The 60,948-nt window shown below is 38.8% G+C and overlaps 2 protein-coding genes across 9 annotated transcripts in view; both read right to left on the reverse strand.

The window, feature by feature from the left end:
* Positions 1-6,542, reverse strand: part of LOC119735287 (E3 ubiquitin-protein ligase TRIM56-like) — an 11,971-nt gene extending 5,429 nt beyond the window's left edge. The window contains exon 1 of the mRNA XM_038208986.1: positions 5,258-6,542. Within this exon, the coding sequence (XP_038064914.1) occupies positions 5,258-6,542 (1,285 nt within the window). The remainder of the gene's footprint in view (positions 1-5,257) is intronic.
* Positions 6,543-14,246: 7,704 nt separating this feature from the next.
* On the reverse strand, positions 14,247-60,743 carry LOC119735662 (dixin-like). 8 transcript variants are annotated; one of them, XM_038209459.1, is made up of 20 exons: positions 47,068-47,170; positions 41,500-41,704; positions 37,422-37,551; positions 36,651-36,776; positions 35,387-35,630; positions 33,809-33,889; positions 32,824-32,990; positions 30,192-30,331; positions 29,114-29,206; positions 28,203-28,307; positions 25,856-25,960; positions 23,722-23,868; positions 23,081-23,188; positions 20,910-21,002; positions 20,367-20,468; positions 20,010-20,078; positions 18,060-18,147; positions 17,087-17,204; positions 15,411-15,519; positions 14,247-14,899 (listed from the first exon to the last, which is right to left on the reverse strand). In XM_038209459.1, exons 1-20 carry the CDS (start codon positions 47,094-47,096, stop codon positions 14,825-14,827), a joined length of 2,334 nt encoding a protein of 777 aa, XP_038065387.1. In that variant the 5' UTR covers positions 47,097-47,170; the 3' UTR covers positions 14,247-14,824. The 8 variants fall into 8 exon arrangements, with proteins under 8 accessions (XP_038065387.1, XP_038065389.1, XP_038065388.1 ...); XM_038209464.1 differs by lacking the exons at positions 41,500-41,704; positions 47,068-47,170 and adding exons at positions 58,259-58,569; positions 60,596-60,743 and having other exon boundaries at positions 14,248-14,899; XM_038209462.1 differs by lacking the exons at positions 41,500-41,704; positions 47,068-47,170 and adding exons at positions 58,259-58,569; positions 60,567-60,743 and having other exon boundaries at positions 14,248-14,899.
* Between the last annotated feature and the right edge of the window lie 205 nt (positions 60,744-60,948).

The raw sequence follows: 60,948 nt of genomic DNA on the forward strand, positions 1-60,948 counted from the left end.
TCATCGTTTGTATATTTTAAGCCCCTATCTCATCAACAGTAATTTAGATTGGGTTGAAACTTGGTATGGGGGCATGCCGGGATGTGTTACCAATAAATATTGAGGTGACGTCATAATGACGTCATCTTGTGATTATATATATATTTTATATATGACAAATGCAATATGCCAAAATCAAATTTCCATTTGAATGAGGTTTGTTAAACAAAACGTAAATGCACACAGTTTTGCACAAAACAGAAAAACATGACCTTAATTTAAAAAAAAACATAATGCGGAAAAGCCCTATGTTCTGTTGCAAACAGACATAGACCTCTAGTTTTTTTTCTTTTTCCACTTTTCCCATAGGTTTTGTACACGTTTTTATTCTACAAGCCACTTTGGCAATTATTTTAAATCCGATCAACTTTAAACTCAGCATAGTTATTAACCATCATCTGAGGATGTATGCCGAAACTTTTCGTCATCGTGACGTCATCACGTGATTTGTTATAGAATTTTGAATATTTAATTTTTCCCATAGACTTTGTACACAGAAATTAAAAAAAAAATGCCAATTTTCAGAGGGCATTTTCGACTCTTTGCCAGTTATTCATTTACACCAATCTTTGTCCAAGCAAAGACCCTAATTCAAACAACATTGTGTAATGATGACGTCATGATGACGTCATCCGGTGTTTATTTATAGGCAATTAAATTGTGATAATTTTAATATTTAAAAATGCATAAGAAATCAACCGTACGCGTCCGCAGCATTCTGTTGCCAGCAAGTGGTAGAACAGGTTAAGGTCTTTATTTCATTCAGTGTGCGTGAAATCACGTGACCTTTGCTTCCGGTCGAAAAAGGCCAAAACCGGAAGTGGCTTATTATTTAAAAGTTGTAATAGATATGAACTTGCTTTCAACGGTGTTAGTCTCTTGGCTGATAGTATTCTTCAAATCATCTACCGATGACGTCATGCAATCTTCGAGCGCCCTCTAGCGACAGGTTGAAAATTTTCAAAAATGTATTTTGAATAGATGTCTGTGGCGAAGTTTGTTGGAATCGCCTAAATATTGGTGTATATGATGACCTTGACCCACTTAAGACGTGTGCAAAGTTTTAGGCGTATGACGTCATCAGACCGGAAGTTATAATGAAAAGACTCTTTTTCCTTAGAAAATTCCTGAAAAATCAATCCGTACAGATATAATCTTGAATCGCCCATTAAATGATAGCATCAACATTTGCCTCAACAGTGCCAAGTTCCCAGTTTGTCAAATTGTTCACACAGTTGACGCGACGTCGGCAAAAAATACCCTCGCCCAAGTTGCGGTAGAGAGCTTTAAAACATGCGCAGGACTTCCACGATGTGTATAGCACGTACACGTGGCTTTGAAACGTCGTTCAATGTACATTACGTCCCTTCATTCTCGCCAAAAGAGGGCAGCACATAATTTTTACGGTTGTACTTAAGGCACAGAGCTTAAGTTTCATGGGATCAAAATAAGGAAAGCTGCGCGTCACCAAAAAAATATAACGGCACACCGTATAAACTGAATGGCGCCCCCATTCGCCTATCAGTAGACTTGTCTCAGTGATTTTTGTTCTGCTTTAGGGGAAGTTTGACACATGCATTTTCAAATATATATCACACGTTTTTATTCTACAAGCCACTTTGGGAACTATTTTAAATCTGATCAACTTTAAACTCAGCATAGTCATTAACCATCATCTGAAGATGTATGCCGAAACTTATCGTCATCGTGACGTCATCAGGGGCCACGTGACATCTATTTATAGATTCAATTTTTACAGCCTTATAACTATAGAACTATTTGACCAATTGATCTCAAATTTGGTAGGTATACAGACAGGGAAGTGTTATAAATGAGAATTCATATGTCAAAGTCACGTTACCTTCACTTCCGGTTTTACCGGAAGTGGTTATTTTAGACCCCTATATCATATCTCATGAATTATTAATCTGATTGGGTTGAAACTTCACATTGATACAAAGCTATATTGACAGATAATTATATTGCATTATTATTTATACTGTGCACATAATTATTGTCATGTTATGACGTCATGAATATTTAATGAGGCAATCTTTACAGTCCTATAACTATAGAACCATTCGACCGATTGATCTCAAACCTGGCAGGTATACAGACTGGGAAGTGTTACAGATAAATATTGGTATATCCGGGTCATGTGACCACTACTTCCGGTGTTACCGGAAGTGTTAATTTAAGACCCTAATTATCATATCTAATGAATTAGAAATTTAATTGGGTTGACACCTTATACATGTATTAGTATTAAGCAACATTAAAGGATAAATATGTAGCATTATTATTAATGGGCAGTTTAATGTTTTCATGTTATGACGTCATGACTATTTAATGAGGCAATCTTTATAGTCCTTTAAACTATAAAACTATTCGACCGATTGATCTCAAACTTGGTAAATATATAGACAGGGAAGGGTTATAAATGAAAATGTATATGTCAAGGTCTCGTGACCTTTACTTCCGGTTTTTACCGGAAGTGCAATTATGTAAGATAATAATTTCAATTTTAAAAGTTAGAGATTTTTGCAAAAATCATTACATTATTTTCTACTATCCAATAGACAATCAAAAACAAGTTGGGAACAGCTCTGTGGTTGTTCAGTTACAACCACATCTAGTTTTTTTTTCTTTTTCCACTTTTGCCATAGGTTTTGTACACGGTTTTATTCTACAAGCCACTTTGGCAATTATTTTAAATCTGATCAACTTTAAACTCAGCATAGTCATTAATCATCATCTGAAGATGTATGCCGAAACTTTTCGTCATGCTGACGTCATCACATGATTTATTATAGAATTTTGAATATTTAATTTTTCCCATAGACTTTGTACACAGATTTTTTTTGAAAAATGTCGATTTTCAAAGGGCATTTTCAACTCTTTGCCAGTAATTCATTTACACCAATCTTTGTCCATGCAAAGACCCTAATTCAAACAACATTGTGTAATGATGATGTCATGATGACGTCATCCGGTGTTTATTTATAGGCAATTAAATTGTGACACTTTTAATATTTAAAAATGCATAAGAAATCAACCGTACGCGTCCGCAGCATTCTAATGCCGGCAAGTGGTAGAGTAGGTTGAGGTCTTTATTTCATTCAGTATGCGTGAAATCACGTGACCCTTGCTTCCGGTCGAAAAAGGCCAAAACCGGAAGTGGCTTATTATTTGAAGTGGTAATAGATATGAACTTGCTTTCAACGGTGTTAGTCTCTTGCTTAATAGTATACTTAAAATCATCTACCGATGACATCATGCAATCTTCGAGCGCCCTCTAGCGACAGATTTAAAATTTTCAAAAATGTATTTTGAATAGATGTCTGTGGCGAAGTTTGTCGGAATTGCCTAAATATTGGTGTATATGATGACCTTGACCCACTTAAGACGTATGCGAAGTTTTACGTGTATGACGTCATCAGACCGGAAGTTATAATGAAAAGACCGGAAGTTATAATGAAAAGACCCTTTTTCCTTAGAAAATTCCTGAAAAATCAACCATGGCAGTTTTTATATTACTTTTTACTTTAATTGTCTATTTATGGGTAGGTCTAAAACATTTCAAAGCTTCGAGGCAATAAGCAAACTCGGACATGCCCTGCGCACGCTTAAAACTTCAGGTTGACAATACCTCTGCTTTAAAACATGCACAGGACGTCCACAATATACATGTACATGCACGTACGTTGTACATATCGTATGTCAGTCAGCCCGCGCGCAGCGCACGTGTTGCTGAGGTCAAATCCTGTCCACAGTGACCGTTTTAGCCGATTTCCGGCTAACTTTGACAGATTTTATGTTCATGCATAGTCAGAGACGTATTATTGATAAAAACAAATCATAATGCAGAAAAGCCCTATCTTCTGTTGCAAACAGACATAGATCTCTACTTATATGTCTAAGGGTCCAACAGATAATCAATATTGGGAACAGCTCTGTGGTTGTTCACAACCACAATTTCTAGTTTTTTTTTTAATATACAATTTACGTGCCAGTATGTACCAATTCAAAAAGCGCGATCAAAGTGTGACTCGCGTTTTCATCTGATGTACCGCATCATCGATTTTCCTTGAATAATTTTTAAACTCTTTCGAACAGCCAACCAATATTACTAAGGGATAAAGTTCAGATTTCAAGCTTTACAATGGTATAAAGATAATGACGGTACGTGTTTCCGCGCCGACGCTATAGCCGACGCAAAAAAAAAGTTGCAGGTTTTTGGAGACGCGCTTTACATGCCGATTTATTAATAATTTACCACTAACACCGCACTGACACATTGCTTTCAGATGATTTGATCAAGCCATTAAATGGGAAAATAAAGTTATAAGAGGTCGTGGAAAGTGAGGGTGGGGACCCTGTTGTCTCCTCAGTGGTCAACCGTCAAGAGAATAGACGGATAACATTTATTCCGGCGGCATGCAAATGAGAGTCCAACGCCTACCCCATTGAAAACAACTGTGATTTTACGCCAAAAAAAAAGAACATACAGCAGACTTTCCAATATATTTGATTAATGGGGTAGTGCAGATCAAATCGATTGGAGGACCAATTAAATGTATGTACTTAGTTCTCTGTCATTTAAATTTCAATGCAATTTACCTGAGAATATGAACTGGAGCAAACAGACGTACATGCCGGCAACACATATAATGACATGCATTAATGAATGCCGTTGTGACGCTCTCTACTTATCTAGACAGTTATTTGGATATTTTCACAGTGAATCCACATTCAAATAGTGACGTGGTGCAGTTCACTTGTTTTCAGTTTTTTTTCTTTTGTTTTTTAAATCCGCACTGACACAGATGATTTGATCAAGCTATTTGAATTAGAAAATGAAGTTTAATGACGACATGGAAAGTGAGGATGGAAAAACCCTATCGTCTACCCAGTGATCAGTTGGATAGACGATAATAGTACAAACGTGACTCCAACGCCTCGTCTAAGATAAACATACATACATGGGATTTCGGGGGAGCCTCAGACCAATTACAGGACCTATTAAATGTATTATGTACTATATTGGTTCTTTTTGGTTTACATATTGTTAATTGCATTGCGGTTTAATTGACAGATTAAATGGAGCAAAAACAGACGCAGCCACCAAAATGGCATGTATCTACAGCCCTACATCGAAATGGCTTGTCTGTATAACTCCCATTGCCTACGAAGACATTGACAGGTAAAAACAACTCACTTGCACCGATCGGAATGGAGCTCTTGGTTTGTCCCCGGCTGTTGCAGATTACCACTCGCTTGTTATTACAGTCTGCCACTGCAATCTCGTAAGGGTCAGCAGCAGCAGCAATACCTCTGACTCCTTCAAACTGCCTCTCACCACTCCCCTTATTTCCAAAGGAGTGGTACTTATCCCATGTGTCTTCCACCATCACCTTGCCCAGATCGATGCCAAGCTTCTGATTCTGCACGAAGACGGGATGCAACGTCAACCCCGCAGCCTTGGGACATGGTAGAACTCTGAGCTTGGCCACATCTTTGCTGATTACGGGATAGAGGGAAAGTAGATCACAGTCTGATGCGTTACTGGCGACGTCTTGGGTTGTTTGTAGGGAATGTTTCTTGATCTGCATCATGTTACTCAGTGTCTTCTCGTGCTCATCCAGCCGCTCATTTTGCTTTCTTTCCTGGGTTGTGATCTCATCCAGGAGTCGTTTCTCTTCAGCTTTGACCTGTGCTATGACCTCAGCAGCTCTGCCCTGCACCCCCTTTCGAGCCTTTGCCGTGTTATCCTTGACTATCTTCTTTGCTGTAATAGTGTTCTGCAGAGACCACTTAAGGCCTCGTATACCTGTAGCCAAAACAGGCAAGACCCTCTTCAGCGACTGTCTATATTCTCTTGAAGCCGTTCCGGTGTCAGTGATGAAATGTTTGGTGGTGGGATGATCTATAACTGTGCAGCCTTGGCATATCAGCTTATCGCATGTCTTGCAATAGAATTTCACGCCCTCCTTGTGTTTGGGGCATTTGTACTCGTCCGGTTGTTTAGTCACGCTCACCTTTCCCTGACGAATGTCATCAAAACTTGCTATTATGTGGTTCTTTAATGTGGGAAATTGCTGGTGTATCTTACAGCAATCCATGCAGATATTCTTTTCACAATCCATGCAGTGATCTTTAGCTTCATTTCCCTTGTCACACACCTGACAGAGGAGCTTTACTTCAGCTGAGCATGCCACCTTTTCCTGTAATTCAAATTCTTCAATCAGACCAACCAAATGGAAGTTGGTCTTAAGGCCCTGTATGCCAGACTGGGGAAGTGCCGTCTCCTGACGACACACAGGGCAAGGGATCTTGGGTTTGTTTTGGTGTCTGCCATCCCGATATTTTACCAGGCATTCCTCACAGAAACTGTGTAAGCAGTCCAGTACTTTGGGCTTTTTGTATTTATCTGTGCAGATGCTGCACTCAAGATGAACGCCGATCTTCTTAAAAGCAGAGCCTACCGATATCGCAGTAGCCATCTCTGTGAAAAATAAAGAAAGTAAGTTATTGTACATGGTGCTCAGAGGTAGTACAATCAATCGAATAGTGACATTTGTAATGTATGGTGGAAACTGGGTATATATAATTTCTTTGTTCAGTCTATTCAATAATTGACATCTTGCACCGTCCTCTTTTTCAAAAGAATAAAACTCTGCATGACACTTCCGGCCAATATACACGCCAGTTTTAAGCGTGCTTGTTTAAAATCGGCCAAACACATTTCCTTGCTCAAGTAGATTGTTGTCCTACATAAAACTTTGTTTGTACTCTATATATCAGCTTTGAACTAAGACCACGTGCTTGTCAAAAATGAACATTTACCTTGTTTTGGTGGTTGCATTGTACCATTTTTACATTTTAATTATAAAATGACTTCTTTGTTAAAATAATCTTAGATGATTTTAAAAGTTCCCAGATGATTGGCCTTTTGGCATTTTGCTTTTCAAGGGATATGAAGTTTTATTTCAGAGGTGACTAGAAATTCTAACTTTGAATGACTAGTGTCTACCTTCGTATTGATTCTTAGATGATCCAGGGGAGTCAATTTACGACGGGCAATGACAAGCTGAAGCGCCACTGGGAAACGAGCCTAAATGAGATAAAAAGCAAGTGAAAATGCATTGTGTTATAAAACCTGTATTATATACATTGGATGGGACTTCAAAATATTTCATTAATCATAAATTTCAAACCATCATTTTCATCGTTAGGCTAACTAGGGAAGTGCAATCGTGCCCATCACAAGTCCATCACAAGTCTCAAGTCAAGTCTCTAGCGATTCAAATGAACTGTTACAAAAACATTCCTTTGTCATTGTTCATGCAGTTACTTGTGACTGGACTTGTGACTGGACTTGTGATGGACTTGACTACAACACTGTTAAATACATTAATTTAAGTTTGCATTGATACATTTCGTTGGCGAGAGTTGGGTTTTTTCCCAACGCTGGTATATACACCACTTTTCTTGAAAATGACCACACACCAGGTGCCATGATTTTACAGAATGCTTTAGACTGTCATTCACTACCAGTCCAGTAAGGTATTTCATTATAATTTGGTAATGTTAGTTTTTTGATGTTTGCAAATGTTGTATATTCCCTTTAAAGGACAAGTCAAAAAATACAAAAGGGGAGAAAACGGCTCATCGGCCGCTTGTGATCATTCTGTTCTGGCGGGGTAGGCTGGTTCCCACCCAACAATTATCGATAATAATATACGGACTGGGAGCAAGGCTGCTCGGAAAGGAAACAGAGAAATCTTTTTTTTTTTCAAATAAAATCCTTGAAAATACACCTGCACTGTGTGTCCCATTTTAACCTTGTTTTCTATTTTCATATTGCCATTTTAAGGCCATTTGTGTGCCCTCTGGGTTTTTATGCTAATGCTAAGCTCCTTATTCATGATCAATTTATGATTCCGGTTGAAAGTTGACAAATGTTTAGACGTTTTCAGAATCTCATAATCATTTCATAGTTTCTTTTGACTATGATGTACGAGTCAATAGTAGATGAAAATTAGAGACTTGACGAGTATAATGGGAATGAACATCAACATTCCGGATGAAGATTGAATTTATAGAAGATGGTAGGCCTAAGGTACAAGAAACAGATAGATACATGAGGGACCCAAGCTGATCAAAATAAATATCTTTAACTTTCAAAATCTTGTGTTTGAAAAACTCCATGTGTCAAAACTGTAATTTCCACATTTTTCACAATCCTTACCTTTGGTACAGTTGGATCCCAGCGTACGATATCTGACAAAATCAGCAGACAGTCAGTGTAATTCCAACAAGGAAGTCACAGTACAGGGCGGTTCTGGAAAATGGCGGCAAACAGTTGCTGCTCGTTGCAAAATACCAGTGCATGATTGCATAGTCAGTGGGGTTTACCAAGTTCAATCGACAGGTATTTCAAAAGCAAAGCACGAAATAAGTCCACTGCGCAGTTCACTCAGGCATGTCAGGTGCGTCACTAGACTACTTTGAATAGGGGTGTGACCTCCATTCAAAGTTGGCCTCCATACATTGAAAGGGGGCACCATTTCCAATAAAATTCCTGTTGCACTTTAAAACCGGAGCAGTGTGTTTCGCAGGCACATGCAGTGTGTTTGAATATGTCTGAATTTTTATTGCTCAAAGGAGTTCGTAAGAAAATGATAAGCATAGATGAATACATTTAGGTCCTAAGTGTATAATACAGTTTGGTTTTCATTTCTGTAGTGAAATGTTCTCTTTTTTTATGGGGGCGGGGGATGTTGTTCCATTTGCAGGTTGTCTTAAAAGTAAAATGAATACCATGTGCATAAAATAGCAATATTTTTGCCACTCAGAGAACAATATACGTGTACATAATGAGATCTGAATTGAGCATATGCCCTTTTGTATATCATACATGTACTTTTTTAAACGTCGGTGTTTAAACGTCGGTGAAGAGCAAAACCCAATTTGATCTATCACCCCGACGCGAAATTCCATCTTATAAATATAAGAGATCTGGAGTTTTTTTTAGAACTGCAAAAACGCACCTTCATTGACGTAATAAAGCAAGGTTTCGGTTGCAAGTCCTGCCTGCCAATGTTCATACGTTCTGACTTGCGCCCTCTGGTGGCACAATCCCCAGTTTATATATTTCATACACTTTTTTTTGCAGTTTCAGTTTTAAATGGTCTCCGTTATGTGTACAAAATAGTTAGATTGCAGTTGTAGTATTGAATTTTTTTTATTGTGTACCCGTTCTCGTTGTTCACTTTTTTTTATAGTTTATATTTTAACTAATTATATTTCTTAGCTTTTGATTTACACATTTTTATTACATTTCCTGTTTGGTTTTTAAGTTTAATTTTCAATTCTTTTTTGTATTCCTTTGTGGATTTTATTTTTGGAAGTAGGCCTTTGTTTTAATCCATTTTTACTATATTCTACCCCAATATTTTTTATTGCCCATCCGATTTTAGCTTAGTTAGTTTATATATAAATATTCCTGTTCTAATATTTCAACGCGATTGTGGATTTTATATGGGTTATGTAACCTTTTCCACAACCCGCGACAGAAATGTCGAGGTAAATAAATATAATATAATATAGAATATATTGGGTGCTGCAATAGTACGTAGACAGATAAAAAGGTTCCCATTTTTTGTGGGTTTTTTTCTTCAGATGATGCACAAGCACCATTTTATTTGTCTTGCGTTTAACTGTTGGCATCTGTACAAATAGAGAAAAGAAAGTACTTTGTGGATTATATAACACTCGAATAAATAAATACTCACACACTGGCACACATGTATGTTCATATAGTGAATGGTTTGTACAAAGTAGAATTTATACAGTACATGAAACAAAACTTTAATTTGGTGTAAGATAGGACGGGTTGGGGGTTAGATCCAGACTTGGGCTATGTCCTAATGACTTGGCTATGGCGGTCGACAACAATGGGAAATGTGTCAATGGGAAATGGAGTAAGCCGCTGCCATAGACACATGTGAAATCGAAGCCATATAGCCAACTGTTTCTGCAGGATAACAACGTGTGATCAGATGATGAAAATGTGTCCAATCTCAATTTTTTGTTCTCTCTTTTTTTCATTTATCTTTTGTTTGAAAATACGAGAACAAAAGCCCCCCTCTTTTTTTCCCCAAATCTGGATCTGGCTTTCAAACATTTCCAAATAGTACTTCTTTATACACTGGAAAAAAAAAACAGACAATTTATAGCATTGCATTCAAATAATCAGTGAATACATTTTGTCCACAACAATTCTGCTCACAGGTTTTCCCACCAATTTGTGAACACATACGGGTGGGAAAAAAACATCCAAGACAGATGGCAATTTCGGGGATGATTACCTCATTACATATTTCCATGCAAACCAACATTTTTTAAATAGAGGGTAAAACTTGGAAGGGGAGGGCGTGGTCGACTGACACAGTTTTCAAGAGCAAAACTCCCCCTTACACTGCTCATAAAATGCTGATCTTCATTAGGAAGTTTCAGATATTTAACCAAATCTTTAATTTATGAAATTGTGAACTTGCAGTTATCCACTCAAATGGAACACTTGCAAAAGTTTTTTTTCAAGGCCACCCATGTCACCTGTCACTTTAAAATCAGCAGGAAGTCAGAAATGTTCTGGTTCAGTGGGGCAAAACCAAAATTTGAAGGGGTGGTAGCTTTTTGTTTTCTGGTAAGCCTAAATCTGCAAGTACTGTTCCACCTTTTCCAGTTGTTTTCGTACAATTAAACATCGTAAAATGTTATTTTTATCCCATTTTATCACTTGACTGTTCAGTCACTGTAATACAAAAGCAGCATCTAAATTATATGCCATTTAATAAAAAAAATAAAAAAATTGGTCTCAAAACTTAATTTTAGTTGTTTTATATTTCCGTAACTGAACTTCTATCACCCCAAATGGAATAAATCATCAGACAACTTTTGTTTGGCATAATCCAGAAATAAAACATCTCAATCCCTAATACACAAAGTCTGACTTTATGCTCATTTTGTGGCGACAGGTCATCGGTCACATGTTACTCTTTTGATAATTAAAGGGAATATACATCATTTGCTTTTGCTGTAATTTTCAGAAATGGATGGAATTGGGGGGTTGGAAATATATAGCAAATATAGTTACACTGAATTTTTTAGAGGTTTTGGGTTCGAAAATGCTATAAAAACCAAGAAAAACAATCATTTTCCTGTAGTCTGGTTCCCCTGACTCCATATAAGAAGAAACAGAGCAGTTTACATACATTGGGGAATTGTAAGGTCAGGGAACCAGTGTAGCTGGCTTGTACCCGTTCATAGGTGTGTAATCAATTGCAAACAAGTGCGATGGTCAATTGGGGCCAGTATTTGAAAAAAAGTCAGTTTTTTCCAACGCTTGGTCGGCCGACCAGCGTTGGAAATTGATACAAAAATACCACTTTTCTTGAAAATGAAAGTATACCAGTTGCCATGATTTTACAGGATGCTTTACACTGTCATTCACTAACAGTCCAGCAAGGTATTTCAAAATGATTTGGTAGTTTTATTTTTTGATGTTTGCAAATGTTGTATTTTCCCTTTAACTTATCGAACATAAATACGCATTATATCATTCAGCCAAACTTTGGCTGGCTGTGAACGAAGATAATGTGTATAACAAGTTGTCAAATATAAAAAGAAATTGCGTTATACTTCAGTTTCTATAAACTACGACTTAAACAAAACAAGTTGCACTGTCAGTTATTCATTTTTTTCCCTCAACTGCAACAAGTATATATAGATTTTGGAAACATTTCAGAGATAAAAAGTACTCACATTCAGCCTTGGAATTATACATACAGCCTTAAATTTTTGTTTTACAATAGAACTTTTTCTGAAGATTTAATAATTGTTTCGCAATTAAATATGTACAGTCTCAATACTTTTTTGATTAATACATAATCAACATAATATCATTTGGTTTTGAAGATGGAATGTAAATTAAGGCTGTAAATTGTGAAGAAAAAAAGGAAATAAGAACTTTTGCTAACTGCGACCTTAAAATCGTTTAAATCTCAGACCCTAGCAGTGGCCAGAATATTGGCAACGGCGCCCTCTGTGAGAAACGTTTGATCATGTGAACTAACATGGCCACCACGGTGCACCAACTGGATTAACTTGCACAAATTTGCATAATTCGATGCAGATTTTTAAATTTTTTTTGGACACTGCGTATTGGAAAGAGAAATTTTAGAGTGCATCTTTTTTTGCATATTATTAGCATCACAGACGGCATTATGCCATTCTTTTTAAAAAAAATTTGGTTCTCACTTCTGACTTATCCTACTTTCTGCTCCCAACCCAACAAAATAAAAACTTGTTTACTACCGCCGACCCTGTCTGGATCCTCAACTCACACAAAAAAAAAATGAAGAAAAAAAAAAAATGCCAATTAAAACCAAATTTAGGCAATCAGGCTCTATGTTAAAGCTGAAACAAATTTTTTTTACAGTGTAAAGCAAAATGACGGAATCCCAGAAGGTGTGAGGATGTTGCTTCTCATCTGTTACAACTGATAATGTAGTAACCAACTAATAATGTATCACCAATCGATAATGTCAGAAAAATTGACGGATGCTGTATCACTAACCGATAATGTAACAACAATCGACTGATAGTGTAGTACATTTTTACTACACTATCGGTCAATTTCTGTTACATTATCGGTTAGTGATACAGCATCGGTCAATTTGTGTGATATTATCGGTCGGTGATACATTATCCGTTGGTTACTACATGTACATTATCAGTTGTAACACTCATCACATCACAGGTCTATAGTATACCTTGACTGGTATGTCAGTATTGTCATCTGCCACTACAGCCACAATGATAACAAGCTGCACTGTGCAGATTAATTGGATTAATTGAATCAACTACAGGGTGGTTAAAAAAAAAGGACACCCACTTTTGACAGCGATTTCCACCTACTTAATGAACTTATTTTAATTATTTGTTCACATACATGTAGTAGTAAAGTATAGACCTTTAATCATGCATGGTGAGAAAAGCTCAGTAAAATTTGCAAAAATACTGATATTATGCTAATTTGAATACAAGTCACCAATATCAGTCTTGTCCACGGGTTATTTTATGTAAATTGAACATTTCCGTAGTTCATAAAACTTTAAAAACCTGCCTACCAAAAAATATTTTGCCCTAGTAACTTTTATTGAAGCTGTCCAATTATTCATGTCAGTGTTAAGATCATCTCCTCAATGAGCCGTCAGCTTAAGTTCATTGTTGCATAACATTACATAACATAACAATCAAATGTCATGCCCTTTCAAATGAAGCTCCAATAGCTGAGCTCAGTCAAGCGAAGCAATGTATACCTCCATGGACAAACAGGTTTTGCACATGAAATGTTCAAATTAGCATAGCTCATCGACAAAATGAGCAAATGCAATGATTGTTTCGTCACATTTGCTTAAAAGCCAGTACTTTAATAAGGGAATAAATGTGTGCTCCGGAGGTTTTTATCACTCTGTTTAATACCACTTAGAGTCTGGGTGCTGATAATTACCCGAGCCGGAGGCGAGGGTAATTATCAGCACCCAGACTCTAAGTGGTCTTAAACAGAGTGATAAATACCGACGGAGTACATATTTATTCCCATTCATAAATACCTTTTCGGCCAAAAAAAAATCATATAATTCGTTCAAAACATCCCGATTTGTTCAACAAATTCACTTTAAGCTTTTTGAAACATCCCTCCTGCAAAATAATGGAGTGTTCAGCTGGCGAGTAAGATGAAAACAACCCTTTTATGGAGATTGACGCGCGCGTATCATGTTCTACGCGATGTCGCGCAGAACGCACCTGGCGCGTTGCGTTTTGAATTTAGAACTATAAAATTCTAACTCCCTGGTAGTGTTGCGCATGCCTACGTGAGGATTGTGAACGTTCAACCAATGAAACGATAAGAGGCACTGGATTTTTAGGAGTCCACATTTTATTGTGACACTGGAAAAGTGTTTAAGACCAGCTAGCCATGTCTTTATCATCCGTTTAATACCGGCCACGTGACGGGCTCTCGACCAATAGGAATGGCTAAACTGTCTGAGGTATTTATGAATAGCTACTAATCGACAGTTAAAAATGATTTTTAGAAATAGGTGAAAATTGCTGTCAAAAGTGGGTGTCCTTTTTTTTAACCACCCTGTACATCCTGCCAAAGATGGCATTATTATTTTGTTCAGTGACATCAACTCATGATATACTCATAAACACAACTAGATACAATACGCACTTGGTATCAGTTCAGTTAGCCATTACTGGTGCAACAGCATTTTTTTCTTCAGATTTCTTCCCCGACCTACCACACCCTTCAGGCAAAAAATATGAGAACCATAGAAATAAAAAATGGATGCCCTAATGTATGGTAATTTGTTGGGATTTTGTTTTTGCATTAAGTGCAGAGAATGGAGAATTTTAAGTTACCGGTATCTCCCATGTTAGCAGAATTGTTTAAGTTCAAAGTTTTGAGTAGATTTCGAATAGAGAGTACAACCTTCAAAAACAAGGCACGGTTTTTTTTAGCCTCTTTTGATGAGTCACGTGCAAGCGAAAGATTTCAGCTTAATACCAAACCAAAATGTTTCCAACCTTTAAAAAAACATGTAAAGACAAACAGAACTTACAAAAATAAAAACAGACACAACAAACAAAGTTGAAAGTTTGCACTTTGTGGGAACAGCTGTTCTTTCCTGTGCGCATCCTCCCACTGGAACTAGCCGTTATCCTGCTCTACCCAGCCTACGATCTTCCCTTCCCAGCCGGGCAGAATTGCGTCATCATCTTCAACCTGCAATGCAAAACAAATACAATTTGTGTAAATACTTTTTTCTTAAGCTTGAACTCTTTTAGTCAATCAAGGCAATTGGAGAGTTTTCAGAAATGGTAGAAATTTACATAGAAATGTTGTGGAATTCAAAAGTTTATGCAGAATTTCTGCAAAGGAATTTCATGTCGGAGAAAAGATAAAGAGAACTTAAAGGTGCATACCCCATGCTCGGTTCTCCTAATAGATTTTCACATAGTATATTTGATTGTTTAAATGAAAAAAAACCTACTTTATTCCAACTTTGGGCATCTGCAACCCCCTGAAAGAGTGCTTAATAATTCAAATAACCTAACATTGGTGGATTGTTTTCATTCGATGTCTCATTCAAAAGGGAATAACTTTATATTGCCAGGATAATAGCAAAACAAAAAACAAAACAAAAAACAAATCTAGCACAGGGAATATATCTTTAAGAAATAAAAACTACAATCGAAAATCTGGCTTCCTTTTATTTATTTTTTGACTGACTTACTTCTTCCTTGATTGTTCCAAATTCTGGATCCAGAGCTTTGAAGTGATACCGGTAATTGCCTTCCCTGTCAAATATCTGCTTGAAATCTGCAAGGGTGACTTCACCAAGCCTATGGAATACCAACCAGGATATAAAGAATATAAAAGAGAACAATATCCATATACTGACCAGCAGCAGTGCACATCTATATGTGTTGCGATCAAGCTAAATAAGGCAAAGTTTGGGCAAGGAACATTAGTCGACTAGTGCTTGATTTGTGACGTACCTTACGCCTGCGCACTGAGAGCCACGTGCGAACGTCTCTCGTCAAACGCTGGTCAAAATGTCATCGCAAAACTTCTGGATCCTGGCTCTCTGCTAGCGTTATGAATGCGCGCAGCTATTGGTTACCAGCGAAGCAACCAGCCCCAGTAGGCTGGTTCCAAATAGTCGACTAGCGTAGTCAACCACCGTCGACTAGGCAGAGTTCGGGCAAACGTTAGTTAATCATTGGTCAACTATAGTCCTTGTGCGAAGTTGTTTGTCGACCCCGGTCAAAGGTTTTTTTTATTACCGATTTGAAAAGAGCACAATCTCAGCATTAATGCCGTGAAAACTGCATGCTGATACCATCTTTAGTTCAAAAATTATGAAAGTCGGAACACCAAGAGATGTGATGAAGTGATGTGATGAAGTGGTCCTATTTTGGTCTGAATCTCCAAATAAAAATTCCGGGCAAACAACTCATGTAGCTTGATCGCATCACATATTCCCTGAAATTTCAAATGTGACTTCCCAAGCCAATAGAAAACAAACCCAAATGTGAAGCAACACTGACAACAATATGAATGCTGTGCATATATTGATCAGGAAGTGGGGTACTAGTGCCATCTATGTGCCCTCAAATCAATAGGTCACCATGATGGAATAAATAGTGACAATGTGATAGTTTGCATACCCTTTCCCCTTTAGTGTACTTCATTGCTCGTCATGCCAAATTGACAAAGCTTTCACACACTACAGTGTATAGCAGGATGCAAGTCCTAATTCATAAAAAAAACATCCATGGGAGTGTTTTGAACCCCCCCCCTCACAACAAAGCATCAGGAGATAGTCGAATCAGCCAACATCTCAGGACCAGTAATTTTGCACTAGATCCCCTCAACTCATGGTGTTTTTGTGATTTACTACACCTCATAAATATTCATGATCAAATTGGAGCGCGTCATTGGCTGATTCCGCCGCGCGAAGTAAAAATGATACGCGCCCAGGAGACGTCATCCCGGTGAGTATCCAGCTCGCTGCCGTACGTTTTTTTTTTCTGGTAGCACCAAAAATTCCCTCTGGAACCCGTCTGTTGTTGTAATCTTGTACCTACTGCAGTACAGACACATTAAGGACTATTAAATTGACTGACTAAGAACTTGAATATCTTGTACTGAATAAAGATGTACAATCTACGAAGGCTGTTTTCGACAAGGCAGTGGGGCTACTACAAACGCACTTAACGCAGTGAGGCTTATAAATATTTATGAGGTGGAGTAAAACTAATACAGCATGAATTATTTCTGGAAAATACTTGGAATTACTGGGCCCTCGGTGTAGGTCAGCTTGACTACCGCCAGATGTGAACACCTCGGGACCAGTAATTCCCACTATGTCCCCTCAACCCATGGTGAATTTGTGATATAACCTACTTTTTAGGAATGGAGTTCATGAATGGAGTAACTGTCCTCTCGGTGAAGTACAAGACCTTGGTACAAGCCGAGGGGTTGCTGCTCGTGGAGGAAATGGAGGAGGCGCGGGGCTTGCCATCTGGGGGGTGGGGTAAGAAGGAGACAGAAACGATGAGGAATACTGACAGACAGCCCCAGACACAGACCGAAAAAATGTCAGGTTTAACCACGACTCAACTGAAACATGGGCAATTCTGTACATTTTGGGTCCAACTTTGTTTTTCCAGTCCCTGTCATATCTGACATCTATGACTTTTGCAATTCTGATGCACTCCCTACTGGAGTCATCCTCAAGAGATGATTATGAATAGCAAACTGCCTACTCAACAAATAACTTATTAATGGAAATCATTCTTACTTGGGATGGCAAATTACACATAGGACCAGAAAAAAATGTACACATACGGTGAGTCAAAAAAAGCGGAACCCAAAACCCCAAATGATCATTCATATTTAAACAAAATATGTAGCACCAAACATAATAATGACTGGAAAGCCAATTTCATAAGCTACTTTTAGATGCAAAAATTACTGCAATTGCTCAATCTGTTCAAAGAATATCACCATTTAAACACAATGACCCTAAAACCACTTTCATCCAAAAAAGTGATTTTAAGAATCGTCGTCACAATTGTCTTAAAACATCACCAGCGACAAAACCTCAGTTTAAAAGTGAAAAATATTCAACAAAACCCTTTTGAAGGCCCGTCTCACCCTGTACAATTGAGATGTCACCAAAAATGACAAGGACATTTGCAGCTGTGACATGTAGGTCATGACTTGACTTCGGGACTGGATATGACTTGTTTTGGGCATGTGACAGACAACTAGTTGTTCAGCCAACAGCTGGATTCGAACCCCTGACCATCCAAAGGTTTTCAACAATTAAATCAAGGGGCCTCTGGAATTTAACTGCCGACTTGAGTTTACTTACGGTTTGAGTGTTGATGAGATGAGCGATGGTTGAGTTCTTGTGAGTTACTGTCTGTTGAGTATCGCCTCGATAGGCTCTCTGTGGAGCTCTAAATAACACCCAAAAAGAACCATTTTGATTTCATCAACTACCATTTACAAGAGTACATTTGGGTTATTTCACTGTAAGTTGAAGGGCATGTGTGGTCACATGATTTTATTATTTCCAGGGATGGCAGTGACTTTTGCTACAGGGCCTGGAAGAAGGTACACACACACAAATTTATCGCAACACACCATAAACACATTGCAAAACCATTAAACACATTGCAGTATGTGACCCACTCCAGGAAAAGGTAATATAACTTGCGCTGTGCCTTTACGTGTAATGGCCAGCTTAACATTGAGAGGGTGAAATTTTCTGTCAAAATCCAAATTCCTTTTTTTTGTCTTAAATGACATCTTTGATACCTAGGGTATAAGGATTCATTCACAGAAATGTTGATTTCGATGAATACAGGGAACAAATAACCTTATTTTGTGTGCATTGTTCTCTTTTTTAGACATCCAAAACTATCATTTTAATCAATATGCGAATTAGCCAAAGATTGTAATCTGGTTTCAAAAAGTCTCTTCTTCCCAAAAAACATTGAAAATAATCATTGTAGAATCAATATCCAAAGTTTAAAAGTGATAGTAAAACAGAAACATGATGGTTGCTAAGAGATTAAAAGTGAGCTTTTCATGCCCAAGACTACAACAGAGACAGCTATTTCAAAGCCTGTTTTTTCAGTTGTGTAATTTGAACTCCATGGAACTAACGCAAGTTCGTTATATCTCCACAACGAGATGGGCTATAGAGGTGGGTCATATACCAAATGAAAGCTTACATTGTGGGCTTTCCAGTATTGTATATAAGTTGAATTTTATTTTTTACGACTTTTATCACCTTTTCCTGGAGTATATGTCTACTATGAACTTACAATTCACACATCAGTGTATTGAGCTAGCATGGTGATTGCCATGGAGCGCTGTGGTCACAATTTTGTTCACTGCGCACGCTACACAACAATTTATTTTTCCAGCCTGAGAAGGGATGGAATGTCGGAGTTTGCTTCCGAAACATGAAGAAGCCTGAATTCAGGCTACAGCCTGAAAACTGTCATCCCTGTTTCTCTGTAGCTGAGAGAGGGTGCTTTACACAAAGCCAAAGCCGCGTCCTAATTACATGGCTGGGACTTGCAATTACAAATGCGTCTATGAAAGCCTGCTGAAGCTGCTTCCCACAGACATGTGTTCTACCAGTCGTAACCACAAAATTCACACGCAACCTTAAAGCCAGAGTCCATCATATGCAGCTATCCCAAAAGTAACGGGGGTAATTATTGCTGAAAAACATACTTGGTTGAAAGATAGTAAGGGGACTAAACTCCCTGTGAAATTAATCTTTCTGGCAAGCTGTTATTTTGAAGTAATCAACGAAAGAAGGCCTTTCCAACGGTGCGTCTTAAGAAGCACCGTTGGAAATTCCGTTAGTAGTTCGTTTTTTTATTCGGCGAAGAGCTCGCAAGCATTGACATGACGCGCAGTTGCTATAATTCGTCGGATCGGTGCGCAACATCGTGACGCTGCAATCGGCTCAGTGAGAACGTGTCTCAGACGCTGAATTCAGGCCCAATGCAAAACATGATTCAGCAATTTTTGATTTGAAATCGAGATCCTAGAATGTTGTTTTTCTCGAAATGTACAGCTGAAGCTGAGCTGAAACTTCATCAGGTTAGTTGTTCAGCAACCTTCTTTAGATTTTGAGCACTTTTATTGCTTCAAACGAACCAAATGCACAAATTACAAATGATGGACTACACCTTTAAACTGGTAACTTAGCAGCCTGTGGTTCTTCTCGGGTGAGCCCCCCTCCCCCCCCCCCCCCCCCCCCCCCCACGTAATTTAAAAAAAAATATGTCCAACTTACAGTGTCGCTGTCTTTGTGTATGCCACGGTGTTTTAACATTGATAAATGGTCCATTAATGTACAAATACCCTGAAAAGAAATAATCACATAAAACATATGTTAATCTTCACAGTATTGAATTAACAAGTTAGCTTAATGAAAACAATGCATTATTATGTTTGAGTTTATATCATATATCTTGCTGTATGCAAGCGGTTCAAATGCCAAAACAACAACAAAATATGCTTTCAGATACGACACACATAACTCTCTTGCAAACTCAACTAGCACAAGTCTGTAGCTGAAACTTTTCATATTGCAAGATTTGTTAGCATTTCTTAACATTGCAAAGTGTGCGACTTGGTCGTTAGGACTAACCTGCTCTAGCGAGTCTAGAGAGTGGTGGTTGGGGTCATGGCTGCTCATGTTGGACCTCAGGCTCCGCAGGGAGCTTCGCATCGTTTGTAATTCCTCCGAGCCCTGCGAAATCAGCATAAACGTAAAGTCAAACATTTGCAAATTAACAAAAGTTTCAAAGGGGGTTTGGGAGAGTTCGTTTTGGATCCATGTACTTGGTAATTGGTTTGTTCTTCTCTTAAGGACTTCCACAAGGGAGTATAACTAGGAGGCCAGAAACACCGGGGCAAGCCCCTTCTCTTAGCGATAAGTGTTACTGGGTTCTTTTACTTGCATTAGGCTTTATACAACACACGGGACCTCCGGCTTAATGTCCCATCCGAAGGATGAAGCAAAATGGTTGAGTGCCTTGCTTAAGGGCACAAGTGTCCGGCCCGGGTTCAAACCCACGCCACTGTTGCCTCTGAAACACCAGAGCATGAGTCCGGTGCACCAGAGCATGAGTCCGGTGCTCTTAACCGCTAGGCCATGACACTCCACTATGTAGGTCAAAGTTCACCATACCTCTTTGAATGGGAGTACTGCGCCGCTGCGCATTCGATCTTCCAGCCTCATCAACTGTCTGTCTTGAGAAGTGATGTGAGCGGCAAGATTCGCCTGCAAAAAAAAATTGAAACAAATTCAAAGTCACTGACTGTACAATACAAGGCTTGCCTTGTCCAACTGACCTGAGAGTCTCAATTAAGGACAGTACTTATAATAATAATAATTACCCTGGATTGGACATTTGGGAGACATCCCCATAGACTTGTGCACAAAATGTTTCAAACTTCAATGTGCCCCAACCCAATATCCCTTGTCCTTTTTCCACGAATTTCGGTATGTTTACTTATTAGACCACGAGCAACAAATATAATCTTATTGCGACGATAAAATTTTGCCTCTAAAGGGGAGCTGTGACATTAGGGAGACATGACCTAATGACCTACATGTAAGTCTCCCATCGTGCGAAGAAATTACGATAACGTGTCTCTTTATTGGTACCATTTTATGTATAATATTAATAGTGGGTATTTATAAAGCGCGTGTATCTACCAGGCAGTGTTGGAGCAAAGGCTTTGACCCTCAAGGCCAAGGCCAAGGCCAAGGCTTCGACCCTCAAGGCCAAGGCCAAGGCCAAGGCTTTGACCCTCAAGCCTCGAGGCCAAGGCCAAGGCTTAACCCTCAAGGCCAAGGCCAAGGCCAAGGCCCTGTTTTATGAAATGACCACTGATATAGAACTAATTATAGTCACATGAGTGACACATCATCACGTAAGGGCGGATCCAGAATACAATTTTTTGGGGGGGGGGCAAAGAAATTTTGGTCCCCCCCCCAAAAAAAAGTGGGTCAAAAAATTACGGCTTTTTTTTTCGGGGCCCGCTTAAGGGCCCCCCCAAAATTTTTGGATTCGAGATGCTTTGTGGTGCGATTTGAGGCAATTTCTGACCATTTTAACCGATGTTTTTTGAGGTAAAGATGGTGGTGTACTCATTGCCTGCCTTTATTACGACGTCACATAAAAAGAGATGGTTTCGGGGGTTTTTTTTGGGGGGGGGGGGTCATGGCCCCTTTTGACCCCCCTGGATCCGCCCTTATGATCACGAATTGCTTGTTACGAAGAACAACATTTATTTAATTGCAATCAACATGCTCGCAAAGGCCTACACCGTTTTATGACTGCACTGTATCTATTAAAGTATAAGTTCAGGTCTTCAATATGGTTTAACTAAACAAAATAATGATTTACTTCTATATTGACACACAATTCTCCCAAGTGTAACAAACGGGGGATCCAAGAAACTGTAAACCCTTGGGAAATGTTTATTTGCTGGCCCAACATGGTCAGAAATATCAGCATTATCTAAAACAGATACATGCAAATCTTTAACACTTATCAGGGAGACATATACAACCAATCAGATCTATTCAATAGTTATATGCAATTAAAGTGATCATCTCATTAGCCCCACAAGTGTACGGAATATTTTTGCAGCAAATTAATCTACTACAATGGTAATAAAATGTGATGCTACAAAAGTGGAAGTGTGCCCAACACACAAATCTATAGGGTGATTCCCTCCTCCATGGTAATACGATTAAAATGGTGACAGCAAAATTTCGAACAGATTTATCTGGAAAATGCAAAAATCTATGGGCCTTGAAGAGCCTTGACTCAAAATTGCAAGGCCCTGAACCCTCAAGGCCAAGGCCAAGGCCAAGGCTTTTTCCCTCAAGCCTCGAGGCCAAGGCCAAGGCCCTACAATCCAGCCTTAAGGCAGCCTTAAGGCCAAGGCCCAGCATCAAGGCACTACATCACTGCTACCAGGACTAGTGCTCAAGGCACTGCATCATTATTACCACTGTTCATTGGGCCCATGAAACATTCCAAATACCGTCTAAGCTCCCTGGGGAGTATACAGCTCGATGCTGCCTGTTAGGCGCAAGGAAGCTAAATCAACCACAATAACCATCTCTGCCCTCACAGGTACCCATTTACTCCTGGGTGGAGAGAAGCAATGAGTGACAAAGTGCCTCGCCCAAGGGCACACACACCATGACACCAGGCTGGACTCAAACCAACAACCTGCACTCAGTCAGTCAGTGCATCAGTCAGCAACTCGGTCGGTCGGTTGGTCGGTCTACAATTTTCAACTGAGTATTAAACAATGTAACTATGTGACCATTTCACCCACCTCAGCCATATTGACGTTGTCCAAGCGTTGCGTCAGTTCCTGTAGCTGCGTCTGCAACCCGTAGTCTGTAGAGTTGGTCTTGTTCTCTAGCTGGTTCTGTAGCTCAGTCTACTCAACAATTAAAAAAGTAAGAAAGACGTGAATCCATGGTTCTTTGGCAAGCAGGTTTTTTTGGTCACATTAGACTTTGATATTGGTTCTCCTGCTCAGTCAACTGAAAACTGATACTGAGATTCATTGCTCAATTCCGGTTAATACAACCTTGCAGTTAAGAAGAAAAAAAAAATTCTAGCATCAACATCCAACTCAAAAATTCATGTTCTAACTTTTTAAAATAAGACAAAACAAAACAAAACAAAAAAGACTGAAAAACAAGACTCTGGTTCCTACTTCAGATACAAAGCGAATTTCGATGTCAGGAATTGTTTCCTCCAAAATAAACAATTAAAACTTTGAAGTATAACCACTGTTCGGAAACCGACAAATGTCTCTAACAGTGTTACATTGTCGTGTCCTCCTTTTGATATGGTCTAATTTCTCAGCGAACCTTGAATCCCTTTTACCAGATGAATGGCCAAACGTAAACTGGCAGTGACTCATTGCATATTCATGTGACCTTCAACCCTCCGACCCCCACTGACCTTGAAGGAGTTGAGTTCCTGCAGCTGCTGTGTCAGACTCTCTATCTGCTCCTGCTGCTGTTTGAGCAGGTCCCCCTTCTGGTTCATCTGCCGGGTCAGGTCAGAGGTCATGCGCTCCTTCTCCTCCAATCGCCTCTTGAGATCCGTCTGTACGATGCCAGGGGGAAAAAATATTCAAAACTTGAAAAAAAAAACAGGTGACAGTCAATGCATACTTGGAATGAATCAATGTGACATTCGACGGTGTTGTCTCGTCACAAGTTCATCACAACTCCGATCAAAAGTAAATCAACTGTCAATTCGCTAGTGTGGTCACAAATAACATCGGATGAACGATAAAAAGGAGTGCCTTAGTCACAGTTCGATTATAGGAACACTGATCACTTCGTAACAACCTTGAACTGAAGTTTAACTCAGCATCAGCTGAAAATGGTTCCTGCTGGTGGTTTCAACCAGATATACCGTACTTTACCTGTCACCACACAATAAGCATAAAATCGAACATTGCCGTTTGCAGTACTGTGGGGCAACCCAAAATTTGAAGGCATGTTAAATTATTTGTTATCAAGTTAACCTCAATCTGTAGGTCCTATTCTACCGTTTCCAAATTGTTTGCTCCATTACACATCTTTAAATCTACCTTCATCCCGTTTAATTATCTAATTGCAGAGATGCCAACTTTATAATAATAATAATAATAATTTGGGAGGCTAATCATCCTTACTCGCAGCTGGGATGCTGAATTGCGAAGGACGCGGCTACAACGTGGTTGGGCCGCTGGCACGTAAAGGCGCCTATGGCTGCCGGCCACATCGACCCATATATGACCACGGAGCACAGCCTGAGATCAAAAGTGTTTGAATTTTCCGGAGGGAGGAAAACCGGAGGGCCCGGAGAAAAACCCTCGTGGCACAGGAGAGAACCAACGCACAACTCTACTTTACAGACTACAAAATAGTAATGATTCTTCCTGCACAGAGTAATGCTAATGTAAATACATAGGACAACAGTCAAGTTTAAGAGTAACCACAGTACTTTTCAGAGTAACCACAATGTTGGCATATAGAACAGCTGGAATTTTCAAGAGTAGTAACATGCCTCAAAATCCTAATAATTACTCCAAAAGAGTAATGGTTGGCATCTCTGAGATTGTTCATTCACTGTAATACGACAGCAGGATTTTTAAATGCCATTTTTTTAAACATTTCTTTTACAACTTCAGTTTTGGCAGTCTATATTTCCATTACTAAACTCAGTATCCCCAAATGTTGAACACCATTAAAAAGCTCTTGCTCTGTAGAATCCAGAAATCCAAAAATCTCAATCCTTTATAAGAAAGTTTGACTTCATGCTCGTTTTGTGATGACAGGTATGACATATTGGCTTGAATGTGATCTCGCAAGGCAAATAGTTTGGAAACAATGAGAGTTACAGTCTTTCCTTTTGGTTCAATTACATGCAACCACAAGAGACTACAAATGGGTCTGCGGCTTGATCCAAAGCCACAGGCAAACCGAGTTTTGAAAAAATGATCTCAGCATGCATATTAATAATGGATACTAACGCTGTGCATACAGGACGAGTCCAAAAAAATGAAACCCAAATGGCAGGACCAATTTTTGAATAAAGTTTTGCCTGTAGCACTTTCCAAATCTAGGATATGAAAGCCCAGTCAACAATTTTTTTTTAGAACAAGAATCATTCAAATCACTCATGTACTTTTCAAGTTACGGAATTTTGTACACAAATAGTGTTTCAAATATTGTGAGGATAGGTGTTCTTTCAGCAAAACAAAAACAATTCAAATAGGGATGCATGTGAATTGTTTTTCGTTTTGCTGAAAGAACACTTACCTATTTTGTGATCGGTGAACAGAACTTTAAAGCGGTGTTTGTTTTCAAAATTCGGTAACTTAAAGCATATGAGTGATTTGAATGATTCTTGTACTAAAAGAAACTCATTGATATGGGCTTTCATATCCTAGATTTTGAAGGTGCTACAGGCAAAACTTCATTCAGAAATCGGTCCTGCCATTTGGGTTTCAGTTTCTTCGAGCCACCCTGTATACTTTCTGCCTTGTTTTTCCCGGAACCAGTGAGTTAGCGTTGCGCTCAGGGATCGGGGTTTTGTTTACCTTTTCGGCGTCTTGGTTCTGTTGGGTGAAGCCCACCCTCAGAAGCTCCGCCTTCATTTGGAGGAGGGCGTTATCTTGCTCGGTCAGACGCGACTGCAGCCCAGCCTGTTAGGGGAACATGGGGGGTTAACATAGTCTAGACTAAAAAGCGTTGCGGCACAGAGCAGGATTAATAGAAATTTTGACAGCAGAAAACAAAAAATTGCCAAGCACAGTAGATTATTTGCGTCACCAGCAAAATTCGCCATCAACGTACCGGGTAATTATATACATGGGAGTGTTAATATAGCAAGGATTTCAGGTGCTTGAGACTATTATTCACTTACCTTCAAGTTACGTTATTTCGCTTTTTAATGCTTGCAAATAGTTGTAGATTGCCTAAACAAGACATGTTTTCAGGGGAAATTTGCTCAGCATGTGCATTTTGCTAGTAGAGCAACATTATTCCCTTCATGAAACCGCACAAAAATTAAAAATGTTCCCTGCAAGAAATTCCTTTTGTTCATGTTTTAGATCATTTGGACGAGATGAGCAGTTCTTTAAGCAGGGGCAGATCTCATGAAGCTTTTCAACAGAAAATAGCGCTTAGCAAGTTTAAATACCAGACAAAAGACGCAAGCAGTACAAAATGGTTGATAACCAGTAACTTTGTCCTCCCAAAAATTATACATTCTCTGCAAATATCTGTGTTTTAAAAGCTCCATGAATTTGACCCAAGGTAGACTATTACGGCCGGATCATTCTTGGTGCAAAAACAGAATAAGAACACAGATTTGTGACATCACGACAAGTGAAATTTGCACTTAAGTTGAACGTGTTTCAACTTTTGGTGTAATTCATGGCGAATGTTTTCTGGCGTAAAAGTTTGATTTGCATTCGCTTTCACGTCAAGTATAAACCGGCTATATGGATGGCGTTAGAGCTGACTGATGAGCAAAATAGAAGCCATTTGTGAAGCAGCACTGCACATGCACCCAAGTCATACCGGTACATACTGCTCCTTCTACCCACGGGGTAGCCCAGGTTGGACTCCTCCGCTGTGTACACGAGACAGAATCCAGGGTATGAACGTCTGCTGCCATGGCGAAAAAACTATAACACATTTTTTTTCACATTTTAAACTGATGGAGGAAGCGGAAATTTCATTTACATATTCCTTGTTTCCAGAATTATGTAAACGCTGGGTTTGGAAAAGGTAAATATGTCCATGGGTGGCATTTTTACAGAAAACAAACCGCAGATCCAACCTTTCATTGAAAACATCCTCAGTACGAACACGTCGTGTGAAGACTGATGCGAGCGCGTGCATGCATGTACACTGCACAACATGGTATAATGACTGTGTTGCACGCACGCTGGAGCGCGTAAGTCTTCACATGGGGAGTTCGTACTGAGAATGTTTTTAACGAAAGCGTAGATCTGTGGTTTATTTTTCGTAAACATGTCGTCCACGGATATATTTACCTTTTCTAAGCCCAGCGTATGCATAATTTTGGACACAAGGAATATGTTAACGAAATTTCAGCTTCCTCCATCAGGTGAAAATATGAAACAAATATGTTATAATGTTTTTCGCTATGGTAGTAGAATTAATACCCTGGGCGTCAGTCGTAATGCAATGATGACGTCGTACAACTTGGGCTACCCATGAGGTTTTTTAATTCAGGGTTCCTGCACTTTCAGGACAATAAATTTCATGCTTTTTCCATAACTTTTCCATGACGGATTAATGAAAATCCGTGACCTAGTTTATAAAAATGCAGATCCAAACTGTAAACATTTTTAATGGGGATATCACACAGCAATCAATTTGAAATCAAAATGCCTGTATCAGCAAAATTTATCACATTTTGTCTGATATAAAAATTAGATTTCAGATGCTAAATTATGAATATACTGGTACCAGGCATGCAACTGGGAATTCAGAAAAAACGAGGAAATTCCAAACCACACAAGATTTGTACAGTGTTTTTCAATTTGTAATGGCATTCATGAGAAGTAAAAAACAAGGAAATCAGCGGATCTGAGGAAAAGTTGCATGCCTGTGGTACTAAGTATAAGAACTTTAAAAAAAATTGGTCCTCAAAAAATTCCATGAATTTTCCACGACTTTTTGTCATTTTTACAAATGTTCCTCACTTTTGCACGCCTGATTGAAACTAAAATTTCATGACTTTTTAAGCTTTTTCCCAGTTATGAGTTAACATTTCATAACAACATGAGCGCATTAGTTAACACATGTGCATCATAAGTAACACATGCGCATACGAACGCTTGCAGCGTGCACACGCGTGTGGCGCCACCTCCATAATGGCGATCGCCTGTTTCGTTGACAGAGCGCCCTCACCTTAGTTCCCTGTAGATTGCGACAATCCTGCTTGACCTTAGAGAGTTCCCCTTTGAGCTGGCTGCACTCCTCTTGGCTCTGATGAAGCCTGGCTTGCAGGATGACCTGCAGGACATGTCAAAGGGTTAAAGGTTAAAGGACAGACAGTAGAAGTCCTTTTAGACTGAAGACCTTTCTTCGCATATGATCTGATCATCGGATCCTCCTCTGCCTCTGAGTAATTGTTGACTAAACAAAAACATAAGATGGAATCCGCGTTGAGGGATGTAATTTTATATTAGATTTTTCCCTCCACCAACATATAAACACTGTTTTCTCAGTGTGTAACCTCCCGAGTGAAAGTTGGAAAAAATTACTCGGGTGGGACTCGAACTTACGACCTCCTGCTTTCTAGTGCAGATGTCATATACTACTTGACCACCGAGCTTGTGGGATCAGTTGGCTGGTTCAAAAAATTTCAAACTTTCACTCGGGAGGTAACACACTGAGTACATGTATAAAGTGTTTAAATACGTCAGTGAAGGGCAAAACCTGATATTAAATTTACATCGCCCCGATGTGATTCCATCTTATGAATAGTTTCTTCGCAGTACCAGCTGCAGCGTCGGAATCGAACCGATCCCGTAAGCTCGGTTCGAGTCCCACCTGAGTGAATTTTTCCAACTTTCACTCGTGAGGTAACACATTGAGTATACAGTGTTTATACGTCGGTGAAGGGCAAAACCTATTATTAAAAGCAGCTTATCAGCCAATGTACCAAGTAATGTTGGTATGTTGCTTGTAACTTATTTGCTGATTCATCATTCATGCCTTGTAGTTTCTGATGGCCCTGACTATTACAATGGTCTTTAACTATAACACTGTTTGAGCTAACTCTTGGTTGATATAATATATCTTCTATGAGGGCTCACCAATTGTTCCTTGGCGTTTGATCCTTCAAACATCATCTGATCCTCCTCTGCCTCTGAGCTACCATCGTCATCTTGGGGTCTGCCACTTAGTAACTAGAACAGAGGGGAGTCAACATTTATTAATTAGTTCTCTTATGTCAAAATAAATACCAAGTTTTGTGATGCATGTTATCGACAAAAATTGTAAGTGTCAAAGTAGTTATCAAAAGCTGATAACTGATCGTGTATGTGCTTTAAAGTGACTTTGTTTGCAGCAACGTTTTCCCCTTAAATGGAGGCCACAAAACTTTCAGCAAATTCTATCAAAATCTGTCCATGTATGGAACAGAGTCCTAAAAAAAACAAGTAGGCCTATATTGCAAGCAACTGATTTTTGATAATGTGTTTCAAAAATGCAAGTTTGTTTGCAGCAACGTTTTCCCTTTAAATGGAGGCCACAAAACTTTCAGCAAATTCTATCAAAATCTGTCCATGTATGAAACAGAGTCCTAAAAAAAAACAAGTATATTGCAAGCAACTGATTTTTGATAATGTGTTTCTTTTTCAAGGAATTATAAAATCCATTAAACCAGTTAATTGTGAGAAAATCCTTTTCCTGCTTCATCATGTGTGTTGTGAAGCAGGTGTTCACTGAAAACACCAGAAGAAATATTTCTGTTAAACAATTTTTTTTGCAGAACTGAAGGCAAAACTGCCCACAGCTGTACATTATGTTTGAATTTTATAATCTTTACAGAAATCGTTTAATTTCTCGTGTTTTGTACATCTCTCTTTGCACACACTGAAGGGTTCATTCCGTTTCATCTACTGGCGAAAAGGAAAACTTTGGCCATAAATATAACCATTTTGGCTTGTAACATGTGTGGTTGTCTATTTGTTGGCATTATTATTGTCTTTCTGTCAGAACAGTGAAATAAAAACAAATTCAGCTTTCTCTACATTTTGCAGAACAGTCTCTGCACCTCACATTTGAATAATAAGTAGCATAACTGACATACAGTAAAAGTGTAGACAATTCCTTTACTCTACAAATCTGTTTGTTCTTGCATCCTTTTGCCTTTCTGTCTGTTTATCATACCAGTTCTTGTAGCTGGTTCAGCAGTTTCTTAGTATTCTCGAGGTCCCCCGTCATTTCATTGTGTTCTTCAAGGAGGGCCTCACTCCAAGCGATGGAGGACCGCCGAGAGCTTGATCGTGATCTTCCCTCCTCTGGACTTCCTGTTGAGAAGCAGAAAAAAGGGAAAAACTAGTCCAGTTTTTTAATATGCAAATCGCATTGAAATGTTTAATGTACATTGAAAAAACGAATTCTGCAAGACATTCAAGGCAATTAAATGATGTTTTGCTGTTCATGCATTTGTACGTTTCCAATACTAACACCACTCAAAATCTAAAGAAGAATGTTCAAAACCTAATAACCTGTTGAAAGGTTTAAAAGATGCATATCTTCCCATACTATAATAATGTCTTTCTCTCAGATTCAAAAAGTCTGTTTTAGACGATAGTTTGAATAAAACGCATGCCTGTTTACACAGAAATGTTACTTTTAGCCGTCACTTGAGTAAAAGCAACAATTATAGCCAATTATACAAATAATCTGACACAAACCTCCACGTTTTCTTTTAGTCACTCCATTGGATACACATACAGCCCACTGGAACATTGCGGACGATATCCTTACATGCCTTACAATTAGTCAATCGTTGAGGAAACAGCCAACGCAGTCAATGGTTGTGAATGAACTAGTTTTTAATGTCTACTTGCGATATCATTTTAGCTTTCTTATTGAGGGGAAAGAGGAAGTGTCATTTTATCATTTCAGGACATGGATGGGCGAAATGTCGGTGACTGCATAGCGATTATGCAGACAATGGTGATACAGTTGTGTACATGTACATGTATGAACTAGTTTTAACGTCTATACTTGTGACATCGTTTTTAGTGGTCTTAACATGGGGAATAGGGAAGTGTTATTTTATTATTTTAGGACATGGATGGGCGAGATGTCAGTGACTGCATAGTGATTATAGAAAAAGATCGTGAATAACGCGATTTGGACTAAAGGAACAAAATAAAATTTTTAAAAGTTATTAAGCCAACATAAATTTATAATCGCAAATATTTTGAGGAAAGGAAGATTGCTAAACATCGTATCAAACATTGCTTTTACATGTACATGTACGTTATACTACATGCATAATGAGTAAATTATAATAAGAGTTACATTTGGGGAAATACCTTAGGGAAACTTGTGCACAAAAAAGCCTACTTTTGATGACCCATAAAACCCTAACCTAAACTTATCCTATCCTCACTAAACTTTGTAAATTTGGATTTTGCATCAACAAGGAATAGATTTAGCCTTTTTGCAACATTAAACTAATGCCTAGAACTTGAACAGCACCTGAAAAAATATGGAGACATTCGAATGGCTCCCTAATTGTCTCTCTAAAGTAATAACTTTTTATGATAACATGTTTCCCTATAAAGGGTGCATTTATAGAATATGGCTTTTTTACAGGGTAAACAGATTTTTACCAGCTTTTAAATTTTCATTTGTTCCAAATCTGGGATGATTTTGTCAAAACTGATTAGAATTTATGTTGCGTATTTATAAAAGAGTTTCAAAAGTACGCATGATTTTAAGCCAATATGAAACAGAACATCTTCAAGTAGAATTTACAAATTTGAAAGATACTGTTCACATTTTCAAAACAAAATGTAAAAAGAAATGTATCACTGCATCAATGGTTGTCCAAAGAAGAAGTAGAAAAAAAAAGAATACTGCTTTAAAAAAAAACATTTGATACAAGGGTGTGAAATTAATTTTAGGGCATTGGTGTAAAGAATGGAATATTTAGTCTGAAACACTGTGATTGTACTTTTTGTTTATTTGTCTGAATGAAAGTGAAATAATAAAAAGTCCACACAGCACCAGACAGGAAACTAGCAGGAAACACAACTCCAACGTCTGAGGATTTCCTGGCCAATTCTCAGACCTCAGGAATAACAAAACAACATAACAAACAAAAATACGACGACAAAACAGCAGTTGTTGTAGACTTTCCCTTCTACGTGCGCTCGTCTTTTAAAGGCACATGGGCTCATTTTGAATTGATTCCAAAAGTAACCTAGTAAATTATTATCACAAAGTTTATGGATAAAAGATCGTACTGGTACTAAACACCTCGTGGATTGACTAATGTTTGGCTTGCTGTCATTTAGAAGAAATAAAGAAATGTAAGTGATTTCCAATGATCAGTCAATTGACTGAGTCTCGGAATAAAGAGAGCTATTGACAAATTGTGTTTTGTGATCAAAAGGTTGTGCTTGGTTTTCACTGTTTTCACGAAAAGTAATATCCACTGAGCTGAAACTGCAACAGGTTAGGTGTTGAAAATTGTCTTTAGATTTTGAGTGAAGTTAATATTGAAAATGAAAACAAAAATCTAAAACAGTCGGTGATCTTTATACCTTTAATGTTGAAGTTGGTTTTATTATTCATACTTTTTAATAGAAGATTTTTGGAACATAACTCAAGTGCCTTATTTGCTCTTTCTATACATGTGTAACAAAAACTTTTTGATTGAGACTATGCCAATATTTGGCATGTCTAATTCTGTATTATGACAATGAAGGATTTTTTCCAAAACAACGTGAGTACATGTAACTGTGAAGTTGCTTCAAAATGCAAAGACTTATTTTCCTACCTTGGTCTGAGTCGGACATCTGGGGCACGCTGCCCACATGCAGCCTGGGACTGCTGGTGATGGAGCGATCACTGGACCGTGTGATGCTGCTAGGGGTGGGACTGGGTGAGGGTGCTACCATGGAGGGGAGGGGGCTGGCTCTGGAGGCTGGACGCTCGCTGTCAGAGCTGTGGAACAACAACATGAAACTGTGAAATATACTGCAAAGCCAGTAACCTCTTGGCAGATATTTGTTCCCATGGCTTTCCCACAATTTCTCCCTTAAACGTATATAGGATCATTTGCATTTTATCCCAAAAGTAACCACCCAAGTTATTATAAAAAAGCTTACTTGGATTAAAGATTGTACTGGTACTAAACACCCCGTTCTTCTCTTGATTTTGAGTAGTGTTTGGAAACAAACAAAATGCATGAGAAGCAAAATGATCCCATATGCTTGCAACGCATATGTGATTTTTTCTTGGAATTTTTTAATGACTTCCATTTCATCCTGCAAAGTTCATTTTGACCAGAAACGGGATCTTTTCATTTTTGCTATACTCGTCAAGTTCAACCACAATGGACTCTTCCTGTCTGTCCATCAAACAGTAAACCAATTGAATCAATGCAATTTGTAAACCAATTTGTGTCAGGTGACCACTAAAGCTCTGTAGCTTAACCAAATTTGGTCAAGATGGGTGGGGCTTATGGCAATATCTGGAACGGCGGCGTTTTAGCTAGAGGGGTGTCTAATACAGGCCCTGTAGGGCATTCGGGACATCATATTTTGTAATGCAAACATAAGTCAAAGCCATGGAAATAAAGCAACTTGAACACCCTTTCTAGGCAAATTTGGACACCCATTCTTCAAGTGCCGGCTACAGCCCTATGAAACGATCCATTGACTTTTCCCACAATCTTTCCCATATATTTCCCAAGATTTGCCAGATTTTCCTCAGGACTTTCACACAATTCCAGTTTGTCCATGTTTAGGAGACGCCCATACCTTGAGCTAGCCATTAACCTCTGCTGTATCTGGTCTTTAGTGGCCGGGGAGGTGGAGTTGCGACTACGGAGGCCCATTCCTCTGATTAAAACATAAACAAAACACAAACAAAGGCATGCAAAACAAAAAATTCAAGAAATACTCAAACAAACAAAAACAAAATAAAACAGCAAAATCAAAATAAAAGAAAGCAAAAGCACATTGACGCAAGTTCACTGGTATCTTTTGGCATGCATAATCAAAGATTTGTTATAAAAAGTTTAATGTACACATTTTGACTCCAATGAGATGTTAATAAACTTGTGTGCCTGAGAAAGCAAAAGGATGCTGTGAGAAAAATAAATATGTATGGGCAATTCCACGCAAAAGTGGACACGGATGAAAAGTGGCAAACTTATGAAATCTTCAGAACTACAAGCATCAAATGTGGTCACAACCTCAAATGTGGTATCAAATTAAAGGGGGACAAGACCTTTCATTTGAGTGGTGTTTCAAAGAGATAGAATATGGTTAAGTTTAATTTTTTTGGCAAACAAACTTTTGCTAAAATTATAGATGTTACATGTAGGTAGTTATTTTGGCAACTTGTTTTTATATGCAAAATGACTATCTTAGTGTGCTATTTAGTTTTTAACCCTAACCCTCCTGGGTATTTTGGCTAGAAACCCTGCCACACGCAGCAACATGCAACACTTGTTTAAGTGACAAGCCTGCCCAGTGCAGCAAGATCCATCAGGCCAAAAGTCTCAAGGCCAAAAGTCTCAAGGCCAAACTGCCTCAGAGTCTGCTGTCACTGAATGCAGCAGGATACAACTGTGGCATTGTTCAATGGGACTAGCTCTCATTGTCTCAGAAGCGGCCGTTTATGCACTGGTGTTGGTAGCTGAATGCATCAAAGTGCACCAGACTTTTCCACCTGATGCACTGTGCTGCGTCTGGCAGGGTTAGGGTTAAGGCAACGAGAAAAATTAACATTTTATGCCAACAATTTCTGATTGCGTTTGATTTTTAATTTTTTATATGTTTTAACTTCTACCAAAGATGGCAAGACAAGCTGTTAAGCCAGTAACCGGCTTTTTTTTTAAGCATCTTTACCTGAATATGGTCTACCCTTTTTTGTTTTCATTTTGTAGAACCTTTTTCTTCTGTTATTTTCCTCATAAAAACCAGTTGAAACAGAAGCTCTGTGGTCTTCAAAACTTTCATTTTCCCTTTTATAAGTCTAGTGTGGAAAAGTAATCCTACGATAAATACCTGAGATGCTGTACTAAAAATCAACTGTTAAACCATCAGCACCTTATATTACATTATATACTTTTTGATACAATTCATAAATCACAGAGTGCAGAGGCAGTTTGGGGCGGTATAAGGAGTAACAGGCAGAGCGGTTTAGGGCAGTGCAGGGACAAATGAGTTAAAAGTGTCAAAGCTTTGACAAAGAAAACAGTCATCCAACAACTGAACAAAAAATAAATATACATGTAGAACAAAAAATAAATATACACGTAGAACAAAAAATCAAAGTGAGGAAGTTTTGAATCTGGCAACTTTAGATTTGCTGTTCCTCTGAACCCTCACCTTTGTTCTCTGTATCGCCGTAGCGACGACCCGGCCCCAGCCGCCTCCTTCCGGACGTCGTGGATGGCAGCCGCGGCATTGGCTGCCATGGCAACAAAGGAGGCCTGGCGCTGGGCTTTGCGCCCGGTGGGCGTTGCGGAGGCGCTGGACGACTGGGGCGTCTGCTTGACGCTGCTTGGCTTGTAGTGGGCCGCGAGAGCTAAGATTAGTCTCATGATGGCCTTCAGATTGCCATCGACGATGTCTATTGAGAAGATGAAGATTATTTATAATAGTCATCATCTTGTGGCCATCTTGATTTTTTCCCATTCAAATCAACGTTACCAAAGCGAGGCTGGAAGGAAAAATAGTCTGGTTCCTTTTTGCACAAAAAACATTATCATTCAGTACTGTTATTGGATACAGGGAACATGACTGAAATGGTGGCAGCATGATAAAGGTCTATTATTGTATTATGAGACTTTGGGACCTTCCCTTTAGGACTTTAGACCAGTCGACTCTTGTTAATACAAACTCGGCCGGACTTAGCCAAAATGTTTGTTATATCAGAGTTTGGTATTAAGAGAAGTGCCGGTTCCATTGACTGTGCACAAATGCACAGTCGGGACCAAGGCTTAATTGTTCACTATAACCAGAATATGCATCGTTCATGCAGGCCTGTGGGGTACCGTATGTACTTATATTTTTCCTGATGCCTATGGCTATTGATCAATGAAAGACTCTCGTTTGGCTGATTAAAGGGAATATACAACATTTGCAAACATCGAAAAATAAAACTACCGGTACCAAGTTTTTACGAAAAACCTTACTAGGATGTTGGTAAATGACAGTCACAAGCATTCTGTAAAATTACGGCACCTGGTGTGAAGGCATTTTCAACCACCATTGGAAAAACCTAACTATTGTTTAACTACTGCTCCATATTTACCATTTGTTTCAGTTCAAATTGTGTTTGATATTGGTTACGTTCATGAATGGGTGCAGGCCAGCTAGACTGGTTCCCTTACCTTACAATTTTCCCGCATCTATAAATTGATCCATTTCATCTTTAGTGGAGTCAGGGAACCAGACTACTTGAACATTTTTGTTTTTCTTGTTTTTTTCCGAGCATTTTCGGACACAAAACTTCAAAAATGTCAGTGTAACAATATTTTGATCTATTATAATAACCCCTCAAGTAGTTCATTTCTGAAAATTACAGTGAAAGCCAATGATGTACATTCCCTTTAATATGCACAAGGTGTTTGTACATAGCAATACCTACCCTTGGCGGACGTGTGGTGCATGCGAATTCTCTTTGACGCCATGAATTGCAGCACACGTTCCACGTTTTCCCTCATCGCCGTCGTGGTCTGAGGGTTGTAATCAACTCTGGCCAGTGTCTCCCCAGCTGAACAAAAATAAAAAATTATATCAAATAAACATGAAGGACAAAAACTCCAGATCAAAAGGCCTTTTTCCACTTCCATTTTCCTCCCGGTTTGAAATCAACACGGTAACACAGTACCAATTTACACTTCTGAGTGGAGAGAGGTAAGTGGAGGTGAAGTGGCTAGCCCAAGGACACAACATATGACCAGCATCTGGATTTGAACCCCTGACCATCTGATGACGAATCACAAACTTTAACCACTTGGCCAAACCCCCTCTCTTCAGAGTGCTAAATGGTTCATCACTTCAAGCTCTAACATTCTGATGTAAAACTGAAAACCAGTAAATAAAACCATTTAGAAAACATCACTTCTCTGAACAGTGTACAGCATTCAAGTTTAACAGGTTACATTTTTGTAGTTGTTCAGCTTTTGTTGCTTCAACCGAGCATAATGCACAAATTACAAAATGATGGACGCTACCTTTAAGTTCAGTGGGAAAAAAAAATTAAGGTCATTCTCAAAATCTTGTGTTTGTTTGCTTATACCGATACAATGTATCGAAGTAATCCAAGCAGTATTCTAATAACAGAACTGTTCCATGTCCCCACAAAACACTTGAACAGTAATTTCATGAAAGCACTGGATCCATGTCATTCACTTACAGACAATTTCCACCAGATGAACCAGCGGCACGCCGTCCTGCATGTCCCGCCTCAGGTCCTCGATAATGCGGCATCCCTGTCGCTTCTTGAGCTGCGAGTTGACCCAGGCTACGTATGCTTGCAGTTGTTGCTGTAGTGGGGAAACAAAGAAGAAGACAGGTGCTTGGTTATGTGAGATTAAACCATGTCACCACTCCTGAGCTTACCGGTTGCTTAAGTGTCTAGACAAACTTAAAACAGGTTGTGGCTTTCCGCTACTTGACATGCCTAAGATATGAATGGCTGCAGGAAGTCTACGCTGCAATTGTTCATCGTTGATTGGATAAAAACTTTGGACCAATCTATATTCGCGAGGATGTTTTAAAACGCATACTGTAAAACAAAAAATGTGAGGAATAAAAAACATTAAAACATGTGACCAATACACTGGAAAGACGTTATTTTGCAACTCTTGTACGAGAATACTTCTGCCAAATGTAAGTTTGTGGGATTTTTTAGTGACAGCACCCCAGTGGTACAGAAACATCAATTACATCACGTATGTACCGGTGTGTACCGGTACATTTCGGTAAAACCTCAGGAATTGCAGAGTCCCAAAGGGATTAATTTAAAATCCTGAATTCAGGACACATCCTGACAACAAAAATAAACCAGAAATCAGGATATAAATCCTTACAAATCTCACCCCTGGTAGACCTTGCCTACCGGTAGATTACATTTCATTGATTACATTGACCAATAAAATGAATAAAATTCATGAGACTCCACACAAGGCCACGTATGGATGTTCCAATAATAGGGCCAAGAAAAACACAAAAGTGTTTCCTATTACATTTACACACACATTATTTTTTAAAGGGTACGATAGACTGATGGATAAAAATCAGTGCATATGTTGGTTTTTTTTATTTAAAATAAAATGGTTATTCATTTATTAAATTTATTTACCGTATTTTATTATAATTTTTTTTGCATGCATAAGCCTACGTTGCACATAACAGTTAACTCGTGAATCCACTGTTTATTCTGCATTTGCTGTGCTGATCCTATAGGCTTTGCTGAACGGTGTTGCAAGGCCGCACTGCCCACCAACTTGCATTTAAATGAAAAAACAAATTTCAAAAATTGATGAACGATGTTTTCCAAAACAAGGATGGGGCAGCACCATAATTTTTAAAATTATTTTTCAAATAAAAAGATTTTAAGGTTCTGCATTATTTTCTAGGTTGGGTCTGGTAACCGGGAAACACAAGTTTTTGTTGTCTTGGCCCAGCCCGACTGCCCAGTCTGCACTCCAATGATTTTGTGACATCGCGCCATATGGCGCAAGGATGATTTTTACTGAGATGTTATTGTCTGATGTTGGGAGGAAAAAATGAGGCATGTAATAAATTACACATTTTCTATTTGCATTCTTTCCTTTTTTATCAATATAAATTTATTAGGTATTTCTTTAATTATTCCTGTTGTTTTAATAGTATACTATTTGGGTGGATCTTTTTCAAGCTCCAACATTCAATTTATTCCTTTTTTTTAAATTGAGGGAGAGCATTTAGTAACAGTGCACGATTATGATGACTGATTTACACGTAAAAACAATGCAAATGAAAGCTACATGTAAAGGTTACTTTTTTTCCCTTTTTAAAAACTTAATAACTTTTCCTTCACAGACTGAATAACGGAAGAGTAAGGATGCAACTTTTCGTTTAATTTTAACGTTGAGGAAAATTTAAATACCGTTGAAACTAAGCATTTGTTAATTTTACAACTGCTGATGTCTGCCCATTAGGAGCCTATGTCTACAGAACAGCGTGTTTGTTCATCAATGATTGACATAATACATGTAAATGGCGGGCATTCATTGAAAAAGTAACAACTTAACTACGGTCTGTGTACCCTGAATGTACATGGAATCAAGGACTGTGGTGCTTCTGAGGTTTTGTAAATAAAATATGTTTGAAAACACTGTCAATTAATTTTGCTATGTATGTTTAACTCGAAGGAAGTGTATTCCTTTTTTTTATAATTTGGGTTCCCTTTAAACGTTTTAGAAAATGTGTAAATTTTCTTTTAATCGTTTTTCTCTTTTTTAAACCTCACATCCATGAAGGGGTAGCTTTTTTTCTTCTTCCACATCTCAAATAAAACTACGTACATATACATTTTGTACATGCACGTCTATGTTTCACAAATAAAGTTGACAAAAAATTATCTTCAAACTGTAGGCAAATTTTAAGAACTACCGTAAATGTACCAGTATACACATACCTGTACAATACAAAAATATCACCCATAAATGAGTAACAAGCAAGTAAAATTATTCCCTGCTATTAAATGTCAATGTCAATTACATGTACAATGTACATGTATAGCAAACTGTGCAGTAAGACAACAATATGACATACATGTAAGTATTTAATCAGGTAATGAGGTACATAGGCCTACAGTACATATGTGTACAAATTTCAGTTTGCAAGTGAAACTGAAACTGTAACATGTACAATTTTACATACATGTACAAATACCCTTATGAAGTTTACATCTACATTGTACCATGACTTATTCCTCCATGATTGTACATGCACATGTAGACCTATTGTACTTTGCTCAGTGGAGACTGAAATCAACTCCTACATGTACACTGTACATGTACCCTACCCAGGTCCACAATGTACATGTACATTGTACATGTAGGCCTTCACACACTCTTTAACAAATTATATTTTTACAATGTATCTCTTAGCAAATTTATAACTATAGGGCCTATAGGCTAAATATTTAATTCCAAACCACAAAAATTAAGCTATTTTTATTTATTTATTTATTTTTTGGGCATCTGCAAAACCCTCTAAAACAAAAAGGTTTGTGTTTTCGGGATAAACAGATATGCCAAAAATTACAAGCAGACTGGCTCCCGGTCTCTACATGTACATTATCGATACTGATTGTGGGGTGCGAACCAGCCTACCCTGCGAGAACGGCATTATTGTCGCCGCAATGCTTTCAAGATGTTAAGTAATACCGGGTAATTTAGTTTACTGAACATTGGCCGATCTTTCAGTCAATTCTTGTAATTAGGCCCTACTAGAAAAAAAAATATTTAGAAAAAGAATCTATTTTCGGGATGAAACTAAAAAAAAACATTAGCAGGGTACTGCAACTTTAAATTTCATGGCTATCTTGAATGTTATATGCAGATATTTAGCAATATACCGTTATACATTTAAAACTTACTCTACAGAGTCCTTGACTAAGCTGATTATTTCGAATAATAGTACCACTAATCCCTTTCCAAAGTACATGTACATGTACATGTAGTTTTTCTTTTGGTTTCTTACGTATCCAACCAGGCAAGCATGTATACACAAAGTTTTCTCATACCCGAGATGATTTGATTTGATTTGATTTAGATGAAACCAACAACATGCACTACACATCACAATACAAACAAAAGAAAGCAATGAACAGTTGATTTTGCCTGTGATAGGCCTACAATGAATAACCCAAGACGCCAATAGGCTTATTTCGCTGGGGTCCATCTGCATGCACGCATCACTGCATTTCTCTCACCCAGATCAGAAGATTTTGAGGATTTACTTTTTGTTGTCTGCTACTTTATTCTTAAATCCCTTTCTTTGTAAACTGGCCCAATTGGGGGAAACAGTTGTTGACCCAACAATGTACAGTCATGTATAGTCAACGCGCCAGCTTTCTTCGAAGGATCAATGTACATATATGTACATATACATGTACACATAATGAAGAATAATAAAGAATCCTGCCATCTCCTGGTTGCCCAAAGACATTTTTTTTGTGTGGTAATCATAGATTTGCAATATATTTTGTCTTTTGAATTTTTTTAAAGCAAACGTTTTGTATTATTACTCACAAGTTCAAAATCTGTTAAAATGGGTGAAGGCTGCTTTGGGCCCAAAAGTATCAGCAAACGAGTTGAGAAAATGGAAGAACCCACCTGCCATCTTGGGGGGGGGGGGGGGGCGCTCCTTCCTTTTTTTAAAAAGCCCAAATGAGACACAATTTTTTTTTAACTTTACAATCCCCAACCATGCCAACCTACCTCCTTGTAGAGATTCCACGCATAAAGGACGCACCATCGCTCGGCCAGCAGCAACCGTAGTGACCTGACCGCCAGGGAGAATTGTTTGACGCACCCCCCGTGCCTCCTTTCCTGGCCCCGCCCCTCCTGGGTCATGACGGAGTTGGTGGAGGAGGCGTTGATGAGTTTGGACTGGGAGGTCCAGAGCAAGTGCTCACGGCTCACGCTGGCATGTGATTCCATTATTGGGTTTTTAAAAATCCGGCGGAAAATTCAGGCAAACTTAAACACAGAATGAACTTGTACAATGTACAAATGTACAGTACATACACGTAAATGATTGTGTATGGTAGATTGCTACCTACAATACGTTCATCTTTAATGCTTCATCCAATCGCTATACTGTGACATGTTTCAGAAGATTCATGAACTAACAATCACGGACAAGTTTTGTAGACGTTTATGTTTTCTTCATCAACACATGATGCAATTGATCATGTGTCACGAGTCGAGAAGATGCACCAAACCATAATTACATTCTAAATCCTTAAAAAGGACAAATCAAAGGAGTAAACTGTTATCTCAGCACAAGTGTAAGACTCACAAAGTAACAAGCATTTTGTACTGTAAATGATCAAACTACTGAGGTCATTTTCTTCCAATCTGTCAGAGCTGCGTATCCTTTGAGCATGTCAAGCATCCTTCACAGTCAACGGGTAGCCTAATTTCAAGACAACAGGATGTGCACGAACTCGTGTGCACAATTAGCGAGTTCACTGCGGTGCAATAACCACAACCGTTCACAGCCTTAGAATGAGTCTAATCACAGAAGTCAACCCGTTCAAGATTTAATCGATCCAATCTACAGACAGTGCAGGCTAGATGATAACTTGAAATCTGTAGGCCTATACATCTCACTACAGATCATTTCACCGTTTACACATACCACTTCAGTAGCAGAATCACTAGTTCTAAATGTGTACACGCTGATACAATCATTACAATGTAGTACAATCTTGACGAGCATCTTCATAGGACTATCCCCGGTTGTATATTTCCTTAGAATGCATCACAGCTGCCTTGGGTATCATCCACATCGTCAGCATCCCGGGGGAGACGACTGCTCACAGGTCGATGTCATCAGCACTGAGTGATAGCATCAGAGATATTATAATCGCTGGCTGGCTGGGAGGACCGTTCTCCGTATCACTGAGATGCACATGCACTTTCTGCATCCAGTAATAGCGTGTGTTTGATCTTTTGTGCTTGCTCTATGAGTGTGGATGCTCCTCACACACACAATGCATGACCTATTTTATGCTGGCTGTTGCAGTGAGAGTGTGGTGGGCAGAAAAAAAATATGTGTACTGCAGATATTTATGTCTGAGTGAAGTTGAAGACACAGGACATGCCAAGATATCTGGATGGCTGGTGATGATTTCCTAACTTGTTAAATGTAATGCATTGTACATGTAACTCAAATCACTCCTCATCAGAAAAAGGCACTTCTAATTCAGGTCCATCTTACTATTCTTAGAAAAATACATCCACTTAGGAAATTTGGCAGTGCAAATGGCAAATCCAACTAGTTTAAAAATGTCAGAAGTTCAGTTTCCAATGAACATGACGAACCGGGAGTCCAATTTGGCAATTAAGCTGTGATGTCTAGACGGTGTACTGTAGTTCCCCTACCAGAAACAGTAACAGATTGCACAATATTTCCAAAATTCAAGCATGGGAACCACTGGAAATATGATGTCCTGGCTTATCAAAATGCTGGATGGCTGAAGCCTTATAACCCAGTAAATTCAGTACCGGAGAATAAATTTACAGTGTTCATGATGAATTACAGATCTTGCAATTGTATATAGCGCCTCACCCACATCCAATGCAATGAAGACTTGAAATCCACGTGATCCGGCCTGCCTATCGAAAAAAAAATCTTGCGATTAAATTCTATTCCAACTGCCTCTGGTCTTCCATTGTCCATTCACAGGCTGCAATCCAATTCTTCTCAATAAAATGAGAGGGGGAAAAAAAATTCCCTCATTTCATTGTATGATTATGGGGCTTGTGTGGAAATCCAGCTGCATTCTTACTGCATTGTGTCAGCGACCGGTCAGCTGTTGCAACTTGGGTTTTGGGTTGAGAATGCAACAGCAGTGCGTTGTGGGCATTGAAGTGAACTCCATCAAGTGGAAAACCACGGGTGTCCGCACAATGGGGCTAATTCTCTAAACTCCTAGCACCAGAGTTTCATATCCAAATCCACAGTGTACGTGAAGTTGTGAAGCAGCAAATACCAGTAGTTACCTTTCTCACCACAATCAATTCAATTGCCACTTTTTCTTCCAAATCTCTTGCATTCACACAAAGAAAGCCTTGAACCCAGGCTCCATATTTCACCAAATGGAGATGAAAAACCGAGGGTATTTTTTAACAACTGTGTGAGAACTGGTGAAACTGAAAGAGAAACCAGATCACATGAGCAAATTGGGTAATGGTAATGCAAGAGTGTCAAGCATAATGTGCTCCAGATGAAGGACTTATCTGCAGTAAATGTTTATCCTTCTGTGCAAAACGTACGGTACAAAATAGTTCCTGCTGTGTATAGCACAGTATTTGAAAATGAGGATTCTTGCGGTGAAAACAACAATGAAAGAAAGTTTGGGTATAATGACGTCTGGTACCTAGAACCACTGCTGGATTGTATGGTCCTTGTTCACAGTTGAACAATCTTGTAGCTTATTCATCCTGGCCTCATCATTGGTTAAAAAAAACCAACACATTTATCCAGACGTTGCTGGTGTTACAGTTGAACCATCTCACTTGCTACAGTTTCAGAAAAATTTCTGTTTAAAACATGTCCAAGTACATCACTCCATTTCCACAGTTCCCAACTTCCGAATACCGGTAGCAATGTCTCATTTCAAACAACTCCTCTGCGAGTCCTACTGCACCGGTAGTTCACATGTTATCTTGGAGAATTCATTCAATCCAAATGGTGGAGAAAGAAAACTAAAGTTTGCTCATTTTAAATCACATCTGCTCAGTTGGTACGGTGCTTGCCGCAGTCACAGTTTTGTCAGGGTAGAAGCATAGAACAGCATCCATGAAGTGTGGGACATACATACAAAAATGTATACAGACTACCAGTAGATGACTAGAGACAACATACATGTGTACATCATACAGCAAGCAGCTCCTCAACAAAAACAAAAGAATTCTAGTGGAGAAACTATAGAAACTAGTGACACTAACTTAAATCCTGCGAACAAGTAAATTGCACGCGTGTGCCTGTAGATATACGTGGTACTGCCATGATTACTGAAGCACCCTTACAATGTACAATGTATGGATTAAATTGTGCAAATCACAAATTGGGTTCGCAGATACCGGTATTTGCACGCGCTACGGGAGTCCAGACGGGTCGGCAATGACGTGGGCAGCAGCGTGACAACAATCAAGTGCACGCGGCAATCTGTAACTCAAGTGCACTTCATTATCACCATAGCGAGGATGTGCACTCAGCGTTATCACACAGCGTTGGCACAGTGTCATTATGGTTCATCTAAATGAACAGTAAATGTACAATGTACATGTAGGTCAACTATAATTAACATGTTTAATGCATACGTGAAGATATGGTACAAGTATACATGTGTAATGTCTTTCCGAAATTATCAGCTGTAGAGTTGGGATGTCCCTTTTCCAAAGGGCAGCTTGCTGATACGCCCTTCGTGTGACGATGTGCACACAAATATTGATAATATTGGAATGCCTGCAGCTTCTCGACAGTCACGTCCAGATCAATACAGACGAGTGGTGGTCGATCGAGCCGACAGCTGACAGATGTGGCTAATGGAGACCAATAGCTTTATTACAATGGGGAAAATTACACACAACAACAAAATGCATACTTGAGAAAATCTGCATAATTTTGCACAAGTGTGTACCCAGTATGATCAGTATTAACTTATCATTTTCATCTTCTTTAAACTTCGTGTACAAAATGTACCGTACCATACTAATTCAAGTAGCCTACATTGTAGCTCTACAGTGTACATGTACATGATACCCGTACAACTTGGCAACTGTGTGTTTTTACATACATGTACGTAAAGTGTATAGGCCTAATGTACCGGTACCGTTCTTCCTTTTTTTTTAAATATTATAAGAATTAAGTGTAGGGATCTTGTGGCTGAATTTTTCTGAATTAAATATCTGCAGTTTATTGAAATGTGGTGAATTTTACAATAAAAATGTTCATGAACAGTTGCATGTAAATGGTCTTTTCCTAGTGCAACTTTTATAGGTACCGGTAGAATTTACAACCAATTATTGTCCAATCAGAATACCCCTTATACAACTGAAGAAGGCGGTGCTGATCTATCACCCAATTACAATGGTCGTTAATTACCGCACACCAGGGCAAACCCAACTGGATGAGTCATCAGCATCATTTGTCTTCAGACCGCAAGGACTGTGACTATGCAATTATGCAACAATGAGATTACAGGAGAAAACTCCATAATTTTCCTCAAAGAGTGTGACCAAAAAAAAAAATGTACATATTTCTTCAATCGGAATGACTCATTTAATGCACACAGCTTCCTCAACAAAATGGATGCCATGGTAATTTCATGGCAACTACCGGTACATGTACCGGGGGGTATGTACATGTAAATGTATGTCCATGTACGTGGAATAACAATCAATGCAATTAACGGAGCTACGGTACCGGGTAGGCCCTACATGCTTCATAAGCAAGGGTGTGGTTTTTAACTGTCGATGGCACAAGTCGGCACACCCATCAAATATAAAAGCCTCAAGGCCGGAAAGGATGCGGTATTGCATCAATACATCTGACTGTCGCCATGGAGACCAATGAGCAGATGTTGACAATTTGACACACCCAGAACATGTGCAACATTTGTGTACGTGCATTAAAGTAGACCATGAAAGCAATTACATGTATACATGAAATGGCTTATAAACATGAATGGAACATGGAAAATTGAATAATGTGTACAATTTGTACATATTTCCTGTAGACTGTGCCAAAAGCCGAGTGGAATAAATTTAACAAATTTACATTGTACCGTAGGCCTATCTTCTGGAATCAAAACGTAATGCAACGACATGCAAAGTCACATCTCATCCCATATTAATATTACACATCAGGAAAACACAGTGCATAAAACATGCTGTTCATGTACAAGTACCGGTTCAGTATACAATGCACCATAGACCTTGCAATATACATTTGTAGGATAGAATCACAATGTTGTTAGCCAAGGTTTGACCAATCATGATCAAGGATTCAAATTTGCTTGAAGATACTATGCAAAGACAGCTAATACTTTGTGTGCATAAAATGTACACTGTACATGTAGTTTGTACTTAGGTTTGTACCGGTATTTACCAAGTCCTCACAATTCCTCACAAGTCAATCACAAACAATTAAGACACCACAGATTTTCTCCACAATTTTACACAAGACCACATGTACATGTACACACATACATGTAATACTGTCAGAACCCGTGGAGGTTTTAATTTGTACGTGAAATGTACAATGTTACCAACCTAGTTACACTGGGGAAGTAAAAGTTCATTCCGTGTTTAAGCCAGCGATCCAAACAACTTTGCCAAAATGCCCGATTATCATCCAAAACTGCAGTAGGAGTATATATGCGCCTTCAACAGTGCATGATGTTTGTCTTCTGGAGTATCAAAGTGCAGTACAATACTAGCACTTGAAGGCAAGTACTGCATTGCTGTTTGTCACTCGTTCGCGACACATTTTGTTTTGTACGAGGATTTATCCAGATAGCAAAGTTTGCACATGTTCACAACTATAACTGGAAGTGCTGTGCTCATATCCTTGTGTTGCCCTCTACTGTTTCACTACCTGTGCAACACAAGGGCCATTGAGGCCAAGGCCAAACTTAAACTTGTTTAGGGTTACTGTATTAGGTTGAAAACTGAACAAGACTATTTTTTTTCTTTCTCTAATGTTGTTGACACAATTGAATTTAATTTGAAGCTTTTTTCCCCCTTCTTTTGTTTTTGGAATATTAAAAGTCTGACTACAGCAGGCTGATATTACAGCTTAAAATGGTGATCTAGAAATGAGTGTGATTTGACATTTTGGCCATATTTGTAACTTCTTTTCAGTAAAAATGCCTAAAAGGCAAATTAATGTTTTTGAGTATATTAAGATAATTTATGTATTTATAAGCATAAACCAATACCACAACACCTAAACAGAAGACTAAATGGTAAAATTGACCAAAACAGTTATCAAATGGATGAAATCAATTTAAACTCTAAAAGTTAAACTGGACTTTGAATTTATAAGTATAGTAATAGTACACAGGTGACCAAAGTGTTGTACATGTTCACCTCAAAATTGTCTTTAATAACCAGTGCTACTACCGGCAGAAACAAGTTTTTTTTAAACTCCCATCCCAATAAAAACAAAACCCAACAGATGCCTAACTTTATCTAGATCTCCAAAAAGAAGAGCTGCTCTTCACCTTTGGTGATAGAGGTTATCTGGAACACGACAATAAAACAGAGTTGACCTTAGCATAAGCGTGGCCAGACAACGCACAAGTGCTTTGATAAAGTGTGTGCAGTTTATGGCACAGGCACAATGTCAATATGAATGGCACTGTTTACAAAACACAATTACGGCAAGTGCTGGCCAAGAGAGGGGGCTGTTTACAGTTTTGGAGGAAAAAATTGCTGACGAATAAATTGGGCGCAAGAGGGCAGCAGATACATGTACATTGACTGAGCTTAGTTTACCATGCTTTGAACTGCTTTCTGTGCCGGTAATAAAAAGAGCTTTTTATGAACATGTCTATTGGTAATTGAACCTACAGGGTAGCAAATTCTTAGAAGATCTAGGGAACAAATAATTTTGCTGAGAGAATACATTGTATAACCAGTAAATATGTACAAGTTTTTTATTTCAGATTCTGATACTGTAGGCCTAATGTATAATTTGCACATCAATGTACAGTGGAACGCCGCTTCGGCTATACCGAACACCGCTATACCGAACACAGCTATACCGAACATTCGGCTATACCGAACATCATCCATGGCTCCCGGTTTTAACATTGTTGTTGAAAAAAGTCAACAGATTAACAAAAAAACCTACCGGTTGTACCGTTAAGCACTGTTTGAGCCACTTTTAATTCCCGAACATCAAACCACCCATGGTTACATCGTGTTTGAATGCTGAAGAGCGATAGATCGCTCTTATTTCCCCAAGGAATAAAAGGGAAAACCACCGGTTGCTAAAGTTTCGTGACAACTCCTCGTGCGGCGGCGGGATGTGAGAAATGCCAGTTCAGTGACTTCACTATATTGATCAAAAGAGGGTACTGGCAGTTCAAAATCGCTATACCGAACGATCGTTATTACGAACACTTTCTGTGGATCCCACGATGTTCATTATAGCGGCGTTCCACTGTATAGCCTTAAACACATTAAATATACACATCTTGGAGGAAGTTTCCAAGGATGTTGCAGAAGAAAACCAAAAAAAAATAATAAAATAAGTAAATAAATACAACTTAAAAACAACAGCAAAATCCAAAAACCATCAATTTTAAGTACATGTACCATTACCCTTGAACTTGTAACACCACACTTTTCCACTGACACAGAAAGAATGCTAAAGTAAAACAACATTACTACCAAAAAAAAAAACATTTTAAAAAACCAAACCAAACCGCCAAAGAGTTTTGGGGGGGAATGTTCAACCCTTGAGAATGAGAAGCGTTGAGGTCCAACACGAAGATTTTACCACAGAAACAGCACCATTCCACCTATCGGTACTTGTTGTACCCAGTACATACCTCGTATCGCTCAGACTGACAACTGCACCATCCTGCCATCATGCCATGCTGCCTCACCACTATCACCAGCCCAGTTCCGCTCCAATCACTCCAGAGCGATCATCAACTTACAACAGCCACATTTGTATTATAAACACATCCCCACAGATTTTGGGAAAGTAACAAACTGGGTGGCAAGCCACACAGATCGCACTGGAACACCAGTTGCAGAAAGAATGTTGTTATTACTACAAAACTTCAACGAATTTGGCCTTTCGATCCCAGTCACTTCCACTTTTCTTTCAGATGCAGTGGAACAGTCTTTGACACAAAACAGCAAAACTTGCTCTGACCTTTTACTAACGGGGTTGAAGAACGTCTGTATGTCACGCTCTTAAAACAAGTGGAAGACCTATGTCATCCGTGTCCCGTACCATTCTCTGTGGCATAATCTCTATGGATTTTCTTTTTGTAAACGTCGCGCTCAGAAAGTCAATTAATGGATTTTTGTGTACGTGTACATCTTTTGTGTCAACAGGTTGAAATCACTGTTCCATGTCCCAGCGCGACATAACTCAGTGCTACCGAGACATGGACATTACGTCATCGTTAGTAATCCAATGTAGGCCTATTGATTTTGTTTCTGTTCTTGGTATATTAATCCTGTACAAGTATTTCAGAAACTGGGTGTAAGACCAATAATTTTCTGCTTCAGTGGAAAACGGAAGAATTCCGTTTTTGAAATGAATTAGCTTTTGACGCAGTGACTAACTGTGACAAGCAGATGAAATTACAGTTAGAAATTAAGTACGGTATGTCTGGACAAAAAAAGAAGAACTCAGGCAATTTTTTCCCCTGGATATTGAGAATTCTAAGTTAGAGAAGGAATTTGACTTTATAGGCCTATGTGTGACGTCATAATATTGATTCCTACCGGTAGGTTTCCATTTTGTTGTGCAGTAGGCCTATTTGTCACATATTTTAGTCCTTGAATGTGTGTTCTAAACAGTTGCAATGCTTAAAGCTTGAACTTGTTTGAACAAAACTTACCCTTAACAAAATGTTAGTCTGTGATCTGGTGACTGTTAATTTAAATTATAGTAAACTTGTTCCTCTACAAGTAAACTTCATACATAGTAAGTTTCTCTGCCAACTAATATCCATGACAACTAATGTCCATGTCAGACGGAATGTGAACTGTTCAATTTGTTTTACAAACTACTGACAAACAAATGTATGTATGTATTGGACTGTTGCTCAGATTTTCAATCATTTTAGATCATTTATTTAAATGGATGGATAGCAGGGAAACCCGTGTAAAAACAGACAATGTTTGTGTGTACTGTGCACCGTAACACGTACACATTCTTGTTCCGCAGTTGTGGGGACTACATATGAGTTGTGCCAAGGTACTGTGGGGACCGACTACGCTGTGGAGGGGGGGGGCCTACATGTACATTGTGTAACAATAAAACCATCTCCCATAACCATGATAACGAGGTGACGGCCCGCCCACAGACACACGTAAACGTGTGTTCACCATCGATCATGGACGTCCTATTGTCCTTTTTTTTGTTTGTACTCTCAACTTTTTAGGAAGACTCCATAGGTTTTGTACACAACCCCAATTGCAGACGTATGCTGGGGATTGTGGACGATATTGTTCTCTGGTATTTTTCGTCCACGGTTTGAAAAGATGAACACGTACATTGTGCATGACACTGCTCAATATTGGATATTGTATGGCTGATTCCATGTACCGTACTTTATGTACAAACAGTTATTTGTGTTGTACATTTGTATTTTTGATTTGAACAAAGTATCTTCTGTTTATGCATACAGCAACACCATACATGTAAACGTATCGGTACTAAACATAGTAAAACATGTACTGTGAGTGTACAACATGTGCATATATTGTGTGCACAGAAGGCCTCAGCAATTCAAATTGTACATGTAGTACCATCAATTACCGTCTTCATTATCATTTATAAATGAATAATGATTCTACAATAAACCAATCAATCAGACCCCAGTTAACATGCACACAGCACTGCAAGCATCCCAAGGGAGTACATTTTGCACAGGCAGAAATGCCATCAGATTCCCATCTAAATGCTAAGGCAATTTAGTGTGCAGGCCTGGCATTTTAAGCCTGATATGAGATCTGCAAAAATCATAATAAGATTTGTTCTGGGTGAGGCTTACAAGTCATTAAATGGGCACTAAATGTGTGTCAGACGTGCATAAAATGCTTAAATTATGTTCAGGGAAAAATATTTTGCAGCAACCTTTATTATTAGCCAAGGGCGGGGCGGATCTGTGTTTGGCTCAAGAGTGTCATTTAATATCAAGTACGTGTACAAATGTAGATACCGGTAGGGTTCATCATGGCAGGAATGCACTATTTGGGGGTTACTCTCCTTTTTGTTTAGTTTCAGTAAATTGTTTTTTTTTTCCGACTTGGGGATTGGATGGGGTGGCATGGGATTTTAATAAACAACTTTCTTTTATAGATCTGCCCACCTACCGGAAAACATAAATTAAAGCTACAAAATACTACTGAGTAGTAATCTGTAGTATGCATTTCTTTCCATTTTTAAGATGCAAGTGGGCATGTTTCAAAAGTGGTCATCATAGAGGTAAAAAATTAAAAAGCCTTAAACAAGATTTACAAATCCTTATTTTTAAAGCAGATTAACCTAATTTTACTATTTTGAATAAAAAAATTTTTTTTACATACTTATCTCAGTGAAAAGTTGCTTTAATAGTGTGGCCAGTGAAATCAATTCATGTCGGACGGAATTTTTTGCATTTAAAGAAAACCCATCTCATAATAAGTAGAAATGCCTTGAATTCTATCTTTTCCACAAAAACAATTACTTAGATTGTCCTCAGTCATTATCCATTTCATCATTATTGCTGCTGCCGTAAATCTTGGTATTTCATTTCAAATGATAATTTTTGTTATCAAGATTTCCGTCCGACATGCTTAAGGTTGTTAAAATGTTTTTTTTTTTAATTTACTTGTTTTAATAAAAAGGCAAATATTGTCAAGTATCAATGAATAGACTCAGTATTAACACCAACAAAAAGTTTTATGTTTCACCTTGTCACCCTTCGAGATAAAGTGAATAAAAGTGCTTTCCGTCCGACATGCATGTCGGACGGAATGGTATATGTCGGACGGAAATGGACTTTACATTCCTAGATAGTTGTGCCTCGGGGAACTGATATTAATAATTGTTAATTAATAAACATAAAGTAGGGGATAAAGAACTTTTACCAAGTTGATATTGTTCTTTGCTCATTTCAGTACCATCAAAGCAAAGCCTACACAGGACAGTAAGATTCCGTCCGACATGCGAAAATCCAAATTTAGCCAAAGTTGAACAGGCTGACTTGTTTGGCAGCCTACTGACCAGTCACACACCTGGGTTTTTCCAATAATTAAGGCAACCTTCTATATTCATGGGAATTAAACTGTGCAATGTACATTAATCATAATCATGTACATTTTATTCTTTTTGGACTGATGATGGCTTTTACATATTTGTGTTAAGAGATAGTGAGGTTCGGTAGACATTATTACAATGTACCGTAGGTGAGGGAATTTAAACTGTATCCAGGTAATTTGGCAAGTACATGTACTGGTATGTGTGTGTAACACTCACCTATACTGGCATACATGTATATCTAAATATTAATAAACCAAACATGTCTATTGTGTTACATGAACTTAATATTTGGAAAGTATCGTTATAATGTGTCAGAGCAGTGAAACAATGCTGTTAGCTGTAAAATGCTATACATATACAGAGCATCAATGCATCCAGAATATTACCATGCCCCAAAGAAAGAGAGCGGAATAGCAAGATCAGGGAGCAATTACACATGAGAAATACACACAAGGAGAAATGAACTTGTGAAATTTAAGGATAGAACACACAAAAAGAAACTGTGCCAAAGTGAAACTGTGTAGCCCCCCCCCCCACATATTTTATAATGATTGCTATTATTTGCCTTTTTCCACTAGTGTTTACCCCCCCCCCCCCCCCCCCAGGGGCGGATCCAGGAATTTTTGCCCCGGGGGAGGGGGGGGGGGTTTCATCGGCAAAAAGATCTGAAATATAGACAGTGTTTTTGACGGGGGGGGGGGGGGGGGGGGGGGGCTTGTACCATACTTTCAATGGGGGCGCTGTTCAATCCGACAATTATTAACAATACATGTATATCACGAAATGGTGTACATACCGGTACATGTATGCCCCCTAACCAAGCTGGATCTGTCCGTATTTTGTGCAAAGGCGAACATTATTGCCAGTAAAAACAATGTGGGTGTCGGAGTGGGGGGGTTAACATTTTTTTTATTAATTTCTATGGGAAAACAATTTTTTTTACAGAGCTGGGTTTTGTTTTTACCCCCCCCCCCCCGAATCCACACTTGCCCCCCACCCACAACATTTTTCAAAGAGTGTCCTTTTCGTATAAACGAGGGTCCTTTTTTAGCATGCCTTTTGTAAGTGCCCAATCCGGAAAATTGCGCAAATATTAGCAATTGTTCCTGTATAAATTAGATATGTTTTAAACCACCAGTAGTAATATTCTGAATGCATTTTGTCAGAAAATTTAGACATTGTACATGGACCTGAAGTGGATAATATTTGTTAGCTAAAAAACCTGTCTGAAGATTGCAATTATTCATGTTTGTCCAGAGGATGTAAACTGATGTACTGAAAATCATGTCGGACGGAATGAAGCATGTCGGACGGATTTTTAATAATCTTTCTCACACAATTGTAAGAAGCTTGCTTATTAGTTCATTATAAGTGCCCAGGTGGTAAGCACAGTCAACTACCTAAAGACCACTATCATTAAAATTAAGTTTCTTCAAACTTTGTTTTTGGGTCAACATAGTGATTCCGTCCGACATGATTTGTTCCGTCCGACATGGTGTGGCTTCAGCTGAGCTTAACTGAATATGACATAGTGTTGTAGAGAAAATATATACGTCAGCATAAGTAGTGATTGTTACTCTTCTTGACATAAAACATAGAAAAAAATTATCCCTCAAGTTTTGATAAAATCTGATTTTGTTTCTGAAATTCTGAGGAGGCTCATTTCTATCGATTCCGTCCGACATGTACACATTTTTCGTAATAACAGACAAACAAAAGTGTGGAATTTAGAAATAATGTTAGGTGTCATTACTTAAAATCTTTGGTGGTGTTTGAAATCAGAATAACATTTTAATGTATTCTAAAACAAAAATTGTTACATTTTGTTCTATCAAATTCCGTCCGACATGATTTGGGGACTTTTGAAACATGCCCAATTCTAGGCTGACAATTTTGAAGAGTGGGCCTCAAACTGGAGATATATACATTGTATACGAGGGTTAAAAAAGGGGTCAAATGTTACATTTGCCAGTGGTGCTAATATCTGTAGGCCTACAGAGATCTCGGAAAATATGCAATCAGCATGTTCTTTATAATACAGAGTGTGAACTTTGACGTTTCCCAAGCTTTTACAATATTTCTGGCAACAAAAATGGATCTTCTCTGACAAATTTTGTAAGATTTGTGTGTTTAAATTAGTACGGGAAACAAGGAATCTGATACTCTGAATAAAACAGCTCAAAACTGATTGTGCAACATGTAGGCCTACAGGTACATGTACGTAGGCCCCTTTGTCCGAACAAATTAAATTGTTCAGTCCTCCCCAGGAGTGTACAGAACACGTGTGACAAGAACACCATGAACAATGTACACATACCAGTACGTGCAGTTTTGCACAATTTTCAGCAATGAAAATCCACCATGCCTCAATCAATTCCAGCCCCTTTGAATGTGCAACAATGTACAATTACTTTGTGTTGCTCTGTAATACAACGTAAACATGTCTGTGAACTCTGTGATACAATGTGTACATTTTGGCAAACAGGTTTCATATTTCAAGCTCTTAGTCTTGGCCCGAGTTCAGCTCCCTCTGCCTGTGGCCAGATTAAGAATGACGCACAATTCAATAGAGTTGGGTCTTCGGGGCAAACACATACAATGTACCCGGGTTATTGACGAACATGGGATCATGCCCTCCTACGTGTACTGGTACCAATCAAAGAAAATGAATACAAAAGGAAAAGGCCTATAACATTTGCAAACATCGAAAAATAAAACTACCAAGTTTTTACGAAATACGCAAGTACTAGGATGTTGGTATAATTTATGACAGTCACCATTTTTTTTCAGTTTAAATTTTGTTTGCTATTGGTTACATGTTCATGAACGGGTGCAGGCCAGCTAGACTGGTTCCCTTACATATACGTGTACATGTACATATACATACATGTACAATTTTTCCGCATCTATAAATTGATCCATTTTATCTTTAGTGGAGTCAGGGAACCAGACTGCTCCACCATTTGTGTTTTTCTTGGTTTTTCCAGCATTTTCGAACACAAAACTTCAAACATGTCAGTGTAACAATATTTGATCTACATGTATTAAACAATGTAGTAACCCTCAAATACAGTAGTTTTTCATTTCTAAAATTACAGCAAAAGCCAATGACGTACGGTACCGGTACATTCCCTTTAAGCGCTATGCATTGACAGCATGTAAGGTACTACTAAGGTACATTTACTGTACATTGGGTGGGGGTACGATAAGTTCTCATACTAATTTTTAGTTCCATCCCAAAAAGTAGATTTCCTTTCTAAATTTCTATTTTTCTAGCAAATTGACTTTTGAATGAACCAAAAAAAAAAAAAACCACTAGATGTTTAGTTACTGAATTACATGTAGTGCTTTACATTACAATTTTGAATACATACGATTGACAGTCAACAATCCAAAATTGTGTGACCTTCCACACCGAACATCAATGTTGTTAAGTTGACAACAGTCTTGTAAATGGTATCCGAAATATGGGCCCAATTAGAGGGCCCGAGGTGCTCATCCAAGCAGACTATTTCATCAAACACCAAAAAGAGCGGTTGTCAATGCATTCCTACTAATCCTCTCTCATAGGCTTTCATTGCAGCAAGTCAACCACAAATGTGGATGCAGTTTCTCTGAACGCGATGAAAAAAAAAAACATCCCACAAAAGGGCTGGCCCAAGTTGGTCGATGTGGGAGAGAAAGCAACAACAGTGGGTGATAATGGGGTGCACAAGGGCCTATTCAACTGAAAATTCATGTGGCTTATTGACGTACATGTACACTGTATTTGATGGACATGTGTACTGTGAACTTTTGTAATGAATACCGGTATATTTGAGTGTTTACATGTACATGTAGTGCACTATCAACAGGAACATTCTCTGATTTTAAAACCAAGATCCGTTCAGTCAAATCGTGCCAAAACCCAAAGATTCTGGAAAACCCCTTTCCAGAACTGTTCCTAAATGAATTCAAGCCTGGTCGAGACCAAGGTCGAGAAAGGCTCTGCCCTGGTGGGAAATCCAAAATCTACGCCCAACCCATGTAAACATTTCCCGTTTACAGTGTAAGTGTGAACGGTATACATGTATGTATGCCTTGCCTACCTGCGCACCATCAGACCCGGTTCTGCTCAATGGTTCAGGCCCATGGCGATTTCAACTTGGGTACAAATGTAGGCTTCTGGTACCGGAACTACAAGATGGATTTTTTTTGCATCGGGGTGATGTAAATCAAATTAGGTTTTGCCCTTCACCGACGTATTTAACACTGTATACTCAGTGTGTTACCTCCCGAGTAAAAGTTAGAAAAAAAATCACTCGGGTGGGACTCGAACACACGACCTCCTGCTATCTAGTGCATACGTCTTACCACTCGACCACCGAGCTAACAAGATCAGTTGGCCGGTTCGAATCTGATATACATGTATAGCAGCGGGTAAAGCATTAACTATTCATAACACACTGAGTATACAGTGTTTATATGTTGGTGAAGGGCAAAAACCTAATTTGATGTACTACATACATCATGGTACATGTTCAGCAAAGTGCACCTGGGCTAAACCTTTGGACTGACTGATGTCCTGAAGCAAGGCCACACAGCTATCAGTTATGTTTGTAAACAATGGACTGTTTCACAGTGTGAGTGCAATTATCACAGTAAACAGGAAGATTAATGAGTCTAGACTGTTTAAACAACCTCTGGGTATGATGTATGAAGTACCTGCTTGGGTTCTCTGATTATAAATAAGGACCTTTCATTCTATCCATTTCTCCATACATGTTGGACCTGGAAAAGTCTAAGACCTAGCCGACCTGGTGTAAAAATGTATGCAAGTGTGAACAGTATGCCTTGCCTACCACTTGCAGTAGCCCCGTGTTGATTGCGAAACAGGTAGGCGAGATTATATGTGCAAAGGCCATAAATGGTTGAGCAAAACTTCCAATGCCTTCCAATATTTGGTGTAGGCCTATACATGTATGTATTGTCGCAGTTTTCATAGACAAATTTCCTATTCCCTTATATAGTACACTTAATTTGTCTCTTTGTGAAACCTGTGACAATGCACATTGTACTTTTCATTGTGTAGAAATTCAAGAGCTTAATTTTTTTTCTCCGAAAGGAGTAAATTACTTTATTGGACACTCAGAAAAATTGTCAATACTTTATGTTTCTGTCTTTCGGATGCCATGAGGTCCTGATGCATATTTGTTGGGCGCGATCGGTCAACGTGCGAGATCGGTCGATCGCGCTGCACGATCGGCCGATCATGACGCTTTTCTTTTCTTTCTAATTCACGGCTCTGGAGAATCTTTTTAAAGCCCGAGATATCCGTCATAATTGACCGATAGCGCAGCGTGATCTACCAATCACGCACCTCAGTTTAGAAATTCACAAAAAAAAAAAAACATGTTTTAACATTACAAAATCTCACTACATATGACAGAGGAGTATGTTGCACAAATGTGTACTATTGGTACTTACCGTCCATTCTTCCCAAGAGTGCGATGACCCCGCTTTGCCCTTGGGAGCTAAGGGAGCGGGGGAGGCAGTAGTCGACATGTTAACCCGGTAAAGTCTACAGTTGATCACATTCTGCTATGGTCAACAGTTCCTCGCAATCGTCGATTCATCGTTTACATTTCTCTGAAAACTCGCAGTATTTTTTTCAGGGTTTGTTCCGTTTAGTCTCTGCATCAGCAGAGAGTGCTCCCATGAAATGTTTCGTCTCGTCTCAATTTTCCCCTCCGGTGACTGATTGATGCTTCGCTGGGGTCAGGGGTCAGTGTTCTTCCCTGGAGGATGGTGGACACGGACCACTTAAAGGTCAAGCGATTTGGAATTGCCTTCCTTAAGTTACAGATTATGACCCGATTATGGCACAACAGTACATAATAATATATTGACTCTACAAAGAATTCGACTAAACCGTATGGGCCTAATATGTTTTTATTATTTTCAAATATCAAATCCATCCAAAAATGAGGTAGAATTACAAACATCAGAATTATACTTTCGAATAAGAATTGTTGATAATGTGTGCAAAAAAAGGCCCATTTTATTGCTAACTTTCTTTGTGTTAGTGTGAATATAAAGAGAACAATTGTGCCAGGGTCTACCACCATCAGGCCATCCCGGTTTTACTGGAAAAGCTGGTCTGACCAAGTGAATTTGTTAGAATGTCCTGAACTTGAAGAAAACTTTGGATGGGCCTATTCTTGTACATGTGTCATGTATGTGACACAGCTACAACTAGAACAGATAAAATATAGCAATTGTGTAGTTACGAGCCCTGTTCCTATGAAAACACATATCTACTTTTACTAAGGTTATTGGACCAGCCAAACTAGTTAGCAGCATAATTTACAAGCAACAGGAGTGTCGTGGAAACAGGGCAGGGTTTTCTTTTTCTTTTTTAAGGGAGATTTGCTCAAAATAACGATGAGGACTTCAAAATGCAACACAAAAATAATAATGGAGATCACCGCGATGCACCGTGAATGCGTGGAAATGGGTACTTTCTCATGGCATCAACAACAAAGCGGCGTAGCGTAAGAAAAGCACAATTTTTAACGAAACATATTGTTGAAAATTACAAACAAAATAGTGTCATCAGAGGAAAGAATGTTGCAACTTGACCCCACTTTTGTTCTTCATCATGTCAATAAAGGTCAGTCATTGCAAAAATCTCAAAAAGACATGAACCTTGGACTGAGAAATATTTTCCAGTTTTGTTAGGAAATACTAACTTAGTTAATATTCTTGACTTTCCATAGACTTTGTACACAACCGCTGAAGTGCCGTCTGGATGCTTCATCATGCACATTATTTCCTTATCGTAGAGAAGTCTGCTTAGCCTTAGGCTGCAGAAGTCGATTTGGAATGATAAAAAATATCACTCTTGGCTCTAACTAAATCACAACTAAAGAGGGGCACGTAACTACACAATTGTGCCAGAATTACTTCACAACAATTATTCCAACACTCAGAAATATGCCTACCGCTGAAAGCACTAACTTAATTCCCTATTGTTTAAGCCAGAAAAAAAGTAGGCCTAGTCAAAATCATGGAAAGATTTCCATGTACGAAGTTCACTAATTTTCCTCTGTATTGACTAACAGTAACAAGCCCCCAGACGCCAGATAGCATTTTCATGTCATCAAAGTCAATTTGAGCAGTGAGAAAATACAAGCATTTTCTTAGAAAACACTTAGAATTTTTCAGTCCAATCTCATAGTCATAGTTGTACACAGGGTGTTGAGTGAACTTCGTATATGGAAATCTTTCCAAAATCATCACAGAGTTATGAGCCCATCACCACACTAAGAAGGAGCAGGCCTATGTTTTACTTCTAGAAACAGCAAAGAAACACAGATTCGGTATTCACATGGCCATGATGGCTGATGCCTGATCATGCTGATGGAGGCCTACAGGCCGCTACACACGATGGCCTAGTGTTTAAGTGAAGAAGGGTGGGTCGGGGGTGGTCGGGCGCGTAGGCCTAGGGCCTACACAAAACTTGGACATTCCCGTCTTATTACAAACTGTTGCCTAGCTACGACTACAAAGTACATACATTCACAGTGGGACATTATTTACCGACTCAGCCTCGAGGGTCAAAAGTTAAAAGGCACTCGACCTGGAAAGTGACTGATGAAGCATGATCAATGAATGAAACCAGTCGAAGTATAGGCCTACAACGAACCAAAATGGCGAATCACAACTCCTTTTTTACTTTTTAGCTTCGAAATATTTTTTGCGATATTCACTGGCAATTCGAGTTTGATTTTACCGTTAAACCGACGGTCCGTGTCCACATACCCTCCGGGTTCATTCAAATCCTCCAAAATGATAAAATTCTTCACTCCAGCGATAAAATCCAGCCAGAATTCGGCCGCCTTTGGTGCGAGAATTGACTTGGTTACACGACGCTGTACGCGCGAAGGGCAAGTGACAGGGAAAAATTAACGGCGTTTGTAAAGTGCGCCCTCTGTCGTCAGATTTATGTCCACGACGACCGCAAAATTTCCAAGAAGACCACACTATACACAACTGTCAGTTGGGGGGGGGGGGCGTAGAGTCGTGGGAAAGAGGAAGTATCAAAGGGTTCACGTCAAGAAACACAAGGTGAAAAGCCACCAAATAATTTGTAAAGTCTGCAAAATGCCCCTCTT

The sequence above is a fragment of the Patiria miniata genome, unplaced genomic scaffold (assembly GCF_015706575.1).
Source record: "Patiria miniata isolate m_02_andy unplaced genomic scaffold, ASM1570657v1 HiC_scaffold_29, whole genome shotgun sequence".
Taxonomy (NCBI): Eukaryota; Metazoa; Echinodermata; class Asteroidea; order Valvatida; family Asterinidae; genus Patiria; species Patiria miniata.

Bases quoted from the DNA above. Each gene is read 5' to 3' on its own strand.
- LOC119735662 (XM_038209459.1), bottom strand. From the start codon at position 47,096: ATGAACTTTTACTTCCCCAGTGTAACTAG. The intron at 37,552-41,499 runs GTAGGTTGGCAT...TCCCCACTACAG, and splicing joins CGTGGAATCTCTACAAGGAG to CAACAACTGCAAGCATACGT. The intron at 30,332-32,823 runs GTAGGAAAATAA...GCTTCTCAACAG, and splicing joins GATGTCCGACTCAGACCAAG to GAAGTCCAGAGGAGGGAAGA.